Here is a 72089-nt window from a genome sequence, read left to right as displayed (position 1 = left end):
AACTCTTGCTCTGCCTCCTGTCCCATATTCCTCCCATGGTACTCCAGCCTTGCCATTCCCAACACCCTCAGCTTCCGCCACATTTACAGATTCACTCTCTGCTCCATGTTGATAAATACAGCACTGTACAGAAGTCTTAGGTGACCTACCTATGTATCTGTGCCTTATAATTTTTCACAGTAATGTATAAAGATGGGAAAATCATAGTGGGGGAGGTAGCAATGAAATCAGTTGCAGTCACCTGATGTATTTTATCATATGACTTGCAACTTGAATGAAAGTCTATGATCTATTGAATGACACTAAAACAAATGTGAGGCCAATATATATTACAAGAAAGCATTGTTCAATATAAATACTTGCATGTACAGAGCCAGGAAGTTGTTGGCCAGAAAGAACTACAGTCTATTCATCAGTGAATTTGAATGAGTCAAGGACAGACCAATTGTCTTTCTTCTTGCCATGAGGTTGAAGGAATGGAAGCTGCCATTTTGTGAAGCTGCTCTGCATCCTCCATTTTGTGAACTGGTGTTGCTTGGGTGAATCTGTATTGTAAAGTAGATGCAATGATGCTCCAGATAATCTGCTGGACTAGAGATAATTTCCAAATAAGAAGCTATTATTGAGTACAGGAAGGAAATTAAGAACCTTGTGGCATGGTGCGAAGACAATAACCTATCCCTCAACATCAGCAAGAGGAAGGAATTGGTTGTTGACTTCAGAAGGAGTAGCGGACCGCACGACCCAATTTACATCGGTGGTGCGTAAGTGGAACAAGTCAAAAGCTTTAAGTTCCTCGGGGTTAATATCACAAATGACCTGACTTGGTCCAACCAAGCAGAGTCCACTGCCAAGAAGGCCCACCAACGCCTTTACTTCCTGAGCAAACTAAAGAAATTTGGCCTGAACCCTAAAACCCTCACCAATTTTTATAGATGCACTGTAGAAAGCATTCTTTTAGGGTGCATCACAACCTGGTATGGAAGTTGTCCTGTCCAAGACTGAAAGAAGCTGCAGAAGATCGTGAACACGGTGCAGCACATCACACAAACCAGTCTTTCGTCTGTGGACTCACTTTACACCGCACGCTCTCGGAGCAGTGCTGCCAGGATAATCAAGGACAGGACCCACCCAGCCAACAGACTTTTCATCCCTCTTCTCTCCGGGAGAAGGCTCAGGAGCTTGAAGACTCGCACGGCCAGATTTGGGAACAGCTTCTTTCCAACTGTGATAAGACTGCTAAATGGACCCTGATCCGGATCTGGACTGTACCATCCAAATATCTGGACCTGCCTCACGTTTTTTTTTTGCACTACCTTATTTTCCATTTTTCTATTTTCTGTTTATGATTTATAATTTAAATTTTTAATATTTACTAATTTTTACTATTTTTAATATTTAATATTTGTAATCCAGGGAGTGGGAAGTGCAGAATCAAATATCGCTGTGATGATTGTACGTTCTAGTATCAATTGTTTGGCGACAATAAAGTATAAAGTATAAGTATAAAGTATTTGTGAAGTTTTCTTTGGATAGATATAACATGCAGGTTTGTGAATAGTGCAGTCTGTGTCTGCCCTGAGTGATTCGAACGGGTTATTGGTTTGGTACTGATTTAGAACAAAGAACCATAAAATTACCAGTTGACACATGTGGAAGAAGGACAATAAATGGATGCTGGCCTGTATCAATAAGAAGGTGTTATATTTGAGGCAGATGACACAGCCAAAAATACTGGAATGCAACATTTGAACTGATAAGGAATGACTATAAAAACAAAGACTTCAAAATGCAAAGTAGCGACAACTCCAGAGATTAACCATCGCAGATGCAAGTGTGAGCAACTGAACATGAAGAGTGGATCAGGATTACAAGGAATACCTGGCCAGCATAGGCTCCTTTCCCTGGGATTACCTTTTCTATTCTTTGCCTATTCTGGAGAGTCAGGGAAACGCAGTGAGGATGCACACAGGTACTTAGTGCTTAGCTTATTGGTTTAAAGTCCAGGGAATGAAGAGACCTGGGAATCAACAGACATCACTTGCAGTATGTGAATGAGATCTTGCAAATGAGTGTGGAGAACAGAGAGAGGCTATGGAGACCACTGAAATCACACAGCAAGATTTACCATTGAAAGAGTGGAGTGGCTGCAGTGGGATATGGTGACCTGATCAGACATCAGAGAATGACCACCAGAATGGTCATGAGTAGATGGGGTTATATTCATAACTTAGAGAAAGAGTATTGGATGTTGAAGTGCCAACCATTGCATTGTAATTTCTTGACTCAAGTAAATACTTAAGTATTTCTTACAGAATAAGGAATTTTGATTTATTGCCATTTATCAAATTCCTGATTGGAACCTTAGACAGCCACAGTACTTCAACTCACACTTGTTATGAACATGGAGCAACCAACCAACCTGCTGGAGGAGCTCAGCTGGGCAGGCACCCACTACGGAGGGAAATGAACCGTCAATGTTTTGTGTCGAGACCCTTCATCTGCTTAAACTTAGTGGATTTACTCATCCCAAACAGAGTTGCCTTATGAAGAGAGGTTAATTAAGGTGGTCCTTTACTCAATGGAGTTTGGTCAATAATCACTAAAAGACAATAAAATGATCTCTGAGATTCTGAGAGGACTTTGCCCTGTTTGGAAATTCTAGAATTAAGGGACTTCACCTCAGGAAAGGGTTTGTGTGGCAAGGAGACATTTATTTAAGCAGAGAGATACAGATGTTTTGGTATTTTCACTTCCAGAAGGATGTTGATGCACATCATCCCAACTTATCTAAGGTTGAAATTGATGTGGTTCTGAGCACCAAGATAATCAGAGTATATGAGGATCAAGTGGCAAGTGGGGCAGTATCAGCCTCTATTTCTTCTCATTTTTACAGATGAGACTGAACATTCTGTGTTCAGATCCTGCTCCAGAGCTTTCCAGGGCTTTCAGCAGGAAATCTCGGCTGGCTGCCCAGTGTATGCCTGAGGAATTGTGATACTCTCAAAGAGTCATCTTTTGGCTGACATGAAAGCAAGTTCACAATTGGCCTTTCAGGTGCATGTTAAAATTTCAAGGAGTTATTTTCAAAATCTGGTGTCTTTGCCATTGATGTTTTTTTTAATCAAATTTTTGAAGAAAAAAATCTTTTATGATCACATTGCCATTTACAAAAACTGGCAGTATGCAGATTTGCAGCTGTGTTTTCAGTATCACTATAGTTGAGGAAGTGCTTCATTGGAAATGAAGTAAGTTATATGTGCAAGTGTTTCTTGCTTCACTGCACTACTTTCCGCTTTTATAATCAACCTTAAAGCTAAGAATTGACTTAGAATGTAAATTCAAAGTAAATTTGTTATCAAAGTACATATATGGCACCATATACAACCCTGAGATACTTGCGGAAATACTCAGTAGATCCAAGAACCATAAAAGAATCAATAAAAGACTATACCCAAAAGGGTGGACAAAGAACCAATGTGCAAAAAAACAATAAACTGTGCAAATTCAAAAGAGAAAAATAAATAAATAGATAGCCAATAAATATTGAGAACATGAGATGAAGAGTCCATAGATTGTGGAAATAGTTCAGTGATAGGGCAAGTGAAGTTGAATGAAGTTATCCCCACGGGTTTAAGAGCCTGATGATTGTAGGGTAATAACTGTACTTGAAACTGGTGGTGTGAGCCCCGAGGCTCCTGTACCTTTTTCCTGAAAGCAGCAGTGAAAAGAGAGCATGACCTGGGTGTTGGGGGACCCTGATGATGGATGCTGGTTTCCTGTGACTGCGCTCTGTGTAGATGTGCTCAATGGAGGGTTGGTCTTTACCTGCAATGGACTGGGGTAAAGCCGTCGCCCCCATTGATTAAGTATAAAGAAAATCCTCCCTAGAACGGATCACAAGCAACTAATGTGAGAAATATATCAATGTAGCTTAGCTAAACAATTTGGAAATTTTCTTCTAAACTGGTTCTCTGCAGCATCCCAATTTCTCTAACGTTCTTACATCAACCCCCTTGGTGAAGGTTGGCCTTGAAATCCTGTTCTATTATTAAGTCACCACACCATTTGGCCACTACACAAAGGAAATAAGGTGCAAGTCACTTGGTGCAACATTATTTTCTAACTCCTTTGCACCAATTCCCATGGAGATAAGAATGCTCTGGCATATTTCACATCCTGACTTTGCATCGCTGATTGTTGGGAGGTTCCACACTGAAAATGCGCATAAAACTTGCCACTCAACCTGCTCAGATTGGAGTTAGCTATTCAATTTCCCAAGAACAGTCTTCACACTCATGTACTTCCAGTGATTGTTAGTGCCAAGCATCCACACCTCAGCACTTACTTCCAAAAGTTTCGTTCTCAGAACCTTCATCAGTGTGGATCCAAATTTCAGTACTGCTCATCCAATAATGCCAGCAATTTCTGTATCATTTAACTAACCTTGGGGACTTCCATCTTGCAGCAATGCAACACTGTCAAGTACTACCAACTTTCAGTCAGTCCACCAACTTCTAGCATCCAGCAAGTGGTCTTCAGTAGTGCAGCCAGATTTTCCCCAGAGCTATTACTGATTGTTGTAGGGCTCAAACCAGTGATCTCCAGTACCAGGTGTACTGAATTGGCAATCTATTTTACACCCAATTAACAGAACCAGTTACTGACGACAATAAAATTTGCATTACATTTTCTAATATCCCCGTTGTTATACCATGAATGGCAGGGCAACCATCATCGCAATCGTTAACATAAAATGTTAATGTCTGCTTCAAAGTCTGTCTTGTGCTGAACACTATTACAGAAGTGTATAGGACAAACAGAGAGAGATTATTTATTCTGCTTGTAGAATCCTGTTCAAGAAGTATTGGAGCTGGTCAATCAGGGTGATGGTTAAGAAGCACAAAGGATTATCGAAATCCAGGGGTTCATCCCACACAAAGTGACTGGAGCCAGAAAGTAACTGAAAATTTCAAAATCAACATTGATGTTCTTTTTAGACAAGCGTTATGGAACTTAAGTAGGTTGATAGAGTTAAGGTATGGACCAACCACAATCTAACTGAGTAACGCATAGGCTTGAAGCGCTGCATCCCCTGTCCTCTCCCTGGGCTTATGTTAACAGTAACATCAATATTATACAGTAAGTTCAAATTTATCTTACCCTAGCTACTTGATTGAATCTTAGTTCAGAATTCAGAATCAGAATCAGGTTTATTATCATCGGCATGTGTCGTGAAATTTGTTAACTTAGCAGCAGTTCAATATAGAAGAAGAGAGAAAAAAAATAACAATTAATAAATAATTAAATCAGTTAAAGTATATGTATATTGAATAGATGAAAAATCATGCAAAAAGCAGAAATAATATATATTTAAAAAGTGAGGTAGTGTTCATGGGTTCAATGTCCATTCAGGAATCGGATGGCAGAGGGGATAAAGCTGCTCTTGAATCGCTGAGTGTGTGCCTTCAGGCTTCTGTACCTCCTACCTCATGGTAACAGTGAGAAAAGGGCTTGCCCTGGGTGCTGGAGGTATTTAGTAACGGATGCTGCCTTTCTGAGACACTGCTCCTTGAAGATGTCCTGGGTACTTTGCAGGCTAGTACCCAAGATGGAGCTGACAAAATTTACAACCCTCTGCAACTTCTTTCAGACCTGTGCAGTAGCCCCCCTATTCCAGACAGTGATGCAGCCTTGTGGTTAAAACAGCAGTACATCTAAAATATAACTTTTCAAGCTGCCATGTGGTTAAAACAGCAATGCATCTTTAACAGATAACTTTTCAAGCTGCCACATTAGTCCAAGTGAAACCATATTAAGGCAAATACAAAATACCTGACAGTTAGCCCCCTAAATATTTTTGAAAATATTTTCAGCTATCCTAATCCTACACAAAAGGAATTACAGCTTTATCACTGATGCATTATTAGATATTTCAATATAAAGTCATTTTAAGAAATGCTGACAGAAAAATGATTAAACTCAGTGGTGTTCAAAACGCCTGCAGAAATCTTCTGCCTATAAAAAATTTCTATTACACCTTTCATAACCTTAAGACATAACAAAATGCTCTGCAGCTAATGGAGTTCATTTTGAAGTGTAGTCACTGATATAATAAAGGCAATTTTTGAACAGCGAGGTCCCACAAACAATGGGATAATGACCAGGTAATCCGTTTTAGTGATGTTAAAGGAGGCATAAATATTGGACAGGATACCAAGTATAACTCTCCTGCTCTGCAAAATAATGCCAAGGGATGTTAAACAGTAAATTCATCTAAGAGAACAGACAGAAAAATTCACCAAAACAAATAGCAGAGTAAATTATTATTCTCTGTTGAATGCACTAAATACTCAATATACAATACACAATATTCTATGTACATTGAGCTCTCCTTCCGAAATTCAGTCCCATTAGCTTGCATAAAACTAAATTTCAATAGCGAGCATCAAAACATAAAGCTCATAGCTAATAAGACCACAAGACCATAAGACATAGGAGCAGAATTAGGCCATCAGGCCCGTCGAGTCTGCTCTGCCATTCAATCATGGCTGATCCATTTTTCCACTCCACAACCCCATTCCTCGGCCTTCTCCCCATAATAGATCAGCTACAGCAATCCACCTTCAAGTTTGACCTCCAGTACTGTCTGTGCAGAGTTTGCAAGGTCTCGCTGTGACCACATAGGTTTCTGCTGGTGCTGTGGATTCTTCCCACCACCCAAAGGCATGCAGGCTGGCAGGTTAATTGGCTTCCGTAAATTTTCCCTAATGTGTGCCATGGTTTGTAACTCTGAAACATAAAACTAATTGGAATAAAGGTACAGAGCAGGGAGATTACTTGTGTGCATCTGTTTTTACTTTCAGTGGTAGAGTCATGATGTATGCAATTCACTTATTTTTACATATAACCCATAATAATTATTCAAAGAAATAAAGAATGCTTACTTAAACAATACATGTATTTTAAAAAATACTCAAATATTACTTAAATATTAAATACACAACAATGTGTGTGTGTGGTAGGAGCATGTGTGGGGAGTGAGTTGATGGAAATGTGGAAAGAATAAAATAAGATTAGGATGAATGTGTGTATGATGTGTAGATTCAGTCAGCCCTAGGGCTGTTTTCATACTATATGGTTATAATATGCTGATTAGAAGCAGGCAGATCTCTAACCTACCTTGCCCAGAGTACACAAATCACATGGATAAGAATTATGGAGTGTAAATCTGAGCTCAAAATTCTTGGTTCAAAGTCAAAAGAACCACCAAGGCTGGCAAGCATGACGAGAAGCAGTTTTCTGAGACTATTTCAGGTGCATCAGTCCTAGCTAATAAATTTATCAAGGCACCCGTTGAACACAAGGGAATATTCTCTTGCTTGAATAGAATGCTAGATGTTAATAGTGGGCACATTTTTCATTGGTTCTCTATGCCGCTTATTAGAGGCTACATCTACAACTTATGGTATCAATGTGTGATAGATTGTGTTCCAGGTAAGTTGCCAGAATCAGTTGAATTCTGAACTCTTTGCCTTGTTTATTTTCCAATGGGGATTGCGCTAGAAAGAGCTCCAAATATTCTTTGCCAAATTGAGATTAAAGATGGAAACTGTATTATTGATTTGAGTTGATGAGCTATCATTAGAACCATACAGACTAGATACAAATGGATTTCCTACACCTAAAGCTGGTAACAAGAAAGCCCAAAGGAAATAGATAATGCAGTAAACCAGTTATATGGGAAGAAAAAGCACTTTCCTGTTTGGTCTTGCATCCTAATGCTGAATCTAAGTGCTAAAATCAAGCTACAATCAATGGTGATTGATTGAAACAAGGGAGTACTGAGTTATAATGGGTGACTTCAATCTACATGTAGACTGGGTGAACCAAATTGGTAAAGGTGCTGAGGAAGAGGATTTCTTGGAATGTATGCGGGATGGTTTTTTGAACCAACATGTCGAGGAACCGACTAGAGAGCAGGCTATTCTGGACTGGGTTTTGAGCAATGAGGAAGGGTTAATTAGCGATCTTGTCGTGAGAGGCCCCTTGGGTAAGAGTGACCATAATATGGTGGAATTCTTCATTAACATGGAGAGTGACGTAGTTAATTCAGAAACAAAGGTTCTGAACTTAAAGAGGGGTAACTTTGAAGGTATGAGACATGAATTAGCTAAGATAGACTGGCAAATGACACTTCAAGGATTGACGGTGGATATGCAATGGCAGGCATTTAAAGGTTGCATGGATGAACTACAACAATTGTTCATCCCAGTTTGGCAAAAGAATAAATCAAGGAAGGTAGTGCACCCGTGGCTGACAAGAGAAATTAGGGATAGTATCAATTCCAAAGAAGTAGCATACAAATTAGCCAGAGAAAGTGGCTCACCTGAGGACTGGGAGAAATTCAGAGTTCAGCAGAGGAGGACAAAGGGCTTAATTAGGAAGGGGAAAAAAGATTATGAGAGAAAACTGGCAGAGAACATAAAAACGGACTGTAAAAGCTTTTATAGATATGTAAAAAGGAAAAGACTGATAAAGACAAATGTAGGTCCCCTGCAAACAGAAACAGGTGAATTGATTATGGGGAGCAAGGACATGGCAGACCAATTGAATAATTACTTTGGTTCTGTCTTCACTAAGGAGGACATAAATAATCTTCCAGAAATAGTAAGGGACAGAGGGTCCAGTGAGATGGAGGAACTGAGCGAAATACATGTTAGTAGGGAAGTGGTGTTAGGTAAATTGAAGGGATTGAAGGCAGATAAATCCCCAGGGCCAGATGGTCTGCATCCCAGAGTGCTTAAGGAAGTGGCCCAAGAAATAGTGGATGCATTAGTGATAATTTTTCAAAACTCGTTAGATTCTGGACTAGTTCCTGAGGATTGGAGGGTGGCTAATGTAACCCCACTTTTTAAAAAAGGAGGGAGAGAGAAACCGGGGAATTATAGGCCGGTTAGCCTAACGTCGGTGGTGGGGAAACTGCTGGAGTCAGTTATCAAGGATGTGATAACAGCACATTTGGAAAGCGGTGAAATGATCGGACAAAGTCAGCATGGATTTGTGAAAGGAAAATCATGTCTGACGAATCTCATAGAATTTTTTGAGGATGTAACTAGTAGAGTGGATAGGGGAGAACCAGTGGATGTGGTATATTTGGATTTTCAAAAGGCTTTTGACAAGGTCCCACATAGGAGATTAGTGTGCAAACTTAAAGCACACGGTATTGGGGGTAAGGTATTGGTGTGGGTGGAGAATTGGTTAGCAGACAGGAAGCAAAGAGTGGGAATAAACGGGACCTTTTCAGAATGGCAGGCGGTGACTAGTGGGGTACCGCAAGGCTCAGTGCTGGGACCCCAGTTGTTTACAATATATATTAATGACTTGGATGAGGGAATTAAATGCAGCATCTCCAAGTTTGCGGATGACACGAAGCTGGGTGGCAGTGTTAGCAGTGAGGAGGATGCTAAGAGGATGCAGGGTGACTTGGATAGGTTGGGTGAGTGGGCAAACTCATGGCAGATGCAATTTAATGTGGATAAATGTGAAGTTATCCACTTTGGTGGCAAAAATAGGAAAACAGATTATTATCTGAATGGTGGCCGATTAGGAAAAGGGGAGGTGCAACGAGACCTGGGTGTCATTATACACCAGTCATTGAAAGTGGGCATGCAGGTACAGCAGGCGGTGAAAAAGGCGAACGGTATGCTGGCATTTATAGCGAGAGGATTCGAGTACAGGAGCAGGGAGGTACTACTGCAGTTGTACAAGGCCTTGGTGAGACCACACCTGGAGTATTGTGTGCAGTTTTGGTCCCCTAATCTGAGGAAAGACATCTTTGCCATAGAGGGAGTACAAAGAAGGTTCACCAGATTGATTCCTGGGATGGCAGGTCTTTCATATGAAGAAAGACTGGATGAACTGGGCTTGTACTCGTTGGAATTTAGAAGATTGAGGGGGGATCTGATTGAAACGTATAAGATCCTAAAGGGATTGGACAGGCTAGATGCAGGAAGATTGTTCCCGATGTTGGGGAGGTCTAGAACGAGGGGTCACAGTTTGAGGATAGAGGGGAAGCCTTTTAGGACCGAGGTTAGGAAAAACTTCTTCACACAGAGAGTGGTGAATCTGTGGAATTCTCTGCCACAGCAAACTGTTGAGGCCAGTTCATTAGCTATGTTTAAAAGGAAGTTAGATATGGCCCTTGTGGCTACAGGGGTCAGGGGGTATGGAGGGAAGGCTGGGTTCTGAGTTGGATGATCAGCCATGATCATAATAAATGGCGGTGCAGGCTCGAAGGGCCGAATGGCCTACTCCTGCACCTATTTTCTATGTTTCTATGTTTCTATAATTCTAGTTTGGACAGAAATCCTGATTAATAATCCTAAAGAGCATATGAATCAGTTTCAATTGCACTACTAAATACTATTGCAGAGATATTTAGTACAATGGAAAGATGCACATTAATTTAATTTTATTGATATGCTTAACTCTTTAATGTACAGTGCTTATTGAAAGTATTCACCCCCTTGGAAGTATTCATGTTTTATTGTTTTACAACATTGAATCACAGTGGATTTAATTTGGCTTTTTTGGCACTGATCAACAGAAAAAGACTCTTTTGTGTCAAAGTGAAAACAAATCACTACAAAGTGATCTAAATTAATTAAAAATATAAAACACAAAATAATTGATTGCATAAGTATTCACCCCCCCCCCCCCGGTAATATGACACATCAAATCATCACAGGTTCAGCCAACGTTTTAGAAATCACATAATTAGTTAAACGGAGATCACTGTTTGCAGTCAAGGTGTTTCAACTGATTGTAGTAAAAATAAATACCTGTATCTGGAAGGTCCTTTTGCTGGTGAGTCAGTATCCTCATAAAAACGACACCATGAAGACAAAAGGACACTCCAAGCGACTCTGCAAAAAGGTTATTGAAAAGCACAATTCAGGAGATGGATACTAGAAAATTTCCAAGTCACTGAATATCTCTTGGAATACAATTAAGTCAATCATCAAGAAATGGAAAGAATATGGCACAGCTGTGAATCTACCTAGAGCAGGCCGTCCTCAAAAACTGAGTGACCGTGCATGGAGGGGTCTAGTGAGGGAGGCCATCAAGGGACGTATGAGAACTCTGGAGGAGTTACAAGCTTCAGTGGCTGACATGGGAGAGACTATTGTGACGAGAATACACATAAAATTAAGATGTTTGCTGGCCTGGCTTAGCATCAGTGACATCAGCAAGTGGTCTGCCACCTGTCCCCAGGGGAAGGAGAGATAAGGAACAATGGAGCAGCGTCTGGAGATGTGTAATGAAGGGACGGGGGGAGAGAGAGCTGTCTGGAGCGGCTCCCCCCTTTGAACCTTGAACTGTTTGAAGTGATGGACAAGCGATACCCCAGCAGGGGGATAAAAAGGGACCGGTTCGCTAAGGCAAGACACACGCCACCCGAGGTAACGAGACCCTGGAAGCAGTACGCCTCTCACGAGTCGGTGGGAAGTATCAGACAACGGCCAGGGTGGAAAGGTATGATCAGTGGGAACCCGGTGTGTGTCCGCCCTTGCCTGGGTGCCGGGTTCACTGCAGAGGATTGACCGCATCTGGAGGAGGGGTCACAGTCGGTGACCTCAGGTGACATCACCAAGGACCTGCCCAAAAGCTGCCTGTGAGCCATATCGCCGGTCTGTGAGTGAAGCCGTGTCTGAATGATCAGTTGTTCCTGTTCCCTCTCTCTCTCCCCCCACGTTGTCCATCGCCATGGCAACAATTACTGCGAACTGAACTACTAAACTGGACTGAACTTTGAGTCACTTTGAAATTTGGTCATTTACCCCTAGACAACGATAGAGCTTGATTGATGCTGTTATCTTAATTCTGTGCACATGTGTGTTTATCATCGCTGAACTGTTGCATTTATTATCCTTTCGATTACTGTGTTGCTTGTTTCTTTAATAAAACTTTCTTAGTTCTAGTACTCCAGACTCCAACTGAGTGATCCATTTCTGCTGGTTTGGCAACCCAGTTACGGGGTACGTAACACTATGCATACAGCAACAGTTGCCCAGGTGCTTCACCAATCGCAGCTTTAGAGGAGAGTGGCAAAGAGAAAGCCACAGTTGAAAAAAAAACTCACATGAAATCTCAGCTAGTGCTTGCCAGAAGGCATGTGGGAGATTCTGAAGACAGCCGGAAGAAGGTTCTATGGTCTGATGAAACCAAAATTGAGCTTCTTGGACATCAGACCGAATGTTATGTTTGGTGTAAGCCAAACATTTGCACATCATCAAAAACACACCATTCCTACTATGAAACATGGTGGTGGCTGCATCGTGCTGTAGGGATGCTTCACTGCAGCAGGCCCTGGAAGGCTTGTGTGGTTAGAGGGTAAAATGAATGTAGTAAAATACACGGAAATCTTGGAGGAAAACCTGATGCAGGTTGCAAGAGAACTGTAACGTGGAAGAAATACGTTTTCCATTAAGAAAATGATCCCAAATGTAAAACCAAAGCTACACAGGAATGGCTTAAAAACAACAAGGTTAATGTCCTAGAGTGGCCAAGTCAGAATCCAAACTTCAATTCAATTGAGAATTTGTGGCTGGACTTGAAAAGGGCTTTTCACTCACGATCCCCATGCAATCTGACAGAGCTTGAGCAGTTTTGAAAAGAAAAATGGGGAAAAATTGCAGTAACCAGATGTGCAAAGCTGATAGACTTATACACACAGACTCAAGGCTGTAATTGCCGCCAAAGGTGCATTTACTAAATACTGACTTAAAGGGGGTGAATACTTATGCAATCAATTATTTAGTGTTTTATATTTGTAATTAATTTAAATTACTTTGTAGAGATATGTTTTCACTTTGACACAAAAGAGTCTTTTGCTGTTGATCAGCGTCAAAAAAGCCAAATTAAATCCACTGTTATTCGGGGGTGGGGTGGGGGTGGCGGGGGTGACTGAATACTTTTTATAGGCACTGTCTATAATTTCAGAGAAATTTAAGAAAATAGCCAAAAATGAAAAAACAGTCAATGCATAATTTCTGTGCAAAGACTTGTTTATTTATGGAATATATGAGGAAAGTTCATTTACTTATTCGGTATTCGCAAGTTATTAGTTATTCAGTTTAAAGGAATCAATGACATTTGCCTCTGGCAAGGCTTTCCGTTTGCTTCACAAATAGCCCTTGCTTCTTGGCGCTCTGCACACGCGCGCACACACACACACACACACACACACACACACCTATAATATATACATATGATCATTAGAACCTTCCTAAATACATCAAGGAAGCAGTGCCTGCAGGATTGAGATGCCTATAGGGTAACAAGTGTGCAGTTGAAATAGGCTCTTTAAGCACAACCTTTCTCCTTCTTCTTACAGCCAACTTTTTAGTTAAAATAAATAACAGATTTGTGTTTTAACCGAGTAAATCAAGTACACATTTCTGCAATTCTGTAGCTCATTGAATTTGTAGCATATCATAAACTTGGACATTAACAGGGAGAGTAACTACAGCTGAGAGTTGAAGTGCATAACTATAGTTTATTTTACCCGTTCTCGCAGCCCTCAGTCAAAGAACAACTCTGTATTCCATTGCAACACACACAAAATGCAGGATGAACTCAGCAGGTCAGGCAGTATCCATGGAAATGAACAAATAGTTGACATTCCAGGTTGAGACCCTTCTTCAGGACTGGAAAGGAAGGGGGAAGATGCCAGATTAAAAATGCGGGGGGGGAGGGGAAGCCCAGTAGGTGGGAAAGATAAAGGGCTGAGAGGAAGGAATCTGATTGGAGAGGAGAGTGGACCAAAGGAGAAAGGGAAGGAGGATAATTGTGATTGAAACAGGTGAGATTAACCTTTTGTACTGACAAAGGATTATTTAATGAACCTCCTTTTCAACTAATTTCACAAGACCCCTCCCCCCAAACCATAAAAATCAAATAGCCATCAATGCATCAGGAAGGTATAGTCTGCATCGCTATTCGATTACACTCGTGTGAAGCCCTGGCATCAATTGGAACAGCAGGGGCTGCAATTTCTAGTTATTTTAGGACAGTTTGGTTTATCTAACAGAAGCCAAGGCGACTTTCTTCCTGGAGACTATCTGCAACAACAGTGCGATGATTGTAAGGGTGTTGGGAAAGCTGCATGAAGCACTACCTCAGACACTGTAGCAGAAAACTTTAGGAAATAAACTGGAGTTTATTACTACTGTATTATTAGTTTGCTAAATTGCAAACTAGAGCAGAGATCAGTGCAAAATGGATTGGTATTGCAGTTCCCACTGTAATAGCTCGCACAAATCATCACACACATCTCAGTAGGAAAGATCACTTCTTCATCCACCCAAACCTCCCTCAAAGTTCAAACTAAATTTATTATCAAAGTACATATATGTCACCATATACAGTTCTGAGATTCATTTTCTTGTGAGTGTATTCAATAAATCTATGTAATAATGGCCATAACAGAATCAATGAAAGACCGACCAACTTGGGCGTTCAACCAGAGTACAGAAGGAAGCAAACAGTGCAAATACAAAAATAAAGAAGCAATAATAAATAAATAAGCAATAAATATTGAGAACATGAGATGGAGTTCTTGAAAATGGGTCCATTGGTTGTGGGAATATTTCAATGATGGGGCAAGTGAAGTTGAGTGAAGTTGTCCCATCTGGTTCAGGAGCCTGATGGTTGATGGGCAGTGATTGTTCTCGAACCTGCTGTTATGAGTCCTATGACTCCTCTTCTTTCTTCCTGATGGTGGCAGTGAGAAGAGAGCATGTCCTGGGTTGCGGGGGTCCCTGGTGTTGGAGGCTGCTTTCCTGTGGCAGCATTTCATGTAGACGTGCTCAGTGGTTGGGAGGGCATTACCTGTGATGGACTGGGCTGTATCCACTATCTTGTAGGATTTTCTCTTCAAAAGTATTGGTGTTTCCATACCAGGCCTTAATGCAGCCAGTCAATACACTCTCCACTACACATCTATAGAAGTTTATAGAGGTCAGGCCCATCTAGACAAGTCTTTATTCTATTGATATTTATTCTTTAAGGCTGTGAATCATATTGGTTAATGAACAAATATCTTTGTCCAACATCGTTTATCAGTTTTTCAAAGCCCCACTGTTTTCACTTTATGTTGGGATATTCCCAAATAATTTTTTCCTTCTAATTGGTTCTAATAGTTGAACTCAGTGTTGTGACAATCTAGCCCTCCAACATCTCAATTGTATTAATATAAATTTTCTTACTCATCTATGGACTTTTTACAAAAAGGATAATGCATCAGATCTAATTATCTAATCTTAATACCACACAGCTTTTATCAAAAGCATTAAGTTCAGCCAGTTTGCTGATCTGAATTCAGATGGGAAATGAATAAGGATGATTTTTCCTTCACACACTTGCACTCCACACCAACCCTAACACAGCTCTGCTTTTAACTTAAATCTCCACCCTCTCCCCAGTTCTGAGGAAGGATTGCGAATCTGAAACCTCCATTGGTTTCTCTTTCCGTAGTCACTGGCTGACTGGTTCTTCCAGCACTTCTGTGTTTGTTGAAATGAGATTAAAGCCAAGTATTCCAAAAGGTAAATACTACCTTATAATACAATGTGTGCTCTCCTTTACTGCATACTTCACTTAACAATTTCACCTGTGGACATATAAGAACATAGGGGAGTAGCTCTTTTGGCCCTTCTAGCTTGCTCTGTAATTCAGTAAGAGCAGAGCAGAAATTCAAACTCACTGCCACTTTCTTCCACTATCCCATATACCTTGATTCTCTTAATGCTCTAAATATTCATCCATCTGCATTTTGCATGAGCTTCCATGGTTCTCCGGAGAAGCGTATTCCAAAGTTTTGGTACCCTCTAAATAAGAAATTATTCACTGGAGTCCTAAACAACCCACCTCTCCCTCTTGAACTGTGCCCCTTAGGCAACTCAAGCAGGGGGAATATTCTCCCTGCATCTAACCTGTCCAGTTCTTAAAGAATTTTGTAAGTGTCAAAGGGATCTCCTCTCATTCTTCTAAACTCAAAACTCTATGCTTAAAAGCACCAAATTGCCTTTATGTGTGAAAAGCCAAAAGATAAAACAAGATGAATAGAGAATGGAGCAGACCAGTTTACTCTCATGGTTTGGTTCATTTCTTATACAATACATGCTCATATGGTGTACAGTGCACACAACAGCTAAAACACATGAAAATCAGCACAAGGCTGTAAGAGAAGAGATTTCTTTGGGGCAGAGATTCCCAATTTGACTGAGCAAGGGGCTTCCCTTCCTCTACTATCAACTCTGCTCTCAAACGCATCTCCCCCATTTCACGTACATCTGCTCTCACTCCATTCTCCCGCCACCCCACTAGGAATAGGGTTCCCCTGGTCCTCACCTACCACCCCACCAGCCTCCGGGTCCAACATATTATTCTCCATAACTTCCGCCACCTCCAACGGGATCCCACCACTAAGCACATCTTTCCCTCCCCCCCCCGCTTTCCGCAGGGATCGCTCCCTACGCGACTCCCTTGTCCATTCGTCCCCCTCATCCATCCCCACTGAACTCCCTCCTGGCACTTATCCTTGTAAGCGGAACAAGTGCTACACATGCCCTTACACTTCCTCCCTTACCACTATTCAGTGCCCCAAACAATCCTTCCAGGTGAGGCGACACTTCACCTGTGAGTCGGCTGGGGTGATATACTGCGTCCGGTGCTCCCGATGTGGCCTTCTATATATTGGCGAGACCCGACACAGACTGGGAGACCGCTTTGCTGATCATCTACGCTTTGTCCGCTAGAGAAAGCAGGATCTCCCAGTGGCCACACATTTTAATTCCATATCCCATTCCCATTCTGACATGTCTATCCACGGCCTCCTCTACTGTAAAAATGAAGCCACACTCAGGTTGGAGGAACAACACCTTATATTCCGTCTGGGTAGCCTCCAACCTGATGGCATGAACATTGACTTCTCTAACTTCCGCTAATGCCCCACCTCCCCCTCGTACCCCATCCGTTATTTATTTTTACACACACATTCTTTCTCTCACTCTCCTTTTTCTCCCTCTGTCCCTCTGACTATACCCCTTGCCCATCCTCTGGTCCTCCCCCCGTTGTCTTTCTCCCTGGACCTCCTGTCGCATGATCCTCTCATATCCCCTTTGCCAATCACCTGTCCAGTTCTTGGCTCCATCTCTCCCCCTCCTGTCTTCTCCTATCATTTCGGATCTCCCCCTCCCCCTCCCCCTCCCACTTTCAAATCTCTTACTAACTCTTCCTTCAGTTAGTCCTGATGAAGGGTCTCAGCCTAAAACATCGACTGTACCTCTTCCTAGAGATGCTGCCTGGCCTGCTGGGCTCACCAGCAACTTTGATGTGTGTTGCTTGAAATTCCAGCATCTGCAGAATTCCTGTTGACTGAGCGACAGTATGTTTATCCAGGGAGCACCAGTGAGAAAGAGTAAAGGAATAATTACATTCCTAACACTATCAGTCATCCTTAATAAGCTTAAGAATACATGATCTATGCAAAAAATGATCAGAGAACACAATGCAAAAAATATAAACATACATGTAGCGAGGAATTGAAATTGGATGACATGATCAGGTTTATTTTTGAATGGTATTGTTAAGAACTTATCCTGGTAAAAAGTGATTGTTTCAGCCTAAGTACCTCTGTTACTTAAATGTCCTTGTAAATATGATGTGATTAAAAGACATATGTAAATATAACAGCTGGCAGCATTCAATTAATTGTAGGATTCTCAACACAATTGTCTATCTAATTTACAATCTGAGCTCCCTCTGTTCAGGGAGTGGAAAAATCTAATAACACAAGCTAAACAACTCCAACACACATCCTGCTTTAATGCACATCATTTGTGCCAGTGTTCTGCATCTGTTACAGCTCTAACTGGCTATTCGAGTAGTTTCCTAAAGTGTTGGTCTGTCCAGCCCAATATACTGTATGTCCTCGAGTCAGATCAATAGTTAGCATTGGTCATAAAATCAGGATCATTCACCAGGAAGTGAATGATATTTTGACTTCTTGCACTACAGGTCTATAAGATCACAAAACAAAATTAGCATTCTGGCCTTGGTCATGTAAACTTTCATTTTAAAGTGGAAATTCCAGACAAACCGTGATCTTATCGAATGGTGGATTGGGCTTGAAGAACCAAATGGCCTACTTCTGCTCCTAATTCTAGTTGCATCATCACCTCCTTTATCTGTAGCTACCGAAATCAAAATGTTTCCCATTCTGTTTAGGCTGCTAGATATTTGATTGTGAACAAGGTCACATGTTGTGCACTGTTCCAAAACAACCAAAATTTAATCATGTCAAACAACATTTTTACTTCAAGATATTTCCACATTTGATGCTATGTTGTGATAATACTTAGAGTTCTGTTAAAGGCTACAATTCTTTCCTTTGACTTGGTTTTCCAAACTGAAACTCCTTCCTGAAGAAAGTACTGCAGGTGGATGTCCCCATATCCACAAGTAGTCAATCCTTACTGTCCCTCATGAACTTTCCCAAGATAAGGAGCTACAGTTCTGATATAGATAGATAGATAGATAGATGTACCCTATTAATCCCAAGGGAAATTTGGTTTCATTACAGCCGCACCAAGAATAGAGCGTAAATATAGTAATACAAAAACCACCAACAATTAAACAACAAAATGCAAACTATGTCAGATGGAAAATAAGTCCAGGACCAATCTATTGGATCAAGGTGTCTGATCCTCCACAGGAGGAGCTGCACGTTCGATGGCCACAGGCAGGAACGACCTCCCATGCTGCCAAGGGTTGTATCACGGTGGAATGTGGCCGAAGTCCAACAGTAAAAAGTTCAATATCCAGTCTGCAAACACGTTCCTCGATCGTAATATACCTCGGATTGCACCATCTGTTGTTAACCAGATCAGTAAGCACCCAACTCCTTTACGCTTACCACTCTCAGTGCACTTCCGGTCAGCCAGAATGGTATTACCCACCGAACTCCTCTTCTCCATAAGTCTCTGTTGTCTCGACCCAGTCCTCTTTCCTCAACTTTGTGATCCCCCTCTGCATTCTCTGTGTGTTTTCCTCCGGATTTCAGCAGGGGTGTCCGCCGCTCTGCTTGCTAAACCGGCCGGCATTAGCTGGTTTCTGGAATACACAATGCGACCATGCTTCTGTCCCGCATGTTGGGATCTAACCACGTGCAGCGCTAAAAAAAACCAGATAAAACTCTCTCTACCAGCATGTTAGAGAGGGTGCAGCTTCGACGTGTTACCGTGAGAAAAAAAAATACAAAAAATAACGTAAATTAAAAAGTAAGAAGAAGAAAGTAAGAATAGATCAGAACGGCTATACCAGGCTACATGCACGACCGGCGCATGCACACTACGTATAACACAGTGAAAAGTCATCCATTATTGAGTGTTCCCTTGTCCTGCATTGGATTTTAAATTGGAAATTTTAATTGGCATTTGGCTTATTATTGTGGAAAACCTCTGCACTCCATTGGGGCAGATCATGCTATACATTAAGGTAGTAAAATTTAAAAGGGGTATATGGGGTGTCAGGGAGGGGTAGCACCTCTGGTGGGGGAACATGTCGCATCCTTTTCAGGGTGGTTAGTCCACCTTTGGTCCCCACCTGGCACTCAGCTCTCACCTGTGGCTCCCCGTAGCTGTTTGCATGCGACAGCGGCCACATCCCGGGCAACGGCTTCAACAAGCCGGCTAAACCAGGTGAGGGTAGCCGACGGGTCTCAAACCCTTGGTGGGATAGGGAGTTGTCTATCCCAGCATGTGAAGACAGACTCTGGCGGATTGAGCGGACGAGACCTATGGAAGGTCCAACAGTCAAGAAGGTGGTCTCTGCAAACGTCGTGGAACGTATAGAGCAGGACAAGACACAGAAGACGTCCCGGTCATCCACTATGCCTAGTCCCATCTCCAGCCGTCTAGACTCTGTCTTGCCACTGGACCCAGATGGGAATTGGGAAGAGAGAGCGAGGCTGACGCTGCGCAACTCTCCCTCACTTAAATCCAAATCACGCGCTAGTCTCGACACCATCAATAATGGTGTCGAGGTCCTCATCGACGTCAACGATGGACAAACAACCAACCAAAATTTTAAAATGCAGAATATATTGTTGCAGCTACAGATAAAGTGCAGTACAACTAGACAAATGAAGTGCAAAATGAGGTAGATTGAGAGATCATTTTTTGTGCAGAATGGAAGTCTGGTGAGATGTACTTCCAAGCGTTTGTATCTTCTGCCTGACAGGAGAGGGAAGAATAGAGAATGACCAAGGTGGAAAGGTCCTTGACAATGGCGACTGTTTCCAGTGACAGGCAAGAAATGTAGACAGAGACGATTAAGGGTGTTAGGGATCATTCTGGAGTTATGGCATTATGGATTGCATAATTATTGATTAAAATGAGAAACAGTCTTCAGGAAACACACCTGTACAGAATTTGGCTTCTGATTAACTGATAAATTGTAGCGTGTGAAACCAATCATTGGGTGTGGGACATTTTGATTCTGCCTCATTGAGGAAGACAATAGATGAACATTCCTGCTGTTAGCTCATTGTTAGAGGTGTATCCATGCCACTTAAGGCACAGTTCCAGACAGATCCATTTTGTCATTTAACCTTCTGGTTAGTTGTATATTTATGGAGCCATCCTTCAACACTGTAACAAAAGAGGGATTTTTTAAATTGTCTTGAGCTTGTACTCAAAGGATATTGAATCAGAAACCAGTATTGAATATTCAAATAGATTCTACTAGTTGGGCTCAGCCACAATTGTGAATGTGCAAATTATGTAAAGTTCCTGACTATTCAAAATGTTAATTAGGTGATTATACAATTGAAACTGTAGTTAATTGTTTATTGTTACCTATGTTCAAAGATTCAAAGTTCAAGATTGTTTAATTTCATTTTCAGTACACAAGTGTAAAGGAAAATAAAATAATTGTTACTCTGAGTCTGATGCAGCACAAAAAAACACAATAGGATAAAAAAGACAATAATTAAAAACCACAATAAATACAAATCACTAGGTACAGGAGTGTCTCTACACAGGGTGACTGACAGGAAATGATGACGGTGGTGGAGTGAGTTAATGGCTCGAGGTACTGATTAGCCTTACTGTTTGGGGAAAATGACCATTTTTAAGTCTTGTTGTCCTGGTGTGGATGCTTCATAGCCTCCCCCCTTACAGATGTGGGAAAAACAGTCCATGAGCAAGCTAAGTGGATTCCTTCATGATACTGCTGGTCTTTTCCAGCACCTTTCTGCACGCATGTTCTTGGTGGCGGGTAGGTGGTACTGGTGATGCATTGGGCAGTTTTGACTACCCATTGCAGAGCCTTCCTGTCTGCCACAGGGCAGTTTCTGTACCATGCAGCGATGCAGCACGCTAGGATACTTTCTGCTGCACATCTGCGGAAGTATTGAGCATTAATGTGCCAAGTTCACTCTCTTCAGCCTTTTCAGAAAGTAGAGGCACTGGTGAGCCTTCCTGATAGTGTAGGTTGTGTTCTGGGTCCATGAGAGGTTGTGCGAGATGTGCACTCCCAGGAGTTTGAAACTGTTGGCAGTTTCCGCTGCTGTGCAGCTGATGTAAAGAGGGGAGAGTGATATGAGCTCTCCTGAAGTCAATAACCATTTCCTTAGTCTTGTTGACATTGAGGAGGGGAAGAGGTTATTTGCCTAGCATTAGGCTTCGAGCTCTTCCACCTCTCTGTAAGCCGTCTCAATGTTGTTGGTGAATAACCCCACCACAGCCCTGTCATCAGCGAAACTGATAATGTGATTACACGGGTGTTTGGCCAAGCAGTCGTGTGTGAGCAGAGTGTGCTGCTGAATTATAAAACATTGTGTCAGGAGAGTGAGATTCTCTTGAACTCTCTCTTGAATGTCTGCTGCATAAATAATCCTCTTCCGTGACGGGGTGACCTGTACAAGAGGGACTGGTTGCACCTAAATGGGAGAGGAACCAATATCCTGCCCGGGACATTTGCTTGTGTCACTCGGGAGGGTGTAAACTAGTTTGGGACAGGTATAGGAACCAGAACGCCAGGTCAGAAAGTGAATGGATGGAGAAAAAAGTAGATGCCAGGGCCAGTAAAAACAGGCAGGAGTAAAGTAATAGATAGATAGGATGAATAGTTTTGAAATATGTGAATTTTAATGTCTGGAATATTATGGGTAAAAGTGATGAACTTAGAGCATGGAACTATGACGTTGTGGACATGACAGAGACTTGGTTGAGAGAATGACAGGATGCTTAATGTTTGAAGGGTTTTGAAATTTTCGAAAAGATAGAGAGGGATGTAAAAGGGAGTGGCAGTTGCACTATTGATCAGAGATAATATCACAGCTGCACTTAGAGAGAGGGCTTAGGCACTGAGTCTATATGAGTAGAACTCAAAAGTGGGAACTCTGATGGGATTGTGCTATAGACCCACGAATAGCCACCGGGACATGGAAATATAGATACACAGGCAGATGAAGGGGAGGTGTAAAAACAATAGGGCTGTTGTCATGGGGCCTTCAACTTTCCTAATATAAATTGAGACCATCAGTGTGCAAGAGGTTTAGATAGGGCAGAATTTCCAAGGTGCATCCAGGAGGGTCTCATAAATCAATATGTAGCTAGTCTGACAAGAGGAGGGGCTGCACTGGCCTGCTGTTGGGTAATGAGCCTGGCCAGGTGACCAACCTTTCAGTGGGTGAGCAGTACAACTCTTTAAATTTTAAGATAGCTATAGATAAGGATAAGTATGGACCTTGCAGGAGAGTGTAAAACTGGAGCATGGCAGCAGCATTAGGCAAGAACCAAGGAGAGTTCATTGGAAGCAGCTGTTCCTGGGCAAGTCCACATCTGACATGTGGAGGGTGTTTAATGACCAACTGCAGAGAGCACAGGAAAAGTATGTTCAAGTTAGAAGGAAGAAAAAGGATGTCAAAATAAGAGATCCTTGGATGTCGAGAGTGGTGGTGAAATTAGTCAAGAAGAAAAAGGAAAAGTACGTAAAGCTTAGGAAGCTGGAATCAAACAGAACCCTTGAGGATTATAAAGAAGCCAGAAAAGAACTCAAGAGGAGAATTAGGAAAGCCAGGGGGTCATGGGAAATCTTTGGCAAATAGGATTGAAGTGAATCCCAAGGCATTCTACACATACACCAAGAGCAAGAGGATAATTAGGTAGAGGGTAGGACCACTCAACACAAAGGAGGGAACATTTTCTTGCTTGAAGAGGATGAGAGTGAGGTCCATAATGACTACTTTACATCAGTATTTACCAATGAGAAGGGCGTGGAGAATATGGAGATCAGTGCTGAGCGTATTGATAATCTAGGGCATTTTGAGGTAAAGGAGGAGTAGGTTTTCAGTCTCTTAAAGACCATTAATGTGGATGTCACAAGGGCCTGATGGAATATACACCAGTTTATTCAGAGAGGCAAGGGAAGAGGTTACTTGGACCTTGACCAATATCTTCGTATCCTCTCTAGCCACTGGAGAGGTCCTGGAGAAATGACTAATAGCTAATATTTCTCCATTATTCAAAAAAATATAGACTGGTGAGTCTCATGGAGAGAAGTTACCAAAGAAAGTTCTTAGGAATAGGATTTATGAGCGTTTGGAAAACCATGCCCTAACTAGGGAGAGCCGACATGGTTTTGAGCTGGGAAAATCGTGTGTGAGGGGCAATTTTTTTTTACACAGCAAGTGGAAGGTGCCTGGAATGTACTGCCTCGGGTGGTGGAAAAGGAAGATACTTTAGGGAGTTTTAAGTGATGTTCACATAGACACATGAATGTGAGGAAAATTTTAATTTATTTTATTTAGAGGTACAGCACAGAACAGGCCCTTCTGGCCTACCAAGCGGCGCCGCCTAGCAACGCACCAATTTAACCCTAGCCTAGTCACAGGATAATTTACATTGAACAATTAACCTAATAACTGGTATGTCTTTGGACTGTGGGAGGAAATTGGAGCACCGGAAGGAAACCCATGCACACATGAGAAGAACATTTAAACTTTCTTAAAGAGGATGCTGGAATTGAAGTTTGAACGCTGACACCCTGAACTGCAATAGCACCTCGTGATAAATAATAATTTAATGATACGGACATTGTGTAGGGAGAAGAAATTTGTTTTATTTATTTATTTAGTGATACAGTGCACAGTAGACCCTTCTGGCCCTTTGAGCCACGCCTTCCCAGTAAACCCATTCTCCCCAACCTCATCATGGGACAATTTGCAATGACCAATTAACCTACCGGATACAGGTCTTTGCACTGTGAGAGGAAACCAGAGCACTCAGGGAGGATGTATAGAGACTCCTGCATGAAGGAATTCTCCTGCATGAGAATTGAACTCTGAACTCCAACGCCTCGAGCTGTGAAAGTGTACGCTACTGTTACAATTTGATTGGTTCTGCGCAAAATTGAGGGCCGAGGGGTCTGTTCTTGTGCTGCACTGTTCTACTTTTTATGTTCCCTTTATACTTCCCGGTTACAGACTCTGCGTTCCTCAGGTTTAGACAGTCATGACAGAACCAAAGCCGGTTTATGCGATGCACTGGGCTGCATTCACAATTTCTTGGCAGTCTTGGGTAGAACAGTTAATATACCAGTCTGTGATGCATCTTGATGGGATGCTTTCTTTTGTACATATCATTACTGATGTTCAGGCTTGAGATTTTCCCTCATGACAATTTCTTACTGAAAACCTGGGATGAAACAGATACAGGGTATATTTGTGCACAGACATATAGGGATATATGTCCTCCCTCGGAGCAGTGAATTCTCTGTAATCACCTGAAAGAGTGAACAAAATATTTGCTTAGGTTTGTGACCACAGCACAAAATGGGATTAGACCAGTTTGGCTCATTAAAATGCACACTCTATGAAGAAGTGCTTCAATTGCTGTGAAGGTAATTTGTCAATGCTAGTTTAAACACATGGTTGCACGGAATATCTTTCTTCCTATGTTTTTTTCCAGAAGGAGGTCAGATCAGTCTGCATGTCCTTCAGACAAAACTTGAATGCCAATTATAAGTTCCATTGAAGTTTCTTGTAATATATACACTGTAATAAAACAGTTAGCAGGCTTCATCCACAGTTTATAAAAGCCCTTAAAGAAATTGGGCTGCCATTATAAAATCTATCTTATAAATTTGCAACCATCCACAGAAACAATAAATGAATCAAAATGATTATATGCAACTACCTGGAGTGGCTGGAGGAGCTGGGGTTGTCCTGTTAGATCAGATAAGGCTAAAAGTAAGTTTGATAAAATCACTTAAAGTTGTTAAAGGTGTGACAGGGTAAAGAAGGAAAAAGATGGGAGAAACAGTTTTGGGGGCAGAATTAGAGGCAGGAAAAGGAGAAGTGTTTTTGTGCAGCAAGTTGTTGTGATCCAGAATCCTTTGCCTCAGAAGATGGAAGAAGCCAATTCAATCTTAATTTTCAAAGAGATTTGGATAGGGAACTGAAGGGAGAAGCATTGTTGGGCTATAGAGGAAGAACAGGAGAGTGGGAAAAATTGGATTGCTCTTTTAATGAGGTGGCTGGGACAAATAAGGCCAAATGAGCTCTTGTAGTTCTACATTTTATGAAATCACATTCAAGAACATATAAGAATTTTCACATTGGAAAATGACTCACCCATTACTGCTGCCTTAATTTCCTTTCCAGAACACTTTCTGTGTTGTGGCAAGCTGTCATTATGATTTCAGAAATAGAAAACAAGTCAACAAAGTTGTTTATTTTGCCCAACTTAGATCCAATCTGGCTCTATGTTCACTTCATTTGCAATAAGCATCCAATCATCTGCCAGTCAGAGTTTGAAAATGGAAAAAAAAATGCAGATTCTGGAAATCTGAAATAAAAACACAAAATGCCAGAAAAACACAGCATGTCTGGAGCATCTGTGAAAAGGAAAACATGATAATATTGTACATGAAGATCCTCCATCAGAGCAGATCACTGAAGCACGCTTATTAAATAAATCTGCAACCACAAGGGACTACATGGTGCAATCTCTCATGTTGTTTTCCTGCAGCCCTGTGTTTTGTGATATACAGATCTTTTAATACTTTCAGTTCGTCAACATAAAAGCTGCCACTGCTGGAGAATGAGGTGCTTATCGGAGCAGCGTTTCAGGAGAGTGGTAGGAATGTCCATCTGGTGCACTATGGACCAAGAAATTGTCCTGCTCAAATTTACAACCTCAGATCCAATTATCTTCCCACTCTGTTTAAGAGACAATAGTGGAAGCAGATGGATTTAATCTTCCAATTTACCTTTCAGTTTCCACATTCCTTATGTTCCTCCTCCAAGCTCCAATATTTTCCTGTTTTGTGGTGCCACTGAATATTGATTTAGTTCTCTGTTGTCACCGTTTTTCATTATTTTCCTTTAGTGAGTCTTTAATTTGTTCTTCTCTCCTCTGTCCCTTATAAATTCAACATTTTATTTTCTGCTGTATTTATTTGTCTTGGCTTACTCTCTGTTTCTCCTGCGCAGCATCTCCTCAATAAATCCACTACATTTTTTTTGTATTAGAGTTGCTGTTCTTTTATTCATTTCAGTCTAGAATATTTTCTTTTTTCCAATTTGGAGATGACAGATGCCTTTTCAAAGCAATCTCCTGGACTGCATTCAATTCCTGGAAGAGAAGTTTTTTTTTTCTGATTTCATTCCCTCTTACTCACCAAGGGAATTTTCCTTATTTTTTGCCAAGATAGTGCATTGTTATGGCAGGGAGTAGAAAGGGCTCAGATAGAAAGGAAGTCTTGTTCTACTACAGCGTCTCAGGAATTCCCAAGTCCACCCTTATCCTAGGATAAATTCAAACCAGAACCAGTCACAAACTGGGTATCTATGAGGATCTGTGAGCCATAACAAACAACAGCATTGTGCTTCACCATCTACTGTACCCTCATAATTTGATATGACCCCAGTGATCATTAGAACAATAGACATTGATTCAATGAGTGTAGCAGCAAATGATGGACCTACAATCACTGCCAACACAGTACAGAGCTGCAACACAGGACCATGTTAGTGTTAAACAACAAAAGCAGCACATACAAGATATCAAAATAAAGTTCAACATTCTTGGAATAACGCAAACACGAGGAAATTTGCAGATGCTGGAAATTCAAGCAACACACACAAAATGCTGGTGGAACGCAGCAGGCCAAGCAGATACTGCCTGGCCTGCTGCATTCCACCAGCATTTTGTGTGTGAGTCTTGGAATAAGTAGTTTTGAATGATGGTGGACAATTAAGCAGCTTATCAGAGGAGACTTAAAAACATAAAAACATAAACATAGCCCTCCACAAAGATGATGGGGTTCAGCATGACAATCCCGTTCAGAAAATATAAGTATTTGAGGAGCCGGTGGATGGTCTATCTTAGTTCTCTCCTGGCCAATGTTTCATTAAGTTGGAACATAATTTCCCTTCTCTTGCACTCAGTGTCACATATATTGAAGGCTTGCATCCCTTATGCCTTCTTAATCATGTTATATGCCTGAATTTTTTTGAGGAATTACAAAGTATATTGTCTAAGTTGCATGCCATCTTGGTCAATGTCTCCCATCCACTACATAATGTACTGGTTGGGCACAGGAGTACATTCAGCCAGAGACTCATTCCACTGAGATGCAGCACAGAGCGTCATAGGAAGTCATTCCTGCCTGTGGCCATCAAACTTTACAACTCCTCCCTTGGAGGGTCAGACACCCTGAGCCAATAGGCTGGTCCTGGACTTATTTCATATTTTACTGGCATAATTTACATATTACTATTTAACTATTTATGGTTCTATTATTATTTATTATTTATGGTGCAACTGTAACGAAAACCAATTTCCCCCGGGATCAATAAAATATGACTATGACTATTGATGCGGGTAAAGCAGTAGATGCGTTTTGCATGGCTTCAATAAGAACTCCCCCATGGGAGATTGATGCAAACAGTCAGGGTCCATGGCATCAAGGGCAAGGGGGAAAATTTTTATCTAAATTGGCTTGGCAATAACAGACAAAGGGTAACAGCAGAAGATTAATTTCACTTTGGACATCTGGGACGAGTGGTGTTCCACAGGGGATTTGTGTTGTAGGCCCCTCCTGTTTTTAATATATGAATTATTTGGATGTGGATATAGGTGGCGATCAATAAATTCACAGATGACATTAAAATTGGTGGAGATTTTAGTACTTTGAGGTGCAGTTCTTGGGCTACAGAATCATATCAATGTAATGATGAAAAGGGTTGATAAGTATCAGATGGAGTTTAATCCTGATAATGTGATGCATTTAGGGAGCATTTATGAGGTTAGGACATATACTATGAAAAGTAAGGTCCTAACAGAGTATTGAGGAACAGGGGGACCTTGGTGTACAAGTCTAAACATCCTTGAAGGTAACAGTGCTGGTTGATAATTTGGTTAAGAAGAAAGATGGGATGCTGGTCACCATTAGCTGGGGCTCTGAATGCAATAGCAGGGGGTTATGCTCCAACCTTACAAAGCAGTTGACGGACATTATCTGGAGTACTACATGCTGTTTTGATCACCAGAACATAGGAAAGGTGTGTTAGCTCTAGAAAGATGGAAGAGGCGATTCACCAGGATGTTACGTGGGATGGAATGGTTCAGTATGGAGAGGTGAGGTTTGTTTTCCCTGGACCAGAGAAGGTAAAGAGGTGCTTTCCCTGGATCAGAGGAGTTTACGAGGTGATGTAATTGATATATATATAAAATCAAGGAGTATTGATATGGTAGGCTGCAGAAAACCTTTCCCATTATCAGGACTGAATAAAACTAGAGGGCATAAGTTTCAGTAGGGGGTTAGAAATTTAGAGGGGCCCTAAGCGAGAGTAACTGCTGGAGAGGGTGGTGGAAGCAGAATCACTAACAGCATTTAAAGAGATGTTTAGATGAGCACTCGGATCAGTAGACATTGCAGACCGCAGGCTGCAGGCCTAGTGCTGGAAGCTACAATTAATATGGACAGCTGATTAATAACTTCAGCTGTTTCTATGTTCAATGACATATGATACTGAGATCCCCAACAGTGCAGAACCTATTCAATTCATTCCATTTGAAGAAATGGTTGAGAGCACTGGATAGAGCAAGGGCAATGAGACCAGAAATATTCCAGTTGAAACCCTGAAGGCTTGTGCTCGTGTACTAACTGACCCCCAGGCCAAGCTGTTCCAGCACAGCAGCAACTCTGCCATGTACTCAACAACATGGAGAAATATCCAGGTATGTCCTGTCCACCGAAAGCACAACTCTAATGTGGCAAGTTACTGCCCAATCAGTCAACTTTCAAAGTAATGGAAGTGTCCTCAGCAGTAGCATCTGAAAGCACTTTATTCACCCGATAACTTGTTCAGAAGATGCCTGGTTCTGATTTTGCCAGTATCACTTGGGTCCAGATGACGTGACACCTTCAGTCCAAACACAGACCAAAGACTTTGAGTCACTTCATCAAATTAAAAGCACTGCATAAATACAAGCTGTTCATATCAGGGTCTACTCCCTTTAAGGTGCCAGCTATGTCCACCTGCCGCCTGGACCCCTGCAGCAGTAATCATGCTGCAGTACCTCTGGATGTGTTCCCATTCACTCCCCACTCCACCAATCATTCTAAGACCTCTCTCTGTTCAGACCCTTCTCTCAGCATCAGCATCAAATACTCCAAGCCCAAGTACAGTCACCTGGGGACTGATGGGTTCTGTGTGAGGCTAATGTCGCTATTTGATTTTCACTTTGTACACAAGCCTTCCTTAGACCTCTGTATCCTGGATGCTGATGGATCAGTGCTATAGATTCTTGCAGTTATAATTTGTATTCAGAATACCCATTCTTTATTTAATATCAGGGTCTAAGAGCCAATTCTTTTGGAAAGAACTCCATCTGTCAATCTGAACTACATCTGAACCCTTTGGCATCATATGCATTCTGAATCTAAGTCCAAAATTCAACATTTGTTAAGATATAGATTGCATGGTGATTATTGAAGTAATCTATGCAAGGTTTTGTTCAGAACTTTATACCAGTGTAGTAATATTTTGAAGGTGCATCTAGCATGAGAAGTGTGTACCTACCCTTCTCAATGCCATGTGAAGTCTAATTCTGGGCTGTGCAGTGCTGATCATAACCAGAATTTGGGACTGAATGTATTTCTCTCCCCAGGGTTCAGTCATGTTGGATCCGGAAGCTTTTGTGATCCAAGGGCTCCTTGGAAGTCAAGAATAAGCCATAAAACTTGTTGTTTACAGCCCAAGTATTACAGGAACAAAGAACAAACAAAGAAAGAGCCAGGAGAACAAAGAAGACAAAGAGAAAAAACAGTTGTAGTCATCTCGTATTCAGACTAGAGATAACAAAATTCCAGTAATAACAATTGACATACAAAAGAGCCAGATTCAAGTGATGTGACATCTACACCAGAAAACTAAGCTTCTGTATCATAATTGCTGGAAAATTCATTGGACAATTACGTGTGTATAGATAATTATATAACAATACAGACAAGAATAGGAAAGCTAAAGTATAAGAAAAATATGAGAACTCTACATCTGATTCCAACAGCCATAATAGCAAAAATCTAGGTTTTGCACTGTTATATATAGGGTACAAGGCAAAATCTAGATGGATAACTGCAAAAATCAGTATTACATTTCTTTAAAAGAAACATCTACACAGCAGTATAAAGCAACTTCACAAGGCCAGCATCTGCCATCCGGACTTCCTGATAATCAGCACAGATTTTAATATTTTAGTATGCAGGAATATTTAGAATTCTGGAATAAATCTGCTGGAAATAAACAGTGAGTCAACCCACATTAAAAGCAAAATTTTGCCAATCATTTCCAGTGCAACATTTCTATAAAAATAAACTGGCCCACATTTTGTGGTAACAAATGTTAACTGTTGGTTTGACAGTGAATAGCAATGCTTCTGCCTTGGGGGAGGGGGATATAGTTAATCTAGTGAGTTGAGTGGAAAAGTAGCAAATGAAACTTAATCCAGGTAAGTGTGAGATAATACAATAATGCAAGGAAGTACAGAATAAATGGAAAGGATATTGAAAAGGATTGAGGAAAAGAAGGAATAGAAGGATTTTTGACATTTATTTAACCTAAAGTATAACAGGGAAGGTATTGTAAGTGGGGTGGTCATAAAACTCTATGGGTTGCATTCCTTTCTTAACCATTGAACGTGAGAGTAAGCGTTTGATGATAAAATAGTACCCCTGCATGTTTGCTTTAGCACTAAACACCAAACTATGTGTTTGCACTGGATTTGTTCTGGCCTCTAGAGGCAAAGTTTATTTTGTATGTAGTTCATTTTGTGTGAACATCACTTCCTGAGCATAAACTGTTTTTCCATATCATTTCCTGTCTGGATTAATTTGGATTTTATCTTGAAGCACACAGCAGAAAGATATCTTTCTTCATCCTCTCTTTATTTGCCCATGAAGGAGCAATATCTGTAAATCATAAGTTCTTGTTCATATTGGTAAATGTTTAGTAGATGTATTTTGAAAGAAATACTACATTTGTCATTATTAAGTACCGTTGTGCAATGAGTTTACTCTTGTTTACACAACAAAGTTATGGGCATTGCATATGTGTAAATATCTTGGTCAACAATTATTGCAAAAATAATGAGCAGTATTAGTATATTCAGGAGCACAACAATTCTGTATTGAATTTAATTTGTATTTTACTTAACTTTCCGCAGTTTCATGAGTAAGATCTCATTAAAAGCTCTGAAGGAAGCTCTGGTTCAGATGACTCTTGAGAAGGTGCTCAATTCACTGCATAGTATAACTGCACTGCAAGGGCTATATAGGATTTCCTGCTCATCTTGTCCTTGCAACAGTGGTGGAAAGCCACCTTCTCGAGTCACTGCAGCCCTGTTGTGAAGGAACTCTAATAGTTCTGTTGGGTAGAGTTTCAGGATTTAGGAATCCGCAATGATGAAGGATCTTCAATGTATTTCCAAACTAGAACAACGTATGCCCACCTCAGGAATGAAAGTTTGGACTGCAGCTATTTTCAATGTATATCAACAATCTGAATGAGGGAACTGAACTTTAAGTCTGCCAAAAATATGGAATTGGGAGCAAGTGAGAGGTAAACGCAAACTGGTTTCAAGGCAATGTACAGTAGACCTTGTGAGTAGATGGACAAATGCATGGGAAATGCGAATGATGTAGATAAATATGAGTTTATTGACAGATGGGCAGCAAGCAGTTGAGATAGCAAATGGTATGTTGGCCTTCAATGCAAGGGGTTTTGAAGAAAGGAGCAAGGATATCTGATTACATTACAAGCCATATTTGGAGTATCATTCTTAGCTTAGAAGAGATATATTTGACATGGACAGAGCAGAACAGAGATTCACCAGACTAATTCCTGAGATGACTGTTGCATGAGGATCGATTGGGTCTACTTGGCCTATATTCACTTGGGTTTAGGGAAATGGAAGGAAGAATCATTGAAACGTACAGAATTCTGAAAGAACTTAACCATTATTAAACACATCCATGTGAGGACAAACTGAAAGCCATGGCTGACAGCAGATGTCTCAGCATAGCTGAGAGATTGGATGCTGCCTTCAGATTCAGGAGTGTTGGGGCGGGGTGCGATAAGACAGCTCTCAAGTCAGCGAGAGCTTCACCTTCCCATGCTATCAAGAAGGCAAAAAACAAGTTTATTCACAGAGAATATATAGCTATTTCTGAGACACTATCGACTTTAGGCTCACGTGCCAGGACACTAAGAGCATAACGGACTATAACTCCACCCTGAGTATCAACGACAGTGACACTTCTCTTCCTGATAGGCTGAATGTCTCTTATGCTTGGTTTGATTCATGGAAAAATGTGCTGGCAAGGAAGACCGCCCCCCCCCCCAAAAAAAGCAGGCACTCTGGCAGCAGTTGATGTGAGGAAGACCATAGCCAGGGTCACCCCACATAAAGCTGTGGGGCCTGATGACATACCTGGTCAGGTGCTGAAGGGCTTTCTCTGGAACAATCCACTGTCCCCTCAGGCTTCAAGATGACCACCATCAACCCAGTGCCCAAGAAGGCAACAGTATCTTGTCTCAATGGCTGCCATCCAGTGACACTGACCTTAACTATAATAAAGTGATTAGAGTGGCTGGTTATGGATTATATTCAGTCCCATCTTCCTCCCCGACATTGGACTCTTTCCATATGGCATAGCCTCTGCACTCTATTCTGTGCTGTTCCACCTGGGAAATTGTGCCTCATATACCAGGGTGCTGTTAATTGACTTCAACTTGGCACTTAATATGATCATCCCTCAGAAGCTGGTGGGTAAACTGAACTCATTGGGTCTGAACACCCCTCACTGTAACTGGATCCTGGACTTCTTGTCAGAAAGACACAGTCATTCTGTGTTGGGAAAAACCTCTCCAGATCCATCACGCTGAGTACTGGCACTCCCAGGGCTGCATGCTCTCCTGCTGCTGTTCACACTGCTGATGCGTGACTGCACTGCTAGGTCCAGTTCAAACTGAATCATCAGATTTGCGGATGACACAACAGTGGTTGGCCTCCTCAACAACGATGAGATATTGCACAGTAAGAGGTAGAATGGTGCGAGCACAACAACTTGAGTCTCAAAGTGGACAAGACCAAAGAGATGATTGTGGACTTTAGGAAGGTACAGGCTGACCACTCGTCACTACACTACAGTACACTGCTCCTCGATGGAGAGTCTTAGGAGAACCAAGTTTCTGGGAGTGCACATAATGGATGACCCAATCTGGTCTCACAACACCATCACTTTGGTCAAGAACGCACAGCAGTGTCTGCACTTGCTGAGGAGATTAAGATGTGTGAGGCTTGCCCTACCTCTCCATTTTAATCAATTTTTACAGGAGCACCATGAGTGTTCTGACTGTCAATATGGGAATTGCGAGCCATCTGACTGCATATCTCTACATAGGATTGTGATGATCACTGGAGTCTCTCTTCCGCCCGTTAGAGACATTTATCAGGAGCGCTGTGTATGCAGGGCTCATTGCATTGTCAATTATCGCTCCCATCTGTCCAACAATCTCTTTTGATGCCCAACCATCAGGAAGGAGGTAATGTGGCATTTGCTCTCATCTGTTCTCAGGATGAGGCTTTTCATTCCAGAGCTAAGGAGATGTCCTCCTTCTTCAAAGAAAAGGCTTTCCTTCCTCCACCATTAGCTCTGCCCTCAACTTCATCTCTTCCATTTCACGCACATCTGCCCTCACCCCATCCTCCCGCCACCCCACCAGAGATAGGGTTTCTCTTGTCCTCAACTATCAACCACCAGCCTCCGCGTCCAGCACATAATTTTCCGTAACTTCCGACATCTCCAACAGGATCCCAGCAGCAAGCACATCTTTCTCTTCCCCAAATTTCTGCTTTCCACAGGGACTGTTCCCTATGCGACTCTCTTGTCCATTTGTCCCTCCTCACTGAAATCCCTTTTGGCACTTGTCTTTTCAAGTGGAACAAATGTTACACCTGCCCCTATACCTCTTCCCTCACTACCATTCAGGGCCCAAACAGTCCTTCTAGGTGAGGCAACACCTCACCTCTGAATTTTTTGGGGTCATCAACTGTATCCAGTGCTCCCAGTGTGGCCTCCTGTATATCGGTGAGAACAAACATAGATCAGGAGACAACTTCACCGAGCACCTATGGTCCGTCTGCAAGAAAAAAACGGTATCTCCCAGTGGACGTCCACTTTAATTCCACTGCCCATTTCTATTCTGACATGTCAGTCCATGGCTTTCTCTACTGTCATGATGAGGCCACACTCGTCTTGGAGGAGTAACACCTTACAGTATATTCCTTAAGGGTAGCCTCCAACCTGATGACATGAACATCAATTTCTCGAACTTCTGGTATTTTCCCCACCTCCTTCACCATTCCCCATTCCCATTTCCCTCTCACCTTATCTCCTTACCTGCCCATTACCTCCCTCTGGTGTTCCTCTCCCTTCCCTTTGTTCCATGGTCTTCTGTCCTCTCTTATCAGATTTCCCCTTCTCCAACTCTGTATCTATTTCACCAATCAACTTCCCAGGTTTTTATTTCACCCCTCCCATCCTCCTGGTTTCACCTCTCACCTTGTGTTTCTTCCTCCCCTTCCCCCACCTTCTAACTCTGACCTTTTTTTCTCCAGTCCTACTGAAGGGTCTCAGCCCGAAACATCAGTTGTACACCTCTTCATAGATGCTGCCTGTGTGTGTTGTTTTGGATTTCCAGCATCTTCAGATTTTCTCTTGTTTATAAGACCATAAGATATAGGAGCAGAAATAGGCCATTCAGCCTATCGATTCTGCTCCACCATTTAATCATGGGCTGATCCAATTCTTCCAGTCATCCACACTTCCCTGCCTTCTCCCCATACCCTTTGATGCCCTGGTTAATCAAGAACCTATCTATCTCTGCCTTAAATACACTCAATGACTTGGTCTCCACAGCCACTCGTGGCATCAAATTCCTCAGATTTACTACCCTCTGACTAAAGTAATTTCTCCACATTTCTGTTCTAAATGGATGTCCTTCAATCCTGAAGTCGTGCCCTCTTGTCCTAGACTCCCCTACCATGGGAAATGACTTTGCCATATCTAATCTGTTCAGGCCTTTTAACATTCAGAATGTTTCTATGAGATCCCACCCCCGTCCCCCATTCTCCTGAACTCCAGGAAATACAGCCCAAGAGCTGTCAGACGTTCCTCATACGGTAACCCTTTCATTCCTGGAATCATTCTCGTGAATCTTCTCTGAACCCTCTCCAATGTCAGTATATCCTTTCTAAAATAAGGAGCCCAAAACTGCTTACAATTCATTTGTGTTAGGACAAGAACAAGGATGGGAAAAAAGCTTCTTCCCCCAGACCTTAAGACTACTGAACATCCTGCCACCACCTAGGTATCATCAGGTATAAGGCACCAGTAGCATTATACTGTTCACTTTTTAACTAGTATCATATATTCAACTTATTATTTGTTAGTTTACTTGTGGCAATATTACCTTATGTGTTATGTGTGTGAGCTACTGTATATGTATTATGTAGTGCACCTAGGTCTGGAGGAACATTATTTTGATTGGCGGTATACATGTGTAGCTCTGAATGACAATAAGCTGATCTCAAACTTGAATTGGAACATGACCGCAAGGAGCTGCGCAGAGCTGTAGACGTGGCTCTGAACATTATGCAAGCAAGTCTCCGTTTCACAGACTCTGTCTTTACTGCTCACTGCTTCAGTAAAGCAGACAATATCATCACAGGCACCACCCAGCCTGGACATACTTCTATCGCCTCTCTTCCATCAGGTAGAAGATACAAAAGCCCGCAATTGCATGCCACCAGGCTCAAGGACAGCACCTACTCTGCTTTTATAAGACCACTGAATGGTTCCTATTTCAATAAGGTAGACTTTTGCCCTCACAGTCTTCCTCATCATCAATTTTAAGTTCGGGTTTACTGTAATATCAACCATATACATGTATACTGCCAAACAAAACAACATTACTCTGGACCAAATTGCACAACACAGCACATATAGCTCACACACAAAACATAAAGTAAAGTTACCACAAATAAATTAACAAAATAATGTGTATTTACGTTACTAATTAAAAATGTGAACAGTATAACGCTACTCACTCTTCATACGTGTTAAGACCTGGGTGGTAGAAGGGAGTTCAATAGTCTCACGCCCTGGGGGAAGAAACTGGTTTCCATCCTAACAGTTCCTGTCCTAATGTTACGTTACCTTCTGCCTGATGATAGGCGAGCAAGGAGATTGTTGGATGAACAGGAAAGATCATTGACAATGCCAAGGGTCCCGTGTACACAGCTCTCCTGGAAAATATATCAGATGAGTGATGAGTGGAAGATAGATCCCAGTGATCCTTTGTAGAGAATTGTAGTCAAATGCCTTGCAATTCCTGTACCAGACAGTGATGCAGCTGGTCAGGATACTCTCGATGGTGCTCTTTTAAAAATTGGTTAAAATAAGGGGTGGGGGAGCTTCTCACCTCAGTCTCCTCAGGAAAGGGAGATGTTTCTGTGCTTTCTTGACCAAAGAGGTGGTGTTGAGGAACTTGGTAATATCATCTGTAACATGCACTCCGCGAAAATTTGAGCTCGTAACTCTCTCCACAGAAGAGTCGTGTACATGTAATGTAGAGTGATCAGCCTGCATCTTCATAAAGTCTACACTTATCTCTTTGATCTTGTTCATGTTGGCACTCATGTTGTTGTGCTACCGTTATGCTACCAGCCACTCTACCTCTTTTCTATCTGCAGTTTTGTCTTCGCTTTCAATGAGGCCATCCACCACTGTGTCATCAACGAACTTCATGATTTGCTTTGAACTGGATCCAGCAGTACTTACACATTACTGTTTGTCTGCACGTACTTTCTGTGCAACTGTTACACTTTATTCCGTATTCTGTTATAGTTTTATTTTGTTCTACCTCAACGCACTGTGTAATGATTTGATCTGTATGAAAATTATGCCAGACAGGCTTTTCATTGTATCTCGGTACATATGACAATAATAAACCAATAAACCAATTCTTCCTTTCTGTTTTTTTATGTCATGTGTCTCATATCCAAATCCATGAGATTTTTGATTTTTTTTATTTACTGTAAGATAGCCTTTGCATCACTTCAGAGACAAGCGCTGACAAAAGGAAATGAAATTCCCTCAGTTGATTCTGAGATCTCAGAAAGACCCAAATCATTTCACAGCCAAAGGGAGGGGATTTCCATACAACAAACTCCCACGAACAATGATTTAATAATGACAGATAATCTTCATGGTGAAGGTGAAGGATTGTGGGGTTCAGGATAATGGAAAAAATTTCTCTGCTTCTCTACCAAAAAGTGACCATGCAGCAGCAGATAGGGTCTTGATTTCAGCATGTCATCAAAAGGAGATCAGCTCCTTCAGCATAACTCTCCATCAATACCACAGTGTACTATCAACTTAGATTTATGTGTTTAAGTCTCTGGAACTCTTAGCCTCCTTATTTAGAGGCTGAAGGGATACCCACAGAAGAAGACCTACCAAAGAACATTGTGGGTCATGTATATATTTTTGAAAGTTATTAATTTTTCATGATCATGACATTACAGACAAGGTCCATCCCTAAATGCCCTGGAGAAAACAACGGTTAGCTGTCTTTGAACCACATCAATCTACCTACAGTATTTCTTTGGTGCTGCTGGGTATGGCGATGTAGGACTAGATCCAGTGACAACGAAGGCCGAGTGATGTATTTTCAAGTCTGGATCATGAATGACTTAGAAGCAAACCTATAGGTGTCCTTGAACTCTGTGCTTTTCTTGGTGGTGAACATCAAGAATTAGGGTAATGCTGTCAGAATGGCTTGGGTAAGTACAACATTGCATTTTGTACATTGTAAGTAAAATGAATTTTGAATGATAACAAGCTTTTTGAGACTGGTTAGGACTGTACCATCCAGGCAAGTGTAGGATATTCTTTCATTTTCATGATTTTCACTTTGTTAATGGTGAATTTTATTTAGCGTGTCAGGAGGAGACTGCCAGACACATAGTTTCTGACCTGCTCTTGTAGCTATAGACTTCATGCGGCTGTTCCAGCTGAGATTCTACCCAAGACTCGGCAATGATAATGTCATAGAATGTCAAGGATGAATGGTGAGATTTTCTCATGCTGGAGATAGTCATTACCTGACAACTTTGTGGTTAAATGTTATTTCCCACTTAGTCATCCCTAGCCAGAATGTTGGTTTACTTCAGGCTTTACTTCAGACAAGCGTGGGCTGCCTGGTTTGCTGAGGAACTGTGAGAAGTTGTGAAAGGAATTCAACATTGTGCAATCATCAGCGAAAATCCCCGCATCTGACCTCGTGAATTTAATTAGTGAGATCTCAAATTTTACTCCAGTGTACAGTATAAAACTTGTCAAATCTAATTGCACCTGTACACAAGAGATTTTAGAACCCTTAATGACTGTTTCTAATCTTTTAGAAATATAACTGTAAGTAGAAAACTTATTTTGAAACCTAAGAATGATATAAATGTAAGGTGCACAAAATATGAACAAAATACATAACTTCAAAATGCTTATTAATTAATATTTTAAATATAAGTTCCACCTTTTGCTGTTCATTATTAAACATTTTACCATAACGTTACATCAAGTGTCAATGATATCAACATATTTAATATTATAACATTATAGTTAAGGCTGACAAGCAATTAAAACATTAATCATGACTAAATGGTGATCTTTATCACTCTGTTAAGCAATAACATTATATCACGGTTTTCAAACAGTGCAAATGGTATTGGTTTGACAATGAGAGGGAAGGGGAGAATGGAACTGGGGAGACAGAGTGAGTGTGAGGGAAAAAGGCAGAAAGATCTGCAGACGCCATAAAAAACAAACCAAACTCCATTTTCAAATGAAAGTAAATAAGCCTCAACTCAGTGTCTGAAAGAGACAATGCCTTCCTTGCACCTTTCCTTCCCTTCGTACTCTCCTCCTGCTTTTGTTCTGACCCCCTACTGGCCATCTCATCACCACCACTTTACCTCCCAAGAGGTGGTGATCCTGCATCTTTGACGGTTGGTATTAGCTGTGTGAGTTGGGAATGAGGGGCTCCGTAGTAAACCCGCTGGAGTCTGCTGTTCGTGTAGGGCTGCAAGTAGCATTAGGAAGGCAAAAGAGCTTAGCTCACAGCCATAACGTTCCAAAACGTAAAGGATACTTGTAAAAAATATGGGGATCTGGTTAAAGAGTACAGGTTTTTACTTCCCAACCCAACTGCCCCTGTCTCTCTGTCTTTATCACTCTGATTCCGTCTCTGTCTCTGTATCTCTCTTCCCTTTCTTTCTCTTCGTCTTTTCTCTCAGCCCTCCATTTCCCCAGTTCTCTCTTCCTTTTTCTTTCTCCTCCTTCTATCCTTTTTATTGTTTATCATGCAATCCCCTCCAGTCTACCCCACACATTAATAATACTGTTCACTTAAAACTGTATCACCTGTATCACGCTGAGAGCAGCTCAGAGCCTGCGTTCATTGTTAGTCGTACTATACACTCCTTATTTCACGTCCAGAAGGTTGAGCTCACTAAGTAGTAAATCCATATCCAAAAAGGAATGTGCAAAATCACTGTTAAATGGAGATGGTCCGAACAAGACCCGCACCACAAAATGAGTTAAAGGCCTTTGACTAATGGCAAAGGAAATCCCACACCCTATCTTTGCAGGCTACCAAAGTTGTCATGTTTATTGAATGTTCCTGGTATTCACAAACTTTGAGAAACAACTAAAAATGATCAAAATATATGTCAACAACACACATCAAAGTTGCTGGTGAACGCAGCAGGCCAGGCAGCATCTCTAGGAAGAGGTACAGTCGACGTTTCAAGCCGAGACCCTTCGTCAGGACTAACTAAAGGAAGAGTTAGTAAGAGATATGAAAGTGGGAGGGGGAGGGGGAGATCCAAAATGATAGGAAATGATAGGAGAAGACAGGAGGGGGAGGGATGGAGTCAAGAGCTGGACAGGTGATTGGCAAAAGGGATATGAGAGGATCATGGGACAGCAGGCCCAGGGAGAAAGACAAGGGGGAGGAGGGAAACAGAGGATGGGCAAGGGCTATAGTCAGAGGGACAGAGGGAGAAAAAGGAGAGTGAGAGAAAGAATGTGTGTATAAAAATAAATAACGGATGGGGTACGAGGAGGAGGTAGGGCATTAGTGGAAGTCAGTGTTCATGCCATCAGGTTGGAGGCTACCCAGACAGAATATAAGGTGTTCCTCCAACCTGAGTGTGGCTTCATCTTTACAGTAGAGGAGACCGTGGATAGATATGTCAGAATGGGAATGGGATGTGGAATTAAAATGTGTGGCCACTGGGAGATCCTGCCTTCTCTGGCAGACAGAGCGTAGGTGTTCAGCAAAGCGGTCTTCCAGTCTGTGTCGGGTCTCGCCAATATATAGAAGGCCACATCAGGAGCACCGGACGCAGTATATCACCCCAGCCGACTCACAGGTGAAGTGTCGCCTCACCTGGAAGGACTGTTTGGGGCCCTGAATGGTGGTAAGGGAGGAAGTGTTAGGGCATGTGTAGCACTTGTTCCGCTTACAAGGATAAGTGCCAGGAGGGAGATCAGTGAAGAGGGATGGGGGGGACGAATGGACAAGGGAGTCGCGTAGGGAGCAGTCCCTGCGGAAAGCAGAGAGGGGGGGCAGGGAAAGATGTGCTTAGTGGTGGGATCCCGTTGGAGGTGGCGGAAGTTACAGAGAATAATATGTTGGACCCGGAGGCTGGTGGGGTGGTAGGTGAGGACCAGGGGAACCCTATTCCTAGTGGGGTGGCGGGAGGATGGAGTGAGAGTAGATGTGCGTGAAATGGGGGAGATGCATTTGAGAGCAGAGTTGATGGTGGAGGAAGGGCAGCCCCTTTCTTTAAAAAATGAAGACATCTCCCTCATCCTAGAATGAAAAGCCTCATCCTGGGAGCAGATGCAGTGGAGACGGAGGAATTGCGAGAAGGGGATGGCGTTTTTGCAAGAGACAGGGTGAGAAGAGAAATAGTCCAGATAGCTGTGAGAGTCAGTAGGCTTATAATAGACATCAGTGGATAAGCTGTCTCCAGAGATAGAGACAGAAAGATCTAGAAAGGGGTGGGAGGTGTCGGAAATGGACCAGGTAAACTTGAGGGCAGGGTGAAAGTTGGAGGCAAAGTTAATAAAGTCAGCAAGCTCAGCATGCGTGCAGGAAGCAGCGCCAATGTAGTCGTCGATGTAGTAAAGGAAAAGTGGGGGACAGATACCAGAATAGGTATGGAACATAGATTGTTCCACAAAGCCAACAAAAAGGCAGGCATAGCTAGGACTCATACGGGTGCCCATAGCTACACCTTTAGTTTGGAGGAAGTGGGAGGAGCCAAAGGAGAAATTATTAAGAGTAAGGACTAATTCCGCTAGACAGAGCAGAGTGGTGGTAGAGGGGAACTGATTAGGTCTGGAATCCAAAAAGAAGCAGAGAGCTTTGAGACCTTCCTGATGGGGGATGGAAGTATATAGGGACTGGACATCCATGGTGAAAATAAAGCAGTGGGGGCCAGGGAACTTAAAATCATCGAAAAGTTTAAGAGCGTGAGAAGTGTCACGAACATAGGTAGGAAGGGATTGAACAAGGGGGGATAAAACCGTGTCGAGGTATGCAGAAACGAGTTTGGTGGGGCAGGAGCAAGCTGAGACAATAGGTCTGCCAGGACAGGCAGGTTTGTGGATCTTGGGTAGGAGGTAGAAACGGAAAGTGCGAGGTGTGGGAACTATAAGGTTGGTAGCAGTGGATGGGAGATCCCCCGAGCGGTTAAAGTTGGTGATGGTGTGGGAGACAATGGCCTGGTGCTCCTTAGTGGGGTCACGATCAAGGGGTAAATAAGAGGAGGTATCCGCGAGTTGTCGCTGTGCCTCGGCAAGGTAGAGGTCAGTACGCCAGACTACAACAGCACCCCCCTTATCGGCAGGTTTAATAGTAAGGTTAGGATTAGTGCGGAGGGAGTGGAGAGCAGAGCATTCTGAAGGAGTGAGGTTGGCATGGGAACAAGATGCGGTGAAGTCGAGACGGTTGATGTCCCATCGGCAGTTAGCAATAAAGAGATCCAGAGCAGGCAGAAGACCAGAGCGGGGTGTCTATGAACAGGAGGAGGGTTGAAGACGGGAGAAGGGGTCATCGGTGGGGGTGGAAGAGTCCTTGCCGAAGAAGTAGGCTCGGAGACGGAGACGGCGGAAGAACAGTTCCGCGTCATGGCAAATGCGGAACTCACTGAGGTGTGGGCGAAGGGGGGACAAAGGTGAGGCCCTTACTGAGGACAGAGCGTTCTGCCTCCGACAGTTGGAGGTCAGAGGGGATGGTAAAGACCCGGCACGGATGAGAGCTGGGATCAGAGGAGGGAGGGGGAGGCTGGGGGTGTCAGTGGAGAGGGGAGGGTTGGGGTGAGAGGAAGATGGAGCCTCTGAGTACCCAGGAGCTGACGATGGGATCTGAGGGAGACGGGATTGCAGAGTATTGGTGGGGAAGGGGAGACGAGAGTCACAATAGCAGCACATAAAGACCCGGCCTGGAGTTCAAGGCTGGAGTCGCAGTTGGTGGTTGCGCAATCGCTTTGAAGGTGTCCATGGTCGTTGCTGGAGCTACTGCAAAAGATATGTCACTTAGATGATCCGACAAGTAGCATGGCAACCTCACAGATCCAAAGACTCAGATCTGATTGTAACTTCCAGAGTTGTCTCTGTGAAGTCTGCATGTTCTCCCTGCGTACACTGCCATTGTGTGCTCAAGTTTCAACCCACATCTCAAAAATGTGCTGGTTCATAGGTTAATTAGTTATTGTGAATTGTCCCTAATGCAGATATGTGGCAGGAAGGGGAGGTGATGGAAGTGCAAGTCAAGAAATGGAATTGGTTCTAAGCAGCTGGCATAGACAGAGTGGGTTGAAGGGCCAGTTTTCACATTCTATGACTTCAAAGCATTTTAAAACAATTAAAACATGCAGAGAACTAATTAAAAGAAGGTAACTGACCATAAGCCATTCCCCAGTGTAACTGCCAGAATCCAGAACTGGTTGAAATATCCCAGAATAATCCAGCTAAACATGTTGTTCTCAATCCTTTTTGATTTATTACAATTTGCATTTGCATTTTTTACAGCTTCAGTTTAAAACCCAACATACCGAAATGGCATCCCACAAAGTGTTCTTCTGGTTACTATTAAATACAAGAAGAATTGAGTAATAAAATGCCAATCCATTTGCTTCAATTGGTTAACTGTGCGGGATTCAAAAATAGAAACCAGACAGTGTTCTGTGAGCATTCAGAAGACAGGACCCACGTTACTTACTGACATTCTGGAGAGATAATTAATGAATCTCTCAATTCTTCATCAGAGTCCCTGGAAAACATTTCCCTTTCGAGTATATCAGGCAACAATGCTGTTGATGTCCTTGTTGCTAGGTTAGGCTCATAGGCTGATAACTTGTTTGACAGAGATTGGACTCTTGGGGTTATCCCTGAAGTAACTGTAGTTCCATGAAGCAGGCAATTAGGGTTGTAGAACTGATTATACGCCAGTGTAGCACATAACCAATGCTAGCTGGGGTGTCAAAACATGTGCATTGCTAAAGCACCAAGCAGACATTTACATCTTAAAACATGTCAGGAAGCCCTGCAGAGAATTAGATATCCACTTAGTCTAATTAATGGAAACGATATTCAGACCTGCTGAGCAAAACTGCTCATGCCAAATTGACCAGGAATTTTGCTTAGGACAAATACTTCTCTTTCCAGTTTAAAATCCTTTTTAAGCTAAGTAGGTCAAAACCTTTTATCTTTTACTGTGATCTTCATTAAAAGCAACAGCACATACAGTAGGTGTTCATTTGAGAGGTTCAGTACTAGTGCTGTGCGAATGATATTGTCCCAAACAGCCGGTCACGAGAAGAGATCTGATTCTGTTTCTGATACACTGGAGAGGTCAAACGAGCACAGCCAGCAAGTGCTGGGGGAAACTCTGAACACATAGCTCCAGCTTGTGGTGCGATGGTATTGGGTTTGCTGACTGCAAAGTTCAAAAATCAGGCAAAGATCCTAAGCCCTATTGGATATACAGTAAATAGCCATAGGTACCCTCACTAAATGGGGGGGCTATGCTGTAACTACCCAGTCTTCAAAGGCCAGTTCACTTCCTTGTTCATCCTTCATACTGAGTTTAGCTGTGGTCCCCACTCCCTACCAAAGTGGATATCCTTCCAGCTAACAAAGTACTTCAAAACACAGTAATCTACTCATCTTTTTTTCTCCAATCCTCCCGGAGGGTCTCGACCCAAAACATTGACTGTACCTTTTTCCATAGATGCTGCCTGGCCTGCTGAGTTCCTCCAGTATTTTGCGTGTGTTACTTGGATTTCCAGCATCTGCAGATTTTATCTTGTTTTTAAAACGGAGCTCATTTATTTTTAATGATGCACATTTACACGTTTGTAAATCCAAACAACATTCTTAAAACATATTTAAAACTCACAGAGGATTTAGTTGAATTTATTTAAATCTTACGTCCATCCCACAACAAGGGAGTAAAAGTCTTTGCGTTATGACTCCGTCTCAATGTACAAGCATGTGAATCTATAAAAAGAAGGGAGCTGTCCCGTAGCCTGTTGGCCCTGTCTTTAGTGCTGCGGTACCGATTGCCAGATGGTGGCAGCTGGAACAGTTTATGGTTGGGGTGACTGGTGTCCCCGTGATCTTCCAGGCCTTCTTTACACATCTGCTGCTGTAAATGTCCTCAATGGAGGGAAGTTCACATCCACAGGTGCATTGGGTTGTCCGTACCACTCCCTGCAGTGCCCAGTGATCAAAGTTGGTGCAGTTCCCATACCAGGTGGTCATATAGCCAGTCAGGATACACTGGTGCCCCTGTAGAAGGATTTGAGGATTTGGGGACTCATGCCGAACTTCTTCAGGCATGAAGGTTGAAGTGATGCTGTTGTGCTTTTTTGTCACACAGTCAGTGTGTGAAGTCCAGGTGAGATCATCAGTGAGGTGTATACTGAGGAGCTTGAAGCTATTCTCCCTCTCAGCTGCAGTCCCGTTGATGTTGATCGGAGCGAGGCTGTCTCTGATCCTCCTGTAATCCATGATCAGCTGTTTTGTTTTCTGGACATTGAGGGAGGGGTTGTTATTTTGGTACCATTGTGTCAAGGCATCAACCTCTCTTCTGTAGTCTGTCTCGTCACCACTAGAAATAAGACTGATCAATGTCATGTCATCTGCAAATTTGATCAGCAGATTAGAGCTGTGTATGACAGCACAGTCATGGGTGTAAATGGAGTAGAGGAGGGGACATAGGACATAACCCTGGGGAGCACCTGTTTTGAGAGTCAGAGGGACAGAGGTGAGGGAGCCCATCCATATCACCTGTTGGCGATCTGATAGGAAGTCTAGGATCTAGCTGCACAAAGTTGCACAAAAACTTCTATTTTATAAAAGACTTCCAAATTCAAAAGTATTTCTAGAAAAAAAAACAAAGGATTTCCAAAACAAAGGTACAATTCCTATAAGTAAAAATGACACATCCACAAGCTGCAGAAGAACCAGTTGTCCATCTCAGAAATCAAAAGCAGAGGAATAAATTCTATTTCACCCCATGTTTCTATTATTCTTCTTGATGTTTCTAAACCATACCTAATAAGCCTAAACTTCTCGAAAAATTTATCTGTCCTTCTGTCACTTGGGAGACTTCACACACATATGATATTCTTTCAGATACCTTTTAACATAAATGGTCTAGAAGCTTCTGGGGATAATGAACCCAGGTACCCACAATGCATGCTGTGAAGCTGACTCCATGAGTACACAAACCTTCCAACTTATTAATAGATCAACTACTGATATACTAAATGATATTATTCATTTATTCTGTAAGCTTCTTTGAACTAAACAACTTAGCCAGCATTGTCTATTTGGAACAAGCCAAATTAAATACATAATGCATTGTCTTATGCTGTACTTCTTGAGTAGTTGCAGTACTCAAAAAGAGTAGTAGCCGGCATCCTGTGTTCTATAAGCAGTGCATCTGTTTGCAGAATTATTCTTTCAACTTCAAACTGATTACTGCTTGTCATTTATATTAAGAACTGAAGACTGGCTCCCATTTACAGCCAGAAACTAAACAAAGAATATTGGGCTGAAGTTTAACTTACTCAAAAACAGCTGTTTGATATGTAGAAACTCCCAGGTGCTGATCTTGGCAAAGAATAAGGCTCCCTTACCCAGGACAGTGAATATCTATCACAGTGGTTGGAGCTATGTGTTGGAGCTTGGTCCTGACTTAAGGTGCAGTCTGTGTGGAGTTTGCATGCTCCCCCTGTGACTGCATGAGTTTACTTTGAAGATTCTGGTTTTCTTCCTCATCCCAAGGCTGGTAGGTTAATTGGATTCAAATATAGATGGGAGGTAGAACATTAAGGGTGGGGAGGAGCAGATGTGAGTCTGTCCGTTCGGGAGCTGGGGTTGGATCAATCTCCATCTGGCATCTCGTCCACAGCCATTCCAACGTGGCTGGCCCTGAGTTGGCATTGCCTGATTGAATCCTTGAAGCATACAAGCTTCCGCACGACATCAACACCTAGGTCCACATCATGGAGGACAGATGCAGTAAATGGGTGCTACTGTTCTCTCCATGTTCCTACATGTGCCAAGCCCAATGAAGCAGAGCTAGTTCTCCACCCTTTAGATGCCTTGTCACTGAGCCAAGGCCTCCCTTTGTCAGAACGACAAGGCAGCTGGTGTGCATTTTTGAGAGAAAACACCAACAGGCATGTCTCACTGCTGGAGTGGAAGCAAGTAATCCTCCTGTTTGAGATGTGATTAAAAAGAAAAACATATTCACCTTGTCAAGTTACTAACATTATCAAATATCCCATGATGCTTTGCAGGAGAACCACTGTACAAAATTTGATGCTGAGACACATGAGGAGGTGTTAGTGAAAATGACCAAAAGCTTGGTTTAAGAGGTACGTTTAAAGACTACCTTAAAGGAGAAATGAAGAATGAGATGGAGATTTAGGGAAGGAATTCAAGGTCTAGAGCAAAGTCAGTGGAAGGGGCAAACACCAGTTCCCATTAGTGGGGAAGTTAAAACTGGTCAAGCAAACAAGGTACATAAATTACTGTCTGGCATCCCACCAACTAAACTAAACTCTCCACTTTCCTAAGCAAGCCTGCTTATGTACAATATCATTAACTGTAATTAAACTCTGAATCAACTAACATTCATATCGAGATAAAGCAAATCCTCATTATCCTTTATCTTAACCTGCCAAAACATGCAACGGTCTCTGCCTTGACAATATCCTTTAACATAGCTTTAGTGACTCTCAGTATAAAGAAATCACCCAAAATGCATCTATGCACTTTCTTAGTATTGATAATATAATTATGCTTGCTGATTGTAGATTCCCAGATCAGAGAAATTAGTCTTTCTCCACACGCATTCCAGAATCCTTTAAAAGAACACCTCCAGCTAATAAAGCAGTAGCCTAATAATGCTTTCCTCAAGTTCTTTAATGGTACCTTAGGGTTCAGTGGGCTACAATCAGAACAAGAGGTTGTTCATTGGTGACACAGCGCAAGGTTTAAGAAGAACTCAGGTGCATTCACTTTGGTGGCAAAAATAGGAAAACAGATTATTATCTGAATGGTGGCCGATTAGGAAAAGGGGAGGTGCAACGAGACCTGGGTGTCATTATACACCAGTCATTGAAAGTGGGCATGCAGGTACAGCAGGCGGTGAAAAAGGCGAACGGTATGCTGGCATTTATAGCGAGAGGATTCGAGTACAGGAGCAGGGAGGTACTACTGCAGTTGTACAAGGCCTTGGTGAGACCACACCTGGAGTATTGTGTGCAGTTTTGGTCCCCTAATCTGAGGAAAGACATCTTTGCCATAGAGGGAGTACAAAGAAGGTTCACCAGATTGATTCCTGGGATGGCAGGTCTTTCATATGAAGAAAGACTGGATGAACTGGGCTTGTACTCGTTGGAATTTAGAAGATTGAGGGGGGATCTGATTGAAACGTATAAGATCCTAAAGGGATTGGACAGGCTAGATGCAGGAAGATTGTTCCCGATGTTGGGGAGGTCTAGAACGAGGGGTCACAGTTTGAGGATAGAGGGGAAGCCTTTTAGGACCGAGGTTAGGAAAAACTTCTTCACACAGAGAGTGGTGAATCTGTGGAATTCTCTGCCACAGCAAACTGTTGAGGCCAGTTCATTAGCTATGTTTAAAAGGAAGTTAGATATGGCCCTTGTGGCTACAGGGGTCAGGGGGTATGGAGGGAAGGCTGGGTTCTGAGTTGGATGATCAGCCATGATCATAATAAATGGCGGTGCAGGCTCGAAGGGCCGAATGGCCTACTCCTGCACCTATTTTCTATGTTTCTATGTTTCTATTCAGATCTTCACGGCAGGCTGAAATCAGCACAGGAGGCCGTTTGTTGGTGACACAGCACAAGATTTCAAAAGAGTTCTGGTGCTATCGGATCATTTCAGCAGTGTGATAAGTCACTCATTGGAGACACTCAGGTGCGTTCAGCTCTTTTTGGTGGCCTGCAATCAGCATGGGGCCAATAAAAAGAAGTGAACTGTAAGCGGAGTGGTAATTGTTGGACTGAGCCAGTGTTAGAGTGGTCAGGCTTAGTGTCAACAGCCTTGGGCAAGAATAGGCATGGGCAAGCACAAGCAGAAGTTCAAAGTAAGTAAGTTTCTAATAAGTTTCTTTTTCTCTGTTAATACATAGCTGGTGCACTGAGAATAGGTTCAGAGGTAGTCGTATGTTCTTTGTGTGAGATGTGAGAACTCTGGGATACATCCGGTCTCCCTGATAACTACACCTACATGATGAGCTCTGAGCTGAAGCTTTTGAGAGACTGTTTTAAGGAACTAGAGCTGCAGATGGATGACATTCAGCCCTTGTGAGAAAAAGAGGAAGTACAGGAGGGTGGTCACCCCTAAGCTGCAGGAGGCTAGGGCCTGGGTGACTGTCAGGAGAGGGAAAGGGAACAGGTAGCCAATGCAGTGTTGTCCTGAGGCCGGTCCCCTCAATAATATGTTGAGAGGCATGACCTACAATCGTGAAGCCGCATCAAAGAGGTCTCTAGCACAGAGTCTGGCTCTGTAATTCAGAAGGGAATGGGAGAGAAGAGGAGAGTAGTATTGATAGGGGAATCTATAATTAGAGGAGCAGAGAGCAGATTCTGTGGACATGAAAGAGACACTTGGATGGTATGCTGCCTCCCAGGTGCCAGGGTCAGGGATGTCTCAGATTGGGTCAATGGGGAGGGTGAACAGTCAGAAGTCATGGTACAGATTGGTAACAACACTATAGGTTGGAAAAGGGAAGAGGTCCTGAAGAGAAAGTGTAGGGAGTTAGGCAGAAAACTGAAAAGCAGGATGTCCAAGTGAATGATCTCTGGATTGCTGTCTGTGCCACTTGCCAGTGAGGTTAGGAATAGGATGATTTCGCAGAGGAGTACCTAGCTGAAAAATTGGTGCACAGTGTAGGGTTTCTGACTTCTAGATCATTGGGATCTCTTCTGGGGAAGATATGACCTATATAAAAAGGGATGGGTAAATCCTGTACCTGAAAGGGACCAATATCCTTGTGGGCAGGTTTTCTGGAGCTGTGGGGGAAGGTTTAAATAGACTTGGCAGGGAGATGGTAACAGTAGTGACAGGGCTGAGAATGGGACAGTTGGTATACAACTAAGATGCAGTGTGTCGTGAGACTGTGAGGAAGGACCAGCAGATGGTGGGGTAAATTTGCAGTCAATGGGATGAGTTAAAGTGTAACATGGGTACAAAATCAAAAAGGTGATGAATACAGAACTGAAGGTGTCATACAGAATACGATAGGTGATCTTGTAGTGCAGTTAGAGATTGGCAGGTATGATGTTATGGGCATTTCTGAATCGTGGCTGAGAGATCATAGTTGGGAGCTTAACATCTAAGGATATACGTTGTATCAAAAGGACAGGCAGGTAGGCAGAGAGAGTGGAGTGGCTTTGTTGGTAAATAATGAAATCAAATCCTTAAAATGAGGTGACATAGGATCGGAAGATATAGAATTGTTGTGGGTAGAGTTAAGAAACTGCAAGGGTAAAAGGACACTGATGGGAGTTACATACAGGCCTCCGAACAGTAGGCAGATCCTGGGCTACAAAATACAAAGGGAGATATAAAAGGCACGTAAAAAGGGCAATGCTGCAATAATCATAGGAATTTCAATATGCCTGTAGATTGGGGAAAATTAGATTGGTGCTGGATCCCAAGAGAGGGAATTTCTGGAATGCCTATGAGATCACTTTCTAGAGCAGCTCATGGTTGAGCCCACTGGGGAATGACAATTCTGGATTTTGTGCTGCGAAATGACCCAGATATCATTAGGGAGCTTAAAATAAAGGAACCTTTAGGAGACAGTGATCATAATATGATAGAATTCACCCTGCAGTTTGAGAAGGAGAAGATAAAATCAGATGTACCGGTATTACAGTGGAGTAAAGGGAATTACAGCAGCATGCGAGAGAAGCTGGTCAAAGCTGATTGGAAGGGGATACTAGCAAAGATCACAGTAGAACAGCAATGGCTGGTGTTTCTGAGGGAAATTTGGAAGGTGCTGGAAAGGTACATGAGGATGTTAGAAGAATTCAAGGTGACTTGGATAGGCTGGGTGAGTGGGCAGAAACTTGGCAGATGGCGTTTAATGTGAATAAGTGTGAGGTTATTCACTTTGGGAGCAAGAACAGGAAGGCAGATTATTATCTGAATGGTGTGGAGTTAGCTAAGGGAGAAATACAAAGAGATCTAGGAGTACTTGTTCATCCATCTCTGAAGGTGAATGAGCAAGTGCAGCAGGCAGTGAAGAAGGCTAATGGAATGTTGACCTTTATTACAAAGGGAATTGAGTACAAGAGCAAGGAAATCCTTTTGCATATGTACAGGGCCCTGGTGAGACCACACCTGGAGTATTGTGTGCAGTTTTGGTCTCCAGGGTTAAGGAAGGACATCCTGGCTGTGGAGGAGGTGCAGCGTAGGTTCACTAGGTTAATTCCTAGGATGTCCAGACTGTCTTACGCAGAGAGGTTAGAGAGACTGGGCTTGTACACGCTGGAAATAAGGAGATTGAGGGGGGATCTGATTGAGACATATAAGATTATTAAGGGATTGGACAAGATAGAGGCAGGAAATATGTTCCAGATGCTGGGAGAGTCCAGTACCAGAGGGCATGGTTTAAGAATAAGGGGTAGGTCATTTAGGACAGAGTTGAGGAGGAACTTCTCCCAGAGAGTTGTGGAGGTGTGGAACACGCTTGCCTCAGAAGGCAGTGGAGGCCAATTCTCTGGATGCTTTCAAGAAGGAGCTAGATAGGTATCTTATGGATAGGGGAATCAAGGGTTATGGAGACAAGGCAGGAACCAGGTATTGATAGTAGATGATCAGCCAAGATCTCCGAATGGTGGTGCAGGCTTGAAGGGACGAATGGTCTACTTCTGCACCTATTGGCTATTGTCTATAAAGATGAAGTATTCTAAAGGGGTGATAACGTAATCATAGCTGACAAGGTAAGTCAAAGACAACATGAAAGCAAAAGAGAGGGCATATAATAATGCAAAAATTAGTGGGAAGGTAGACGATTTGGAAGCTTTTAAAAACCAACAAAAGGCAACTAAAAAGCCATGAAGGGAGAAAACATGAAATATTAGCCAATAATATCAAACAGGATATCTTAAGTTTCTTCCGATATATGAAGAGTGAAAGGCAGACGAGAGTGGATATTGGAACACTGAAAAATGATGCTGAAGAGGTAGTAATGGAGAACAAAGAAATGGCGGAGAACCGTAATAAGTATTTTGCATCAGTCATCATGGTGGAAGACACTACCAGAATGAAAGAAATGCCAGAGTGTCAGGGGGCAGAAATGAGTATTGTTGCTATTACTGTGAAGAAGGTGCTTGGGAAGTGACAGATCTGAAGGTAGATGATTCCCCTGAACCAGATGGACTTACACCGCAGGCTTCTGAAAGAGGTAGCTGAAGAGAATGTGAAGGCATTAGTGATGATATTTCAAGAACAAGTAAATTCTGGAATGTTTCCAGAGGACTGGAAAATTGCAAATGTCAATCTTAAAGAGTGGAGACATAAAAAAAGAAATTATAGGCCAGTTAGACTGACTTCAGTGGTTGGGAAGATGTTGGAATCTATTATTAAGATTGAGGTTTCAAGGTACTTGGGGGCAGATGATGAAATAGGCCATAGTCAGCAGAGTTTTCTCAAGGGGAAGCCTTACCTGACAAATCTGCTGGAATCCTTTGAGGAAATAACAGCCAGGATACACAAAGGAGAGTCAGTGGATGTTGTTTATTTGAATTTTCCGAAGGTCTTTAACAAAGTTCTACACATGAGAGTGCTTAACAAGATAAGAGCCCATGGTATTACAGGAAATGTTTAAGCATGGACAGAAGATTGGCTGACTGGCAGGAAACAAAGAGTGGGAATAAAGGAGGGCTTTTCTGGTTAGCTGCTGGTGACTAGTGGTGTGCCGCAAGGTTCGGTGTTGGGACCACTTCTTTTTACATTGTATGTCAATGATTTGGATGAAGTAATTGATAACTTTGTGGTTAGGTTTGCAGATGATACGAAGATAGGTGGAGGGGCAGGTAGTGTTGAGGAATCATGGAGTCTGCAGAAGGATTTAGTAAAGTTATGGGAATGGACAAATAAAGTAGTAGATGAAATATAGTGTAGGGAAGTGCACGGTCCTGAACTTGAAAAGAAGGAATAAGGCATAGACTATTTTCTAAAGGGGGAAAATTAAAAATTCAGAATTGCAAAGGGACTTGGGAGTCCCCATGCAGGATTCCCTAAAGCCTAATTTGCAGGTCGAGTCAGAAGGCAGATGCAATGTTAGCATTCATTTTGAAAAGACTTAGAACACAAAGGCAAGGATGTCATGCTGAGTCTTTATAAGGCATTGGTCAGACCACACTTGGAATATTGTGAGCAGTTTTGGGCCCTTTAATTAAGAAAAGATGTGATGGCTTCAAAAAGAGTCCAGAGGAGGTTCACGAGAATGATCTCAGGAATGAAAGACTAACATATGAGGAACATTTGATAGCTCTGGGTCTGTACTCATTGGAGTTTAGAAAAATGGGGGATGTTTTCATTGAAACCTATCTAATATTGAAAGGATTAGATAAAGGGGATGTGGAGAAGATGTTTCCTAACGTGGACGAGTCTAGGACCAGTTGTTACAACCATGGATTCAGCAGCGCAGTAGTTTCGGCAATTGCGCTCGTGAATTTGAACATGTCAGCTAATTATTATTTAATGGTGATAAGATTTAACTCCATACTTGTCGTCGTAGTGCTTGTCGAGACTTGGACAGAGCACAGCAACGCTTCGCTGCATGTTTGCGTTCGGCCTTCCCTGAGAAATTGGACTTTCGAGTCAAATGACTCTGAAGACTAATGTTTAATGTTTAGATTTCCTTTTCAGCCGCAGTGTAGGCTTTGTTCACCATTTGAGTGTTTTAGCTAACGGTCCTGTTTGGCCTAGAGTTTATTGTTTTCTTTACCCTTTAATACTTCTCGCATTAAAGTCTGTGAAATATCGACCCGTTTCAGTGTCTCTCACTCCGCACTTGGGCCATATCCAAACTGGGTGACACCAGTGGGTACAGTTTCAGAATTGCGGGACATCCATTTAGAATGGAGATGAGGAAAAGTTTATTTAGCCAGAGCGTAGTGAACCTATGGAATTCATTGCCACAGAGAGCTGTGCATGTCAGTTCATTGAGTAAATTTAAGGCAGAGGTTGACAGGTACTTGATCAGTCAGGGCATCAAAGGTTATGGGGAGAAGGCAGGAGAATGGTGGCTGAGAGAGATAATAAATCAGTCATGATGGAAAGGAGGAGATGACCCAATGGGCCAAGTAGCCTAATTCTGCTCTTTTTATGGTCTTATGGTAGGCTGACCCAGAAGTTTAAGGCACAAGAGATCCAAGCATGCTGGTAGATTGGATTCAAAATTGGCTCAGTTATAGAAGGCAGAGTATAGTGGTGAAGGCGTGTTATTCTGCGATCAGTGGTGCTCCACAAGGATCAGTGCTGAGCATCTGTTGTTTGTGACACTTAAGGATTTGGATGAAAATGTAAGTGCCCTGATTAGTAAGTTCACAGATGACACAGAAAATGGACCATGAGGAAAGTTGTCAAAGAATTCAGCAGGATATGTGGGCAGAGAAATGGCAGATGGTGTTTAATCGAGATAAATATGAGCTGTTGTACTTCAGGAGGTCAAATATAAGAGGAAAGGATACAGTGAGTGCCAGGGGAACTGATATACACAGGGATCTTGGAGTGCAATTTCTGAATTCTCTAGGGAAGTGTCAAACACAAGTAGATGGGGTGATAAAGACTGTATATGGCGTACTGGCCTTCATCAATTGGGACATTGAATTTATGAGTCTGGAAGTCAAACTGCAGCTGTAAAAATCTTTGTTTCAGCCAAAATGGGAGATATATATTCTGTGCAGGTTACCACATTACAGACATAATGTGGAAGCTTTGGAGAGGGTGCAAAAGAGGTTCTTTAACATCTGTTTGCTTAGATTGGAGAGTATTAGTTCTCGGGTGGTATGGTAGTGTAGTGGTTTGCAAAATGCTTTACAATACCAGCAACCCGGGTTAAATTTCTGCCACTGTCTATAAGGAGTTAGTACGTTCTCCCCATGACTACATGGGTTTCCTCCAGGTGCTCCAGTTTCCTCCCACAGTCCAAAGACCTACTGGCTAGGGGGTTAGGTAATCATTGTAAATCGTCCCGTGATGCTGGGTTGCAGGGCGGCACAGCTCAAAGGGTCAGAAGAGTCTGTTCTGTGCTGTATATCAATAAAAATAAATGAATAAGGAGAGGAAGAATAAACATTAACTGTTTTCTCTGAAATGGCAGCGGCTGAGGGGTGACCTGAAAGAAGTTTATGAGATTACAAGAAGCATAGATAGGTTAAGTAGTCCTTCTCCCAGGGTAGAAGTTCGAGCATGAGAAGGCAAAACTTTAAGGTGAGCAGGGGAAAGTGTTAAGACATTTACAAGGCAATTTATTTACAGAGAAACTGGTAGGTGCCTGAATCAGGCTACTAGAGGAGGTGGTGGAAGCACATACAACAGGACTGTTTAAGAAGCATTTAGACTGACAGGCAGGGAACGGAGTGATATAGACCATCCTGAGGGGAGTAGTTTAGATTGGCATCACTGTTAGCACCAACATTCTGAACTTGAGGGACTATTCCTATGTTGTATTGTTTTCTGCTCTATGTTCTAAATCCTCCCAGCGTTCTCTGCAGCCACGCCAGTTACTGAGTGTTCTCATCATTATCGCTTCTTAACCTTGAGACTATTATACAGTCTACACAGATGCAGAAATTCATATAAAAATGTTGGAAAAGAAACAAAATCACAAAATGAAGCATTTTATGGAGTTGATAAATAATGATATTCTTTAAAATAGAGCTTCATCGTACTAGATGTAGGGCTATTTTGGCGTTTTCGCACTCTGTCAATCTATTGTCATTGAGATTTTGTTTGTTTTCATATGCGAGATTGATTTGATCTCCACTGTGCAGGAGTTTCGGCCAAGCAGTGAGTACATTGTGCTAGTTTGTTACTTTACTTGCTGTTTAAAGACACACATGACTGCATGGGCAGATTTTGCTCTCACTCCATCTACAAGTTTGCAGATGAGTATCACTATTAGCGATAACATGGAGGTCAGGAAGGAGGTAGAGAGCCTACTGACAGAGTGCCATGACAACAACATTTCCCTCAACGTCAGCAAAACAAGAGCGCTGGTGATTGGCTTCAGGAAAGGGGGTGATGCATACTGTATGCATTCCTCTTTACATCAATGGCACTGAGGTTGAGAGTTTCTAGTTCCAGGGAGTGAATATATCACCAATAGCCTTTCCTGTCCAATCACGTAGATACCATGGTTCAGAAGCTACACCAGCGCTTTTACATCCTCAGGCGGGTACAGGAATTTGGAATGTCCCTTAGACCCTCACCAATGTTTAATGATGCAACTATAGAAAGTATCTTATCCACATGCATTACTGCATGGTATGGGAACGCTCTGCTTGTGGCGACCCACTTTCTAGCACACACGAACCGGCTCACGAAACAGCACGCGCAGGCAGAGAGGCCAGCCCCAAAAAGGGCGCCAGGCCATCTTCACCAGCAGGGGGAAAATCCCGCGCGCGGAAAGGGTCTGCGATTATGCATTCCCCACAGCAGTCCCGCCCAGGGAGGGCGGGAATGGGAAGGCTTTAAAGCAGGCTGCGAAGTTTGAATAAATCTCTTTTATCGCAACTCCAATTCCCCGACTCCGTGTGGTTATTCTAGCGCTGTGTGTAGCACACCGCTACAATTGGTGACCTCGACGGCCCAAATGATATTTGGGCCAGAGATGACCGATGCCGCATCTGTTCACGCAGTTTCATTACAACTGCCAAGCTTCTGGGCGCTGTGACCCCGTCTGTGGTTCGAACAAGCAGAAGCACAATTCCACATTCGGCAGATAACCTCAGAGTCCACTCGCTACTACTACGTGCTGAGCTCCCTCGACCAGGAGACTGCTGCACAAGTTGAGGAGTTTATACAGTCGCCCCCGGAGGACGGCAAATACACAGCATTCAAAGCCCTGCTCATAAGGACTTTCGGACTCTCACGGCGCGAACGAGCACGCCGCTTAATGCACCTGGATGGTTTGGGAGACAGGCCGCCGTCGGCATTAATGAACGAAATGCTGGCCCTGGCTGAAGGACACAAACCCTGCCTCATGTTTGAGCAGGCGTTCCTAGAGCAACTGCCCAAGGACATACGCCTGCTGCTGTCCGACGCAGATTTCAGCAACCTCCAGAAGGTGGCAGCCCGAGCAGATGTGCTGTGGAATGCCAAGAAGGAGAGAGGGGCATCCGTCGCACAGATCACCAAGCCGCGTGCCCAATGACAGACCAGACCAGGCCTGGCAGCAGAGCCCAATGAACAATGGTGCTTCTACCACCAGTGGTGGGGCACAGAGGCCCACTGCTGTAGACCACCCTGCAAATTCCTGGGAAACGCCAAGGCCCAGCCGCTGCCAATCGCTACGGCGGCTGGCCATCAGGACAGCCTCCGGTACGTCTGGGACAAGCAGTCGGGACGCCGATTTTTGGTCGACACCAGAGCGGAGATCAGCGTCTTACCTCCAACGAGTTACGACATCCACAACAGAGAACCGGAACCCACCCTGAGGGCCGCAAACGGCAGCATAATACGGACCTATGGCACCCGCACGGTGCGGCTACAGTTCAGCTCCAGCCGGTTCACGTGGGACTTCACATTGGCCGCCGTGGCCCAACCACTCCTGGGGGCGGATTTTCTATGAGCCCACAGCCTGCTGGTCAACCTGCAAGGGAAGCGATTAGTCCTCGCCAAGACTTTTCAAACATTCTCCCTGGGTGAAGCAAAGTTGCCAGCCCCATACCTGGACTCCATCGCGCTGTCCAACGATGAATTCACCAGGGTCCTGGCGGATTTCCCATCAGTACTGACACCGCAGTTCACAGCAGCCATGCCCAGACACGGAGTACAGCACCACATCCCAGCCCAGGGACCACCCCTCCGCACCCGTGCTCAAAGGCTTCCCCCGGACAAGTTCCGACTGGCGAAGGAGGAGTTCAAGAAGATGGAGGAATTGGGGATCATACAACGGTCTGACAGCCCATGGGCCTCCCCCTTGCACATGGTGCCCAAGGCAACAGGGAGGCTGGAGACCATGCAGTGACTACTGCAGACTGAACGAGGCAACAACGCCAGACTGCTACCCTGTGCCGCACATTCAAGACTTCGCAGCAAACCTACACAGCGCAAGGATCTTTTCCAAGGTAGACCTGGTCCAGGGATACCATCAAATCCCAGTACATCCAGACGACATCCCCAAAACAGCACTCATCACCCCGTTCGGCCTAAAGAATGCCACACAGACGTTCCAGCGGTTAATGGACGCGGTGGGACGCGACCTGGACTTTGCATTCATCTATTTGGATGACATTCTCATAGCCAGCAGTAGTCGTCAGGAGCACGGCGCACCCCTGGTCGTCCCAGGAGAGTTCATACCAGCCCCAAGGGGGCAAGAGGAAGAACCCACATTAGTCCTGGACAGACTACGGGAGAGGCTTGGTAACCTGGCCCCCATATCCACTTCACAGCATGGACAGAGCCCGACCTGCGTACCCAAAGACCTGCAGAACTGTAAGTTTCTATTTGTATGACGGAGCAGACACCGGGCACCACTACAGCGGCCCTACGAGGGGCTGTTTAAGGTGATCAGGAACAACGGGTCTACGTTCGTGCTGGACGTTGGGGCGAGAGAGGAGGTTTTCACGGTGGACCAACTCAAACTGGCCCATGTGGACTTCGCACAGCCGGTCCAGGCTCCGGCACCGCGGCGCAGGGGCAGACCTCCCAAACAGAGGCCTATCCAGACTGTGGACATTGGGGGATGTATCGCCGGTCCTGCGGGGGGGGGGGCGGGGTTATGTGGTGACACACTTTCTAGCACACATGAACCGGCTCACGAAACAGCGCGCGCCAGCAGAGAGGCCGTCCCCAAAAAGGGCGACAGGCCATCTTCACCAGCAGGGGGAAAGACCCGCGCACAGAAAGGGTCTGGGAATATGCATTCCCCACAGCAGTCCCGCCCAGGGAGGGCGGGAACAGGAAGGCTTTAAAGCAGGCTGTGAAGTTTGAATAAATCTCTTTTATCACCTCCAACTCCCCGACTCCGTGTGGTTATTTTAGCTCTGTGTGTAGCACACTGCTACATGCTTATGACTGAAAGGGACCACAGAAGGTTGTGGACACAGTACACATCATAGAAACCAGCCTCCCCTCTACGGAATCTGTCTCTTCTTCTCACTACCTCAATGAAGCAGCCAAAATAATCAAAGAGCCCATCCACCCCAGCCATTCTCTCTTCAGTCATCTTCCATAATGCTCTCACTCCTCTTCAAAGAAAAGTCTTCTCCCATCAAGTATTCAGAGACATCACGTTCTTCCTGAACCTCTCTGATGAGCTATGATTCAAAAGCTTGAAAGCACGTACCGCCAGGCTCAAGGACAGCTTCCATCCTGCTGTTGGAAGACTTTTCACAACCTACCTCGCAATGGCCTTACACCATCACTGCTCTTCTCTGAAACCATAACACTTCACTCGACATTCTATTATTGTTTTCTCTTATACTACCTCAATGCACTGATGTGATGTAATCAACTGTACAACAGATAACACAAGGTTTTTCACTGAACCATGGTGCATGCAACAATAATAAACCAATTTACCATTTTGCACTCTGCTAATGTCAGGAGACTTGTTTGGGGAGCTTCACAAACAACTGCAGCTTAGCTGAATGCCTTCCAATGTTCACTGAGCATGCTCAGCCTAATGGGGTGTATTTTCTTCACCATTCAGTTGCTACGAAATTCACTGCACAGGTACTCCAGTGGTGACATCACTGACAGCACTCTATTATTGGAGGGGCCCTTAGCAGGCATGGAGGGTGAGGAATCTTAGGGTAGAAGGCAGAGGTTTGGAACAGACAAGGATATAATAGCAAAAGTATTCCATCTGGCCCCTCAAGCCTGCTCCATGGTTCAATAATATCCTGGCTGATCTACCCAATTCTCTAACTCCTCTTCTAAGGAAAGCCTGCTCCCATCAAGTATTCAGAGACACCGCGTTCTATCTGAATGCCTCTGATGAATTGTGAGGAATTCAGACTTTCCTAGGCTGCCATCACTGAGAAACGTGACATGTTGCTGGGAGGCCTTCATCTATGTTCCCATTCCTGGGATGTTCTCTATGGAGTTCCTCAACACAGGATCATTCAAGGTGGCCTCCGCTAATCTCCCGATTTGTTGCCCACTGCTACATCAGAGAATCACCCATGCACAGTATTGGTAAAGAAATTATTTCAGGTACCTTCAATTAGAGCACAGGCTGGCATGTCAGGCAGCAGAATTTGCCATGAGTACAAGTTGCTACTACCCAGACATTTTTATACAAAGGAAAGATGTGTACTCCCTCGATGTGTAGATTATTATGGTTCATGAGCAGAATTTCCTAATGGGGAATTCTGTTTTCAAGAAGCATACAACACTACTGGCTACATTCAGCAGCTGATATTGTCCACAGGGATCAAACTGAGAGAACTGCGTCTGCTCTCAGCTCCCTTAGCTCCTCACACCAGGCTCCATAACAACAGATTAGTACAGATGCACCCAGAGCCACAGCCGCACCAGAGGTATCAGGGCTAAATCACCAGTCTCCTGAAGATGAGATTTTGTTTGCTGTATCAGTCTGGTGTGCCCAGCAGACACAGTGAGCAGATGTACTAGGTGCTGCACAGACCTGCTAACTAAAGGCAGGAGATGATCTGGGAGGAAGAGCAGACAGGATACCTGAATCTTAAAGCCTCAAGCAGCAAGAGGAAGAAGACTTCCAGGGTGCTGTCCCCTGTCAGCTGGAAAATCAGAACCTTCTTCCTTTGAGTGACTGGTTGCTGTAATCACAGTGGAGAACTGTTAGTGGGCACACCCTGAATGAATACAAAGCCTCTACATGAGAAGCTGTTTTCTTTGTTTCCATGAGGAGACGTCATCAATGCACAGCTGCTGAACTACCGTGGTCATGCAGGTCACTGCCCTCCTATTCTTCTATCTCTTAACCTGGCTGGAGGTGAAGGATAGCCCACATTTTACTTCTGGAGATCTGTATGAGGAGTTAAAGTTCAATGGAGGTGGAAGATGGAGGGAAGTGTGGATGGACACTTGATGGGTCCACATGAGCAGAATGGACCAAAGGACCTGTTTCTGTGCTGATTGACTCTGGGACATGTGTCAGCCAGTGTGCCAAATCCTGTCCTCCAGCCTTCTTGGACCTCCTTTTCTGGACCAATACCGCGACCAGTGAAGCCCATGTGATGTTTGCAGTGTAGCAGCCACCCATATTGAAAGGTACAATGGTTTCTTCCAATCCTTTGGGATTGAGACAAATCTAGTCAGCCTGAACCCCAGGGACTGCTTAGGATGGCTAAACCCAATAATAATTTAGTGCACTAAAGATAGGTCATATCCAGTTTTCAGGCACACATTTCTCAAGCACCTTTAAGCTGAATAACACTTTGCTAGCCTGCACCTTGGGTTTTCATAGATAAACTGAGCAGCTGAAGAAAAACTGAACAGTAGTAATTGCATAAAGTAGATTTTGCCATGGTTATTAAACCTAATTATCTCCTTCAGGTCAAAAGCACCTCTTCTGCTGAGCCATATATTATTACAATCCCACATTTTTCATCTTCCCTGTGTTAATGTAGCTATTTGCCTTCAACCTTCAAGGCTTTAGACAGATAGTTCAATTGAATCAGCAAGGCTCAGATATATATTCGTGAGCACAACTGAGATCAAACAAATTTAAATAGCTCTTTTTTTAAAGAGTGAATAGAATCATTTGGCATAGATGAGAGTCACTTAATGAGGCCCTTCTGTTGGTCGGGGTCGACCATGTCCATTGTGAATCAGCTGTCTACATGATACGCAAGCTAGGGCAGTATGACATTGAGAGCAAGCTGTTGTCCATGCAGCAAGCTCCCCGTCTCCACAAAGCGGATGAATCCAAAGCAACGGCAGAGACCAATACAGTTTGGCACCAGTCGCATCGCAGGAGTTGCCAGTCAGAGTTCTACATTTGAATTGAATAACACTCTCTTCCTTCAAATACCGCTAGCAAATTTCTAGTGGGGAGAGCTTTCTAACTAGTTATATCACCATTTGGCATGGAGGCACCAATGCACAGGCTGCAAAGGGTTGCAAATTAGCCAGCTCCTTCATGGGCACCAGCCATCCCACCATCAAGGACATCTTGAAAAACAATGTCTCAAGAAGGTGACATCCATCACAAAGAACCTGCACCATCCAGGACAGGTCCTCTTCTCATTATTAACAGCAATGAGGAGGTAAAGGAGCCTGAAGATGCACATTCAACATTTCAGGAACAGCTTCTTCCCGTCCATCATCAGATCTTTGAACAGTCCGTGAATCCATGAATACTAGCTCACTATCTTGTTCTCTTTTTGCACTATTTGTTTGTATGTTTTTAATATTTCTTATAGTAACCATACTAATTTTTATGTCTTGAACTCAACTGCTGCTGCAAAACAACAAATTTCACGACATATGTCGGAGAAATAAACCTGATTTTGATTCTGAGACAAAGCAATGAAAGCTTTAACATGTGCCAGTCACGCTGCTTTCTGATTTTATTAGGAACAGTACAGAATTTTAAAGAGCTAAATTCTGACCAAAGAAAATCATAGTTAACAGAAATCATGAACAGGGATAGTGATAAGAACTTAAGCAGTACATGGAAAACAGTTACTGACAGGTGGAAAATGATGGTTGCTAGCCAATTAGCACCTTGCTGTTCTTAGCAACCTCAGAGCCCAAAGGCACTGTTCCTCCCAAGGCATCTCCTGCCAAATGTGTTAATAACCAGCTACAGAAAATGTTTTGCTTTGGGCCAATATATAGAAGCACAGATTTATATATGCACTTCAAGACTGATGGAGAAGAAACAAAGACATACAGTAAAAGAATGCCTTCCACAACATGTAAAGCCCACTTACTGATAAAGTAATACCTTTGGTTTGAAGTTACCGTTTTTTAGAAGAGACATTGAAGCCTATTTCTGTGGAACAAAATCTCTCCCAAACAGAATAATGTCACAATGAAGGTGCATGTGTTTCTGTGATATTAATGGGGGTTAAGTATTAGCCCGTACACCAAGGTAAATCCCCAGCTCGCCCTTACAATAGTGTTGTCAAATGTTTTAAGTCCACACGAGAAAGCGGAGAGATCTTGATTTAACTGTATATCTAAAAGTTCAGCACTCCCTCAGCACTACACTGGAGTGTCACTCTACATTTTTGCACTCAGGTCTTAGGAGAGAAATTTGACCTCATAAACCACTGACACAGAAAGGAAACAATTAACTTAGTGACAGGTAAAGACAAACTACAAGGAATGCTGCTTGCCGTAATAACCACAGAATGGGAGGGTGTGAAAGAGGTAACTTCATATCAAAATGATCAGCCAGTTTTTGTGACAAGCTTGGAAAATGAATTGGATATTGAGTAGCATTATCAATTCTGAGATGACTGGAGGTTGAAACTCCACAGGTCAAAACAGAAAGACCTAGATTGAGTTGGCCATGCAGTATTAAGGAAGAACTGGTACATTCAGAGATCAAGGCACACTAATGCATTCAGATAGATGAGAAATATCCCATGGAACTATTGTGAAAAAGAGAAGTGGATTTAGCCTCTGTGACCTCTGTGACCTTTGGATACCGCTGGGGGTGGTGGGAATAACTTCTCAGGGCACAGCAGCAGCAGCAGCCAGGCCAGTGACACAGTGGCCGGCTCTGAGGCTCAGCAAGGAAGAGCAAAGTCAGGCAAAACCATTAGTTGGGGGGGATGGACAGCAGATTCTGTGGCTGTGAAAGAGAAGTCAGGGTGGGGTGTTGCCTCCCAGGTGCTAGGGTCCAGGATGTCTCAGAGCAGCTGCAGAATAATCTCTGGGAGGGTGAGCAGTCAGAGGTTGTGGTGAACTTTGGTACCAATGACAGAGGCAGAAAGGGGGAAAGAGGTCCTATGAGTATAGGGAATTAGGGAAGAGTACAGATGAGTGAGTGGCCAAGGAAGTAGTGCAGGGGGCAGGGTTTCATATTTCTGGATTAATGGGATCTCTGGGGAAGGTATAACCTATACAAAAAGCACAAGTTATACCTGAACCCGAGGGGCCCCAATATCCTTGTGGGCAGGTTAGCTAGAGTAGTTGGGGAGGGTTTAAACTAATTTGGCAGATGGATGGAAACCTGGAGTGATAGAGCTGAGGATGAGGCAGTTGGTATACAAAGTCAATGCAGTGTGTACTGAGACTGTGAGGTAGGACAGGCAGATGATGGGGCAAATTTGCAGACTGTGACATGAGGTGAAGTATAACATGGGGGAAAAATTGAAAAGGGTGATGAATACAGGACTGAAGGTATTATATTTGAATGCACGCAGCATCAAGAATAAGGTACTATAGATAAACTTGGAGCGCAGTTAGAGATTGGCAGGTACATTGTGGCCATCACTCAGTCGTGGCTGAAGGAAGATCATAGTTGAGAGCTTAATATCCAAGGATACACCTTGTATTGAAAGGACAGTCAGATAAACAGAGGGGGTGGGTGGCTCTGTTAGTAAAAAAAATCAAATCAAATCCTTAGAAAGAGGTGACATAGGATCAGAAGATGAGGAATCCTTGTGAGTAGAGTTAAGAAACCGCAAGGGTAAAAAGACCATGATGGGAGTTATATATAGACCCCCTCAAAAGTAGCCAGAATGTGAAATATAAATTTCAGAGGGAAATAGAACAGGCATGCAATTAGGACAATGTTACGATAGTCATGGGGGATTTCAATATGCAGGTAGATTGGGAAAAGTAGGTTGGTACTGGATCCGAAGAAAGGGAATTTGTAGACTGCATATGAGATGGCTCTTTAAGCAGCTTGTGGTTGAACCCATAAGAGGAAAGGCAATTCTGCATTGCATATTGTGTAATGAACCAGATTTGATGAGGGAGCTTAAGGTAAAGGAATTCTTAGTGGCCAGTGATCATAATAAGATTGAATTCACTCTGCAGTTTGAGATGGAGAAAATAAAGTCAAATTTATCGTATTACAGTGGAGTAAAAGGAATTATAGAGACATGAAAGAGAGGCTGGCCAAAGTTGATTGGAGTGAGATACTATAAGGGATGACAACAGAAGAGTCATGGCTTAAATTTCTGGGGACAATTCAGATGGCACAGGATAGCTGCATCATAAAGCTGAAGTCTTCTGAAAGAAGGATGAAGCAACTGAAGATTTGAAAAACCAACAGAAGGTAATTAAAAAAAAACATAAAGTGAGAAAGCATGAAATATGAAGGATGCTAGCCAATAATATCAAAGAGAATATCAGAAGTTGTTTTCAAAAATACAAAGAGTAAAAGAGAGGCGAGAGGGGACACTGAACCACTGGAAATTGATGTCTGAGAAGTCGTAATGGGGGAAAAAGGAACTGAGAATGAACTTAATAAGTATTTTGCATCAGTCTTCACTGTTGAAGACGCCAGCAGAATGCCAGAAGTTGGAGAGTGTCAGGGAGCAGAAGTGAGTGTTGTTGCTATTACAAAGGAAAAGGTGCTTGGGAAGCTGAATAGAATATAGTTCAGGGAAGTGCATGGTCATGCACTTGGTAGAAGGAATAAAGGCATGTACTATTTTTCTAAATGGGGAAAAATTAAAAAATCAGAGGTGCAAAAGGATTTGGGAGTCTTTGTGCAGGATTCCCTAATGGTTAACTTGCAGGTTGAGTCTATGGTAAGGAAGGCAAATACAATGTTAGCATTCATTTCAAGAGGAATAGAATATACAAGAGCAAGGATGTAATGCTGAGGCTTTATAAGGCAATGGTCAGACAGCACTTGGAGTATTGTATGTAGTTCTGGGCCCCTATTTAATAAAAGGTATGCTGGCATTGGAGAGGGTCCAAAGGAGATTCACGAGAATGGTTCCAGGAACGGAAGGGTTAATGTCTGAGGAGCATTTGATGGCTATGGGTCTGTACTCACTAGAGTTTAGAAATATGAGGAGGGATCTCATTGAAACCTATCAAATATTGAAAGGCCTAGATAGAGTGGATGTGGAGAGGATGTTCTCAATAGTTGTTGAGTCTAGGACTGGAGGACACAGCCTCAGAATAGAGTGACATCCATTTAGAACAGAGGTAAAAAGGGATTTCTTCAGCCAGAGCATGGTGAATCTGTGAAATTCATTGCCATGGACAGCTAAGGAGGCCAAGTCATTGATTATATTGAAAGAGGAGGTTGATAGGTTCTTGAACAGTAAGGTGTCAAAAGTTACAGTGAGAAGGGAAGAATATGGATGAGAGGCATATGAATGGAATGCTGAGCAGACTCAATGGGCCCAGTGGCCTAACACTGCTCCTGTGTCTTATGGTCTTGTGGTCCAAGGCAGCATCTCAGTCACTAACATTGATAAGCTGTCTATTTTTGCATTGCTGTTTCAATGAGACTATTTCTGAATTGGCTTCCATATTCTCGGCATTATAGCAGTGACTACATTTCCTAAATTATGTGGATATACTTTGATGTTTTAAAGCAGCAGAGGGTTCTATATAAGTGCAATGGTTTATTTTGTAATGTTGGTTAAAATGGATTTTTTAGATGGAAAGTGCTTCGATCGAAATGAATGCCAAATTATCCTGAGTATCATAGGTTACCACACTTCAAGAGAAATACATGCTGCTAAAGTGGTGCAATTATTATATTTCCAGGAAGGTCAGTTTCTTAATATACAACATTGTTGAGAACATGAAGGCTTGGCCGTTTTTGCTTTTCAATGAATTCTTGCTCCGGGTAAATTATGCACCAAAGTCGTTTCTGGTTGGTTCACTGAGATTATTATAAACAATGGTTCATAATATTGATATACAGTAAATCTTGCAAAGTAATACTGATATTGTTCTGCTTGAATTTCCACAGATATTCATTCCTATGAGCTTTTGTAACTTAATCACAACCTTTTCAGAAACACCAAAAGCAAGGGTGCTATTGGCATCTTTCCACAGTTTCTGCAGATCTTACACTGGTTACAATAGACAACTGGCAGAACTCCCATCGAAACTCAATCCCATTATGTCACTTTATGTAAAACTGCATGATTGCTAACTGAAGATGCGTGCAAATGCTCATGAGGCTAAAGATACCCTTGAATATTTTGCCAAAGCCTTATAAAACAAGTTTGTTTGAGTTAGATGTCCATGTTTTGCACAATGGGATTAAATCACTTGGATCTTCAAAAAAAAAAATATCCTGATAGACAAAGAAAGAACGATTGGCACCCTATATGATGCTTATCCATTGACCAAGGAAATCAGTCAGCAACCAGATGAATCTGTAAATTTTACAAAAGATAGCAAACTGCAGTATTCACTAAACAAAATAAGTTATTGCTGTACATTATTATTCGTAACAAGAGTTAATGAGTTTTGCTAACATTTGGCCTGAATGTTGGAGACAGTTGTAAAGAAAGTTTAGTTATTCATTACTCAAATTAATTACTCGGGATTTTTGTGTGGCAATTATAATTAAAGAAACTATGAAAGTGTGTTCCCTCCGTAGGATATCTGTTTCATATTGAAGAATATTATTTTTCTTTTTAAATCTTTTTATTGAATAAGTATACAAAAAGGTAAGCCATATGGGCACTAATACACTGTTAGAATATAATAAAATTACAGGAGATATTAATACAGATAAAAAAATGATACAAACAATGTAATTTAAACATAACATAATAAGGTAACATAATAGTATACTAATTTATATATATATATATATATATATATATCAATAGAGAAAAGGAAAAAAAACCCCAAAAAAAACCCACCGTGCAACTAAACTAAAAGCAAAGCAAAGCAATGGGCTAACTTGGAACCAAGTAGAGTTAAAAAACTTAAAATCACGTCCTCAAACCCGACCTCCATTAAAAACAGTAAAAAAAAACACGAAGGGTATATAAATATGGAGCAAAAAAGAGAAGGAAAAAAAATTACATTAAGTGAAAATATTGAATAAAAGATCTCCAGGTCTGTTCAAATTTAAGTGAGGAATCATAGAGATTGCTTCTAATTTTCTCCAAATTCAAGCATAATATCGTCTGAGAAAACCAAAAAAAGGTAGTTGGAGCATTAAGCTCTTTCCAATGTTGTAAGATACATCTTTTCGCCATTAAAGTAAGAAATGCAATCATTCTACGGGCTGAAGGAGAAAGATTACTGGAAATTTTAGGTAATCCAAAGATAGCAGTAATAGGGTGAGGAGAGATATCTATATTCAATACCTTTGAGATAATATTAAAAATGTCTCTCCAAAAAGTTTCCAGAGTAGGACAAGACCAAAACATATGAGTTAAAGAGGCTATCTGCCCCGGACATCTATCACAAAAAGGATTAATATGAGAATAAAAACGAGCTAATTTATCTTTGGACATATGTGCTCTATGAACAACTTTAAATTGAATTAGGGAATGTTTAGCACAGATAGAGGAAGTATTGACTAATTGTAAAATCTGCCCCCAGTCATCCACGGAAATGATAGAACCCAATTCCTGTTCCCAATCTACCCTAATCTTATCAAATGGAGCTTTCCTAAGTTTCATAATAATATTATAAATCATAGCCGATGCACCTTTCTGACATGGATTAAAGTTAATTATAGTATCTAAAATATATGTAGGAGGAAGCATTGGAAAGGAAGAAAGTATAGTACTTAGGAAGTTTCTAACTTGTAGATATAATTCTTGATAAATTATATTTATTATATAATTGTTCAAAAGACATAAGGGAACCATCTAAAAATAAATCCAAAAACCGTGAAATACCCTTAGTCTTCCAAATTTGAAAAGCACGATCTGTGAAAGAGGGAGGAAAAAAATATGTTACCTGAAATAGGAATCGCTAGCCCAAATTGGTTAAGATCAAAAAATTTTCTGAATTGAAACCAAATACGTAAGGTATAGTTAACTATTTGGTTAGAGACCTGTTTGAGGCATTTCAAATCAAAAGGAAGAGAGGAACCTAAAATAGAGCTAAGTGTATAGCCCTGAACAGATTGTAATTCCATTGCTACCCATTTAGGAATGGATAGTATGTCCTGGTCAAGTAACCAAAATTTCATATGTTGAATATTAATTGCCCAATAATAGAATCTAAAGTTAGGTAATGCTAAACCTCCATCTCTCTTAGCTTTCTGTAAATGTATTTTACCCAATCTCGGGTTTTTATTTTGCCAAATAAGTGAAGAACTTTTTGAGTCAACTTTATCAAAAAAAGATTTTGGAACAAAAATCGGTAATGCCTGAAATATATATAAAAATTTTGGCAGAAAAAACATCTTAACTGCATTAATATGACCAATCAAAGTTAAATATAATGGAAACCATTTAGATGAAAGTTGAATAATATGGTCAATTAAGGGTAAAAAATTTATCTTAAATAAATCTTTGTGTTTACAAGTAATTTTAATCCCAAGATATGAAAAATAATTATTAATCAATTTAAACGGAAAGTTATGATATAAAGGAAGTTGTTTATTAATCGGGAAAAGTTCACTCTTACTAAGATTTAATTTATAACCTGAAAAAAGACTAAATTGTGCTAATAAATCTAAAACAGCAGGGATAGATTTTTGAGGATTAGAAATATATAAAAGTAAGTCATCAGCATAGAGTGATATTTTAAGGGATTTTAAGCCCCAAGTTATCCCAGTAATATTTGGAGATTCTCGAATGGCAATTGCAAGAGGTTCTAATGCAATATCAAATAATAAAGGACTAAGAGGACAACCTTGTCGAGTACCTCGAAAAAGAGGGAAAAAAGGTGAGCTTAAAGAGTTAGTACGGACCAAGGCCACAGGAGAATGATATAACAGTTTGATCCAGGATATAAATTTCGAGCTAAAATTAAACATTTCAAGCACCTTAAATAAATAAGGCCATTCTACTCTATCAAAAGCTTTCTCAGCATCTAAAGAGATAACACACTCAGGAACATTTTGTGAGGGGGTATAAACAATATTTAACAGTGTGCGAATGTTATAAAAAGAGTAACGACCTTTAATAAAACCCATTTGGTCTTCCGAAATAATAAAAGGAAGTACTTTTTCTAATCTGTTTGCTAATAATTTAGAAAAAATTTTAGAATCAACATTTAATAAAGATATTGGTCTATAAGATGCACATTGAGCAGGATCTTTATCCTTCTTTAATATTAGAGAGATTGACGCTCTATTGAAAGATTCGGGAAGTTTACCAAGTTTTAATGAAGCCTCGAAAACCCTACAGAACCAAGGGATTAATGAAGGTGCAAAACATTTATAAAATTCTGCGGTAAACCCATCAGGGCCAGGAGCTTTCCCCAGGTTCATAGAGGAAATAACATTCTTAATGGGAGTATCTCGCATAGAAGACATATCCTGTGAAATCTCAGGGAAGTCTAGGTTATCTAAAAAATCATTCATATATTTAGAGTCTCGAGAAGACTCAGATTGATATAAGGAAGAATAAAAATCAAAGAAGGTTTGATTAATCCCCGCATGATCAAGTATCAGTCGATCATTTTGATTATAAATCTGATTAATTTGAGATTTAGCATAATTAGACTTCAATTGGTTAGCCAACAGTTTGCCAATTTTGTCACTGTGTACATAAAATTCACTTCTTGTTTTCTTTAATTGGTTTACAATCGAGGACAAAAGTAATAAACTGTGTTCCATTTGAAGTTCAGTTCTTTGTTTATATAACTCCTCAGAGGGAGCTGTAACATATTTCTTATCAATTTCCTTAATCTTGTCCACAATTACCAACTCCTCCTGCTTCAGCTTCTTCCTCAAAGCAGCAGAATACAAGATAATCTGACCACGAATATAAACTTTAAAAGTATCCCAAAGAATGTTCACAGAAATATCCTCTGTATAGTTGATTGTAAAAGAAAGATCAATCTGTTCATTCATTAAGTTAACAAAGTCCGAGTCCTGAAGCAACAGCGAATTAAAACGCCATTGTCTATTATTTTGTATATTGGCCAGAATTTTAATAGAAAGCTTAAGTGGAGCATGATCCGAAATGGTTATAGAGTCATAATCACATTTAGTCACTGAAGAAATAAGACGAGAGTCAATAAAGAAATAATCAATTCTTGAATAGGAATGGTGAACATGTGAAAAAAAAGAAAAATCTTTTTTCTGAGGATGCAAAAAATGCCAAATATCCGTCGACCCAGAATCAGAGAGGAATGAATTAATCAAAGTTGCTGATTTATTAGGTAAGGTCCGTAGAGGAGCCGAACGGTCCAAAGCTGGAGATAAACAGGTATTAAGATCTCCGCCCCAGATCAATGAAAACTCATTCAAATTTGGGAACTGATTGAATAATGATTTATAAAATTCCGGACAGTCGATATTGGGAGCATAAACATTAACCAAAACTACCTTTTTATTAAATAGTAGACCACTAACCAGTAGAAATCTACCATTCGGATCAGAGATAATATCATGTTGTATAAAAGTAACTGAGGAGTCTATTAAAATAGAGACGCCTCGAATCTTAGCGTTAGAGTTCAAATGAAACTGTTGTTCCTTCCAGAATTTAAAAAAACGTAGTCTGTCCCCCCTCCGCACAT

The sequence above is a fragment of the Mobula hypostoma genome, chromosome 8 (genome assembly GCF_963921235.1).
Source record: "Mobula hypostoma chromosome 8, sMobHyp1.1, whole genome shotgun sequence".
In the NCBI taxonomy this organism is placed as follows: domain Eukaryota; kingdom Metazoa; phylum Chordata; class Chondrichthyes; order Myliobatiformes; family Myliobatidae; genus Mobula; species Mobula hypostoma.
The sequence above is the reverse complement of the archived record's forward strand: the minus strand, read 5'-3'. Positions refer to the sequence as shown.